This window comes from Harpegnathos saltator, unplaced genomic scaffold (genome assembly GCF_003227715.2).
Source record: "Harpegnathos saltator strain DR-91 unplaced genomic scaffold, Hsal_v8.6 scaffold384, whole genome shotgun sequence".
In the NCBI taxonomy this organism is placed as follows: domain Eukaryota; kingdom Metazoa; phylum Arthropoda; class Insecta; order Hymenoptera; family Formicidae; genus Harpegnathos; species Harpegnathos saltator.
The window spans coordinates 152,085-223,610 of NW_020230188.1; the positions used below are offsets into that span (position 1 = coordinate 152,085).

The 71,526-nt window shown below is 51.0% G+C and overlaps 2 protein-coding genes across 2 annotated transcripts; both read right to left on the minus strand.

The window, feature by feature from the left end:
- Positions 1–8,139: 8,139 nt before the first annotated feature.
- Positions 8,140–12,380, minus strand: LOC105186083 (glucose dehydrogenase [FAD, quinone]). Its single transcript, XM_011146055.3, has 9 exons — positions 12,276–12,380; positions 11,626–11,836; positions 11,094–11,222; positions 10,815–11,011; positions 10,614–10,711; positions 10,019–10,295; positions 9,427–9,898; positions 8,570–8,949; positions 8,140–8,390 (listed from the first exon to the last, which is right to left on the minus strand). The coding sequence occupies exons 1-9, from the start codon at positions 12,276–12,278 to the stop codon at positions 8,304–8,306; spliced, it is 1,854 nt and encodes a 617-aa protein (XP_011144357.1). The 5' UTR covers positions 12,279–12,380; the 3' UTR covers positions 8,140–8,303.
- Positions 12,381–13,209: 829 nt separating this feature from the next.
- LOC105186084 (glucose dehydrogenase [FAD, quinone]) lies at positions 13,210–42,684 on the minus strand. Its single transcript, XM_011146056.3, has 10 exons — positions 41,614–42,684; positions 37,833–38,041; positions 22,575–22,703; positions 21,620–21,816; positions 20,775–21,134; positions 19,246–19,393; positions 15,922–16,239; positions 15,148–15,518; positions 14,374–14,468; positions 13,210–14,291 (listed from the first exon to the last, which is right to left on the minus strand). The coding sequence occupies exons 2-10, from the start codon at positions 38,038–38,040 to the stop codon at positions 14,210–14,212; spliced, it is 1,908 nt and encodes a 635-aa protein (XP_011144358.1). The 5' UTR covers position 38,041; positions 41,614–42,684; the 3' UTR covers positions 13,210–14,209.
- Positions 42,685–71,526: the final 28,842 nt, after the last annotated feature.

The following is a 71,526-nucleotide window of genomic DNA, read 5'->3' on the forward strand; positions in this document are numbered from 1 at the left end:
CGCCCCTTCATCCGCCTTTCGATTCTTTATCCCCGCGGCTCGGAATCGGAAAACAGGTATTCCCGGGCTGGGAACGTGAAACTTTTACGGGGCGACGCGATTAACTTGGTGACGAACGTGACGCGCGCGCTGCGAGGATTATATTTTATATTTCCACGGCCGCGGGATATACGTAGGCAGGTCCTGAAAAGTTCTCGGCCTAGCAATGAAAGAAAATTTCTTTTGCCGTGAAATATGTTTTATTTTTCAATATAATCTCCTGAAACTTCAACTACATTTATTCCAACGTTTTTCCAATAATTCAATACCATTATTAAAGTGTGATTCCGGAAGGTCTGCAAAATATCCATCCACGGCTGCAATAGCTTCGTCATTTGATGTAAAACGCTTTCCAGCCAGGAATTTTTTCAAGTTTGGAAACAGATAATAGTCAGAGGGAGCCAAATCTGGTGGATACGTTGGATGTTCAAGCAATTCGCACTTTAATTTTACCATTGTCAAAACACTTGTGTGAACACGTGCATTGTCTTGATGAAAAACGATTCTTTTCTTCTTTAAAGCAGGTCTTTTCTCACGAATTTTTGCATCCGATAGATCCAAATGGTTACAATAATATTCAGAGTTAATCGTTTTATCTTTCTGAAGATAATCGATCAACAAAACACCTTTGTAATCCCACAAAACTGTTGCCATAACCTTTCCTGCTGGATGGAACCGTCTTTGCCTTCTTTGGTGCACGTCCACCGGCTTCAATCCGTTGTTTCGACTGTTCTTTTCGCTCTGGTGTATAGTGGTGGATCCAAGTTTCATCAACAGTTATGAAACGACGCTTGAAATCCATTTTATTTTGCTTAAAACGATCCAAACACGCTTGAGAAATACGCATTCGAGTGCGTTTTTGGTCAATTGTTAGCAAATGCGGCATCCATCTTGCACAAAGCTTTTTTCATATGTAATTCTTCATGCAAAATATTTCCAATTCGTTCTTTTCAGATGGCCTATGGCCTCAGCTATTTCACTCGCATTTTCACTCGCCGATCATCTAACACCATATCGTGGACTTGTTGAATTTTTTGTGCTGCTGTAGCAGTTTTTGCCGACAACCTTCGCGTGGATCATCTTCGAGGCTTGTCCACGACCAGATTTAAAAAGAGCAGCCCATTTTCTCACAGTGGAAAGTGAAGGTGATGCATCCTTATACACTTTTAACAATTTCGGATGAATTTCTGTTAGTGTTAAACCATCCAAAACAAAGAATTTAATCACTGCACGATATTCAATTTTTTCCATTTTAAAGAAGACAATGACACGTCAATATTAAACTGGTGCTACTACTCGAATGACCTGACAGATCGAAATAAAATTTTGCATGGGTTTATATCAGGGATGCCACTTTCCAATACAATTATAGTTTGACAGTTTCTAATGCCATCTGTGTGTCAGGCCGAGAACTTTTCAGACTGCCCTCGTATTTTAAACAGTGAAGCGCGACGCGCTTCATTTCATTCGTTTGGAAGGATCGATGTGGACAGAGTTACATTTCGCGGACGTTGAGAGAGAGAGAGAGAGAGAGAGAGACAGAGGGAGAGAGGGAAAGCGACGGAGAACAAACGGCGACGTTACGGTGTGCTACCTTGGACTGTAAAGTACCTCGTGTTTCAATTATTTCGCTCGCGTTCGCGAGAGTTAATTACGAGGCGATTATTAGCGTGTGTGTGTGTGTGCAACGCGCGTGCGTGAGCTGTGCAATTTTCTGTCCACAAAATTTGACCGCGGCATACCGCGCGATCGACATTTGCGAATCCGGCAACATTAACTTCGTCGTGATAATGCGATAATGCGATGCGAGCCACTTGAAAATGACGATATTACGTCGATATCGTAATGAATCGGCGGTAAGCGAGCATCGATCGATTAAATGCGATCTGCCCCGATTCCGCAAAAGCTCCCGAAACACAACCGCTGACGAGCGTTTGATAAGCGATTGATATCGTTCGGGCCGTTTGCCGCTCGGGTGGGGGCAGGAGGGGCGAAGAGGGCGAGGGTGATCCAAAATTAATGGCGTTACTCTACGCTCGGCTTGAAAGATTGAGAGTGGAGAGGCAGAGGATAGCGGCGGGGGTGGGGAGTTGAGAGAGAGAGAGAGAGAGAGAGAGAGAGAGAGAGAGAGAGAGAGAGAGAGAGAGAGAGAGAGAGAGAGAGAGAGAGAGAGAAAGAGAGAGAGAGGGAGAGGGAGGTTGATTTTTGCTAATTTATTCTCCAAACAAACACAACGATAGCCGATGAGTGGCCAACAAATTGGAAATTTATTTAAACGTCGCTCTAATTGGATCACCTTATACAAGCAGCGACTCCGCTCGTCCGTATAACGAGGCCGGATATAACGAACCGCCGTTTTCTCCTACGTATGCACGCCGTAACGTTACGTAATCTCGACTATTTCGAATTTAATAACGCGCTTTCCCCCGTTAGACGAGTGGTCGTTGAATTAATTGCGTTAATTGATCGTCGCAGTGTACCACCACCACCACCACCACCGTCACCACTACCACTACCACCACCACCACCACTACCGCTATCGCCACCACCACTACCACCATTACCATCACCATCACCACCGCCTTCACCACTACTACCGCCACTACCACCACCACCAGCATCCCTATCGCCATCATGCTCGCAAGTTCCGCTCCACTTTCTTGCGCGTGATTATCTCCGAGTCGAAGCGCGATGTCCGATTCTCTCGACTGGAGGAGGAGCGCCGCTCGAAATACATATCTTCATCTCGGATTCCGATCCAAGTTCCGCGCAACTTTGAATATTTAATCGAGGGTATCGGGAATCAGCAAACACGAACGAATGCTCTACGGCATATATAAAAAATAGCCAAGTGGGAATTTTTAAATAAATTCTCCTTTGGAGAGAGAGAGAGAGAGAGAGAGAGAGAGAGAGAGAGAGAGAGAGAGAGAGCGCGAGCGCAGGGGCGCCGAAAGTCGAATCCACGCGAAATATTTTTGCCGGCGAAGCCGCGAAAGATGCGGCTCGCGTCGCAGCGGCCGATAATTCCCGCGCGAGTCAGGACGCGGGGGAAATCGCGAACCGAGGGGCAAGGGGAAGAGCTCGCTTTCGTCGTCGACGTGTCTCATTTTCCAGCGCCCGACGACGACGCCTTGTACATTGTCGTCGACATGCTCGCGGCTGCACGGCCGCGCAAAAAGTAGGGCAAAACTGGTCCGCCCGACAGGCCAACTTGTGTAACGACGTACACCCTTTTCCCCGCGAGAGCCGCCAAGTCCTCCCGGGCGCTCTCAAGGTGGGACATTTATTACGACGACTCCGCCGACGACACCAACAACTTTCCCTGGCAGGATAAATAACGAGGCAACCGGCAAAATATTTTAGCGGGGTGGTTACGTTGAGTTACGCGCCCTAAGCCTACACGTGGCTTACACGACGCGATCGGCCGGCTCCCTCTGTCGTCCCCCCCCCCCTTTTCCTTCCCCGCTGTCGTTGACAGTGAGCTACCAGCCGGGATTTGTCGGGTAATCCGCGTAAGTCAAATATTAACGATTCACCGGCGCCGTGTTTATCGCCGACGGCGACCCCTGACGGCGCGAATACCTTGGCCCCTGCGATCGTATGTAAACACACCGCGAGGCGAACACGTCAGCACTGGAACTATCGAGGATAATTGTGTCATGGTTGCGTTTTATCCTCGTATTCCAGTTAATCACGTGAGGCTGAGCGTTGACGGCGCAGCGCTCGCATCGCGAGCATCCGTTCGAACAAAGCGCGAAATGTTAACTTTCGCTCCGGACGAGCGCGCGCGAAAATAGTTAAACTCGGCGGGCGCGCGTCGATAATCTTCACTCTCGCAACTTCCGTTTCTGGTGGTAATGTTCACGGGCCGCTTTATTAGACGGTAATATTCGCGCGTCGCCGCGCTCTAATTAGGATGAAGTTTTCAGCGCCGGAGGTTAATGCAGTTATTTGTTTGTCGATAGTCATGCACACACACACACACACACACACATACACACACACGCGCGCGCGCGCGCGCATACACACACCTAGCCGGGCCGAATCTCGCCGTTATAATTTTACAACTTGGCGCTAATGCCACATTAACGACGCGAGGAATTATAAATTCCGGCGTCAAAGCGACCGGCGTTATTACCTAACGAGGCAACAGAGATTTCATTACACCGGGTGCGAGAAAGGCTCACCCGGCGTAATCGGATTCACCGTAGGAATTGGAGCATAATTTTCGGGAACAGCCGCGACCGCACTTGCTTCATCGGTCCGATATTTCGCTATTTAATGGATTACACTACTCGCTAAACCCGCTCAACCCGCTGCAGTGAATCACTCCGCTTCCGCTTGCTGTTAAAGATCCTCCTAAATACACCGCGCGCGCGTTTCATCTCGAGCTTTTCATCCCGGCCATCGGGAGCGTCCGCGCGATATTCGTAACTCAATCGCTAACTCGCGCTAAACCGTGCTGAGAGAGCACGTCGCGTCCTTCCCACGGATTCGAAATCCACTCGTGCGACCGAGCTCGAGCTCGCCGCAGAGCGCATCGAAGCCGCTCGGTCAGATCGGCTGCGATATTATACGACGTCAAGTAAGCAGCAGTTAGCATTATGAGAATCGCTTCTTCGACTTGTGTCAAGCGCGCGCGCGCGCGCTCGGCGCTCCTCGCGTCGGGAGGTCATGCACAGGGAGGCGTTTGAAGTCGCCGGAGACTCCGGGGCCAACCGCGCGCCATCCCACCATGAATTCATTCGCACTCTCATGAAATTCAAAGCAGTCGTTACGCTCCTGGCACAACGACAACGAGTACGACGGCGAAGAGGACGAAGAGAACGGGATGGCGCGGATGGTATATAGTACATGCGCGGGTGCTGCTGCCTACGTACCTACCCATCTACCCATCTACCTACCGACCTACCTATCCACCTACCTACCTACCTATGCCTCTCTCTCTCTCTCTCTCTCTCTCTCTCTCTCTCTCTCTCTCTCTCTCTCTCTCTCTCTCTCTCTCTCTCTCTCTCTCTCTCTTCGCTCTCGGTGTTCGATGTTTTATTTATAATTTGTTTATCTCATCATCTGCTCGGACTTGCCGACTTGCGTATGTAACGGTGTCTACACGATGCCACTGCGCCGTCAGTGACTCTCAAGCATCCGTCGAGACATGAATAGGCAAACAAGTCCTCCCATTTCGCCGTGTATTCCGCCGAAAACTCTTTCCCGCGGCCGTCGCAGTCGAATGAGGATTAGGCGGATGAGGAAAATAAACTTCGCGAAGTGCTAGCTAGCTCTCTCTCTCTCTCTCTCTCTCTCTCTGGTCCGTCGTCGTGCCGTACGGCGGCAAAAACCGTCGGAGGAGTCGCGAGCACCGCGGTCTCGAGGAAAAGTGTTGGACCGAAGGCCGAGTAATATGCCGAAGGTTACCGGCGGTGTGTCGCAAAATTGTCGGGAAGCGAACGCAGGAGCGAGGAGATACGAGAGAGCGTCTCTTACGAAAATCCAAACTCGATTCCTTCTTTGCGGCGGAAACGCCGAGGAAAGCCGCGCGTGTGTTTCGGAAGATTCTAGAGATTTAATCTTTCATCGTTACACGTTTCACGCGCGTTGAATCCTCGCGGCGATAAAGTCCGCTTCGTAACGAACGAGGAATAATGTTCCGTTGCTTCTTCGCGCCTCTGACCAGCTCGAGACCATTTATTTCCGACGGTTTTTCGTCGCCTCGAAAACCATTAGCGCTTCGACACTTTTGTCGAGAAAAATCGACGAGGGAGATAATACCGGCCGTTTGTTTCTTCATATTTAAAAATATTCGCGAGCATATTTCTGTCGCGTGTCATCTCTGCCGCGCGCACTCGCGCAAAGAAGAGAAAAAAGAAAACACCGCGCGCGGAAGAAAAAGAAGTAAAAAGGAGAATCACGCGGCGGCAAAACGGCCGCGCGTATTTCCACCGTCGTTCCATAACGACGTTTGACGAGTCCCCGACGAAAAAACTAGAATCTAATTATGCGCGGGCTAACTTTTGCTTCTGATTACGATTAATAACGGCGGGCAGCGTGAAATTACCGGCCGGCCGGGAAATTGTCGCTTGTCGACGGACGCGCGTTTGCATTCATCAGCGGCGCGGATAATGGAGATGACATTTCGATCTTTTTCTCGCGCGCGCGCTCTCTCGCGCGGCGCGCAAACAGCGGCAATTGACGGCAGATAGAACGTACGGCCGGCGCATACGTTGCTCCATTCGGCGCAAGCGTTACATAAATTCGCATGACATCCGAATGGATATGGAATCAGGAAAGCGATTTGAGGACCACTCGGACGCACTGCAACGCCTCGATTCGGTTAATCCTTCCGCCGCGCGCCGGCGTGTCACGGTCGCGTCGATGAAAACAACTCTCGGAGCTCTCGCAACTTGGCCGATCGGACGCGAATTAACGACCGATGTAATTGTATTCAGTTTTCGAGTGGGCTCCGCTGCGCGCATTAATCACCCGACGTGAACTCGCGCGTTTCGAAGCGGCTCGAGAGGAAGAGGGAGAGAGGGGAAGAGAAGGGGCGAGAGAGAGAGAGAGAGAGAGACAGGGGAGGGGAAAGAGAGGGAGAAGGAGCAGTTAAAGTCGGCGGAGGAGCGATAGAGAGAAATATAAGTTTTCGTAAGAAACGAGGCCGACAATGAAGCGGTTAACTGATGCATAACCGGTTGCACCGCATCTCGTACGTTCGACACGAAGGTTCTTCCGGAAGCGTTCTCGAATGACCTGGTCTGACATTCTCTCGTAGAGAGTGTCGGCGCAGCTAGTAACGTGACGGAATTCAAGGCCGCTCCTTGATGATTCCAGTCCAATTGAAATTGCAAAAGAAGAATGATTGATAATTCCATTACAACGACCACCAAGAATACGTTCTTTTAACTTGCAAATTTCGTCCTCCTTCTCTCTCTCTCTCTCTCTCTCTCTCTCTCTCTCTCTCTCTCTCTCTCTCTCTCTCACGAGGTGTAGAAGAAATTGTGAAATATTATTGCTGATAACGTTTCGTAGTCTCGAATCGTTTGACGGGATCGTTATTTATGAGAGCGCATTTACAATTTACATTCAGCAGGAAAGTTACCAGAAATTCCGTTTAACAACATTCCCGTTGGCGAGAGCGAGAAAGGGGAGAGCGGAGCGTCGGGTAAACGCATTAACACGATTTAATAGGCGGCATTTTTCGATAGTCGAACACATCGATTGTCCGTATATCCCCGCGGCTCGATTATTAATGGATCGAAACTTCCCGCTCCTCTCCCCCCCGCCCCCCCCCCGGTCGGGCGTTCGGGTTTAATGCACTCTCGGGGCCGGGGCGCGTTCGATCTCGAAAAGTTCAGACGGATGAATAGCTACCGAGGTCAAGCGAGAGATCGCGAAATCGCTCTCTCGTGTAAGCACGCGAGTCTAAGGAGGTCGAGTGCGACTCTCCAAGCTTCCAGCTTCTGTGACTCCTCGCGGAGTCTGCCGGTACCGTTCTATTCTGCCATCGTGATCTCCTCCAAGGCGCATTCCTTCGTTTCATCCCTCTTGCCATTTTAATAATTGAGACGTAAGATATCGTAAGTGGACCCTTCAGCCCGTATCGCGAATTTTCTCTCGGCGCTCGCGAAAGCGAATCGCGCGATCTTAATTTCGCTCGCATATCCGCAGAGGGAATTTAGACGATCATCCTTAATCGCTCCGTTTTCGCAAAATCCGCGGTACTCGGTCGAATCGGCCGAACTCGAGTAACGCCTCGTATTTTCAGACAGGCAGTCTGCAACGGGAAAACTTGAAATTTCCTGTTACGAGCGTCTCGCCTAATCGTTAGAGCAGCGCCGCGGAATAAAAGCGTGAGTTCAACTGTATGCCAAGTACGCGTGCAGTCAGGATATTTTACGAGAATACTTGAGATCGCCTCGCCTCGTCGTGGACTGTCTTCAGCGGATATTTATCCACGGAGAGTATACGGAGAATTTCCTTAATTGTCACGGTAACTCTTCTTCTGTAAAATATCGTTACGACTGATCATTCCCGAGGCTCCCGAGGTCTCGCGTGAACCGGTTGGTTGGAATGATTATTAAGTCACTGACGCCGAGACAGAGGTGCGTGTGAAAACGTGATTACGTCTTTATTCAATATTTCGCAAAATCGTCATCTCTACAAATTCCCTTCAGGGGAGAACAGAGATTGATCTTATTCCTAATTCTTTTTTCTTGGTGTCGATGGAGACGACGAACCAATGTTGCTCGATCGCCTTGTTCGGTCGTTCAAAACATACCGTAATCCTTCTTGATGAAATCTGCGGCTCTCTCGCCGATCATATTAATCGTAGCGACGGGATTACCGGATATGACCTATAAAGCACAAATGAGACGCATTAATTATCGAGTTTCGGGAGCGATCTCGAGAAGGTACTTTGAGATTCGTCAGGAAGATTCTTTAGCGCGACGTTGGACGAGTTTTCGCGCAGGTGAGCCTCAATAAAGTAAGAGGCGCCCGAACATTTCGATAACGTCGGGAAAGCGTGAATTACCTGCGGCATAACGGCCGCGTCGGCCACTCTCAAATTTGATATGCCGTAAACCCTGAGTTGCGGATCGACCACGGCCATGACGTCGTTGTATGCGCCCATTTTGCACGTGCCAGCCTGGTGGTTTTCCGGTCTCGTCTTGTAGCGAATTTGGCAGTCCCAGTACCCCGCATTCGACTCTGTCGGTTCGCCAAGTTTCTTGCACTTGGAAGCAGTATTATCGATCAGCTTCATGCTGTACTTCTTCAACGCTTCCGCTTCTGGTAGCTTCAGGATCTTCTGAAGACCCTCGTAGATAATATCCCTGTCTCGTCGTTTCGACAGTTCGTTACTCCAGATGTTCGGGGGCTGCGTGGGATCCTTCGAGTCTAACGTGATTCGACCTGGAATTCATCGAGAGTGCACGCGTGTTCCGCGACGTCGTGTTTTCGCATGAACGGAATTCGTCGTCGTAGAAGAGATTACGCGTATTCTTCTTTTCTTTGTTCGCTCGCTCAGCTATAGCGCGCTTGTAATTGTGAATTTTTGTTAGATATACTATATATAAGATGAAAAATGGAAGGCCGTAAGGATAAAACGCGCAGGCAAGGAGAAAGGTAGAGCGAGAGAGTGAGAGCGAGAGAGAGAGGGGGGGAGGCGGGAAGAGGAGGGAGGAAGCTGCGAGCTTTCTTCCGCGTTACCTCGCAGATACCGTGAAATACTGTTATTTCAATTTCGCTAACGACATTTACCACGCTGGAATATCGTCGACGAGGGCGCTCAGCCGTTTTTTTTTTTTTTTTTACTCTATCGGGAAGGTCGACACGGTATTTCACCGTCCGCGGCACACGCGGCTTATGCAATCTCTCACTAGCGTTTACCTCTGCTGCGTGTCTGAAGATTTACGGAGGTGAACCTGACGACCCGATTTTCGCTGTACGTCTGCAAGTCCGGTATCCTGTCGCCGGTATCGCAGATAGCTTGATAGCCGGCGGAGAAGATCTGAATGTCCGGATCGTCATTGCTGCTGTAGGAAGACGCGAGAATCGCGGTCAGCTGTGCCAGACCCGTGGACGCAAGCGGGCCGGTCTGATCGTGGAAATACGTCTTGACGTTATCCAGACTCAGTTCGTCCGCGTTCGGCTCATCGAGAACAAAGTCCAGGCCGAAGGACGCGTGATTGTGAAGGTTCTCGCCGACGCCCGGTAGATCGACGACCGTGTTGATGCCCATCGTGTCCAAGTGTCTCTTGGGCCCGATGCCCGATAGTAGCAGAAGGTGTGGCGAATTGATGGCGCCGGCCGTGAGAATCACTTCCTTCCTCGCGTTCACCCTGTACGATTGTCCGTTTTTCTGCGAATAGGGTCTTAATTGCCGCTCAAAAGTTTTCGTCGATGAGTGGATATGTGTTCGTTCGTGCAGAGACACGTAATCGCCGATCCGCGAATACAGCAGGAAACGCAATCGACTCACCATAACGACCGTGATCCCACTGGCCTTGACTTGCTTCCCGACCATCTTCGTGTGGATCTTCGTCGCGGTCGCGTTCACAAGTACCTGTAGATTTTTACGGTCCCGGTTCGGCCACAAGAACGCTCGGGACGAGCTGAGCCTGACGCCGCCTTTGCTGATTGTCTGAGCTATGGTGAAGCCCGTGATTTTCTCGCCCACCATGTCGTTGGTGATGCCAAAGTCTAGCTGTTCCGCCGCCTTGAGGACGTCCCCGGCGAATTGCGGCTGCCAGGGGAATCTGTTAACGAAAGTAATCAGCGAGAGTTGAACGCGCGCATTTAGCCCTATTAATAAAGCGGCGAGGAGACCGCGGGGATTGCGTTGAAGGTCTCGCTCGCCCTGCACCTATAGATTTTGTCTAGCGAACATCAGTTTCGCACTAATCTCGTCGACGAGATACGCTCCGACGTTGAATAACCACCACGAATCGAACACTTGCGAACAGGAGCGCGAATCCGAAGCTTTTCGTCGCGTTGCGAGCTGAACGTTCGCAGGAAGGATCCAGCGAGAATGACAATGGACAAGACGAGCAACAATTATCGCGATAATCGCATACCTTTCGACCGTCATCGGACCGCCATAGCCATGATACCGTTTGTTGACGAACTTGTCGATGTCCTTGTTGTTTTCCGACTTTATGAAGTGCGGTAATACCTGCGGAGCCGGAGAGATAATATTAGAGACCCCTTCGCCGTGAAGACGCAGCGCGGGGAGTAGACGCGACAGTCGGCCGTAAGTCAAGCATGAAATATCGTACTTCTTCCCACGACCATCCCTCGGCCCCCATTTTCACCCATCTGGTGTAATCCTCCTTGTGGCCGCGATGGTAAGCCATACCGTGATGAGCGGTGCACCCGCCGAGATTCTTGCCCCTCGGCCAGCTACACCTGCCGCCGTCTTCCAGGCAGGCGTACTTCTCGTTTTTGGTCTTGTAGTTCCAATCCATGTCCGTGTCTGCAACACGCGAGTATAGACCGGAAATTAGGAAGCATGTCGCGAATGTCGCGAGAGTCGCGAGGAGCGAGAGTATTATTACTGAGGTAGAGCTGAAGATTGCTCGGTATCTGCATGCCGGGTGCCTCGTCCGGTCCAGCTTCCACGATCAGCACCGACCACTTGTCGACCTCGCTCAGTCGAGCGGCCACGACCGGCCCGGCTGCTCCAGCTAAAAGTCGACAAGATCGTGAGACATTAATTTCCCCCTTGTTAATATTTCGTGTTTATTGAGTGTAACATGCCGAAACTTGTCCCTTGTCGAGTTCAATCCTCGGCGTGCTGTATATAGTGTTGTCGATTAAATCAAAAGATCGATTCCTCGAACCAGAATAAGATAAAAAAGAGCGGAAGAGTAACAAAGAGTGCAAATGTCGCGAAAAATCAATCCTTACGAACAGCTGGAGAACAGCTGTCTGACTGAAGAAAGTCCGAGTGAAACCGGATCCGATAGACACTGAGATAAGCGACACCGAGGCTTGATTTGTCGAAGCATACAAGATGGGACCATACAAGGCGTAGTACCTCGTTGTTGTAATCGTATACCATCGGATTCACTCTCGCCTCGGTCTTACCTCCGACGACGATGAAGTCGTAAGTGCCGCTCGGTCTCGAAATAGGCTTGACATGGTTGCACGGCTCGTTGACGACCGGATGGACAGCAGCCATCGTGTTGAACGCGGTGAGGAGATAAGTCACGGGCGACGCGACGCAGACATCGGCCATCGAGAGTCCACCTACGTACGGGTTCGGACACGCGGCCGACATCTCGTAATACGATAAGTTCTGCAACAACGCACCGATGTACTAGACGGTCCGTACGCGGCTGCAAATATTATATTGTAAATTTTGCCACGCAGCTTCGCTTGCGCGCGCGCGCGCGTGTGTGTGTGTGTGTGTGTGAGCGATATCGCGCATGTAACGGCGCACAACGATGCTCCGTTACATTATGAACATCTCGCTGTCGCTATTGTTCGCGTGGCCCGTATTATTCGCGCGCTAACGGAACGAGTATCGCGCGGCAAGCGCTTGTCTCGCGAAAGAACGATGAGAATAATTGACGTGCCCCCCTCCCCCCCCCCCTGCCGCGGCATCGCCTCCTGTGCCTCCTGTGCAACGTGAAAGCGAAACGGAAAAATCGCGCTGAGCCGATTTTCTCACGTTGACCGTGGAATCCCCTTCGTGATCCGTGCGAGATGCGCATCCTTCGTGCACACGGACGTACCATTTTTCCTGCGGTCGCGAGTCCTGGACTGCACGTTGGGAAACCCTCGGAGGAAAACTATCCGTTTCTGCCGTACGGCTCAAGCCTACCAAGATTTACGACGTTCCCTACGTCGTCGCTTTGTTATATACTCGCATCATAATAATATGCGTACGTAGGTTCCCCGAAATGTCCAGCAGTGATTAAGTGTTCAAGTGGTAACTAACCGATAGCAGCGGCGTTTGTTGCACAGCTCGCGCTTGTCGCACTTGTAAATCACCGACGCGCCGTATCTTCGCGGCAAATTGATGAATGGCTTGTCAGAGAAATGGCGCAAATAAGACAGACCGCGTCACGAACCGCGCTTTTTCCTTTTCCTCGTTCCCCTTAATTATTTTTTCTTTCTTTTTGTTCCTTTTCTTTCGTTTCATTAACCCTATTCCGGTCGAAAGGGAAATTTGCGCAGCAGGTGGCGAAGCTTATTACTCGCCTATCGATTATATATAATCGTCGCTTTTATCGAATTATTTCGCGCGAGTTAATTAAACGGAACGAATGCAATATCCGACTCCGAGGGTCGAGGAGTATAAACGAATGCGTGCCTTCTTGCCGCGGCTCTAATTATTCCACAATTATGAGGCAACACGGATAAATCGTTGCGGATCGTGCACTTTGTCAGGCTCCTCCTGCGGGAATTATAACAAAAGTTCGACCGCGGATTCGGATTCGGCGCCTAGGGAACCGCCGACTCCGCTTTATCCTCCTCGCGGCCATCGTTTTACGCGACACTTGTTTTATGTTCGTTACAATAATGATGGTGTCTTGACTCACACGCTTATCTGTTAGCGCGCAGTTCGTAACTTGACTTTACGGAGGAGTGGTTGTCAACGAGCGAGTACATGTGTGTGTGTGTGTGTGTGTGTGTGTGTGAACGACGTTCTAAATTTAGTCTCTGTCATTATGCAATCTCGTTTATTTACAGTATTTTGATTTATATTCGCGCGCCTCGCGAACAAGCAAACGGGGCCGAGAGCTATCTATATTTATAATCCACTTGGTTTCCTATATATTCCTCCGTCGGAACGATCGACTGTCGCGCGCGCGCATTTTCGTCGACGTGCTCGGTCGATCGTTAACCAGGTACCGGGAATTTGTCTTTGGTCATCGCATTCGACAGGACGTTCCCACGCGAATAATACACATTAAGCGCTACTAAGGAAGTACCAGAGAAACTCTCTCTCTCTCTCTCTCTCTCTCTCTCGGCGCCGGCGGAGATCGCCGGCGCTACGTGGTACACGTGTAGTTGGCAGGCTCTTCCTAAGTCTAAACACGACGCGTACTTTAACACATACGTGATATCGAACGACGGCAAATCGGGACACGTTCGAGTACACAATCGTAGGCTCGTCGAGAATCAGCGACGGTGCACGCAGTAACGCAATCCTCGTAAATTAACATAACGGAGAGATGCACGTCCGCGCGGTCAAACGATCACTGATCGGCCGATCTCGGATCTCGTGAAAAGCCACGCGTCACGCGCCGAGAAATTCACCCGGAAATCTCGGGAAATTACTAACTAATTGAAAAGTGAAGCATAGCAGTACGACGACGACGACGACGATATTCCAGTTCGATCGCGTGACTCTCTTTCTCTCTTTCCCCTCTTCATCTACCTCTATCTCTCACTCTCCCTCTCCCGCTCTCACTACGAGTCAGTGAAAACAATTGCACGCTGCAGCGTGTAATTAGTAGGATCCGATGCGACGCCCCCGCACGATCGAGGGAGATGGCGACGCCGTGGAGAAAGGAAATTGCACCCTGCGTGTCTCTTCCGGAGGGTCCTTCGCCTTCGGTCGCGTTCACACCGACTTTCTTAGGCACCTCGCGATACGATCGAGGGGCGGGGGAGGAGAAAAGACGACGGATCATGTGAGATCGATCGCGAACACCTCGGGCTACCATATAGCCTGTTCCCAATCGATGTACTTGATCCCCCAAAGCAGCAGGTCCAGCGAACTGTCGATCGTCGGCCGGGAACTAGGAAACATGGTAAATTGCTGATGACTAATGATGCTTCCACTCGTCGCTTTTCCATAAGGCGCTAGGTGCTTTCCCGTACCATTGTGTCGCCCCGACACCCCAGTCGGACTTGATGTCCGCGGCCACCTTTTCGCCGATCATCATGGTCGGTGCCGCCGTGTTGCTCGACGTTACCTTGAAAAGAACAATCGTACGCGTCCGCGTTCATTTTCTGTTCCTTTCTCTCCCCTCTTCTCTCTCTCTCTCTCTCTCTCTCTCTCTCTCTCTCTCTCTCTCTCTCTCTCTCTCTCTCTCTCTCTCTCTCTCTTTTGTTACCAACGTACCGCGCAAAATTCCGAGAAAAACACTCGAACGGCTTCTTACGGACTTGGCTTCGTGTGAAATATCGACCATTCGACATTCGGCTCACACAAGCGTACGTACACCGAGATACAATTGTAGGGGAAGGGAAGCAAACAACAGTTGTAGACGAGAGAATGGATTCAGTCGGATCAGTATCGTCGCGTGAAACATTGTTAATTCATCGTTACACAATAGGAAATCCCAATCGGCGACTGCGACAATGAACGCGTTACGCGCGTTATGCGAACGAATAATAGCGCGTTAATATCTCAGAATAGAATTCCCGGCGGAAGAAGAAAACAACAATTTCAGATTTTCAGTCCCCTCCCCCCTCCCCCCTCCCTCTCTCTCTCTCTCTCTCTCTCATGATCTTCCAATAATTGCCCACTGAAGCTCGTCGCCCGTAGGTTCGTTCGCTCGTTCGATCGGAAAATCGCGATTCGCGTAATCGAGACGGAAGACGCATCGTCCCGGCGGTGTTTCCGCGATCGTCCGCGAAGACGACGCTCACCTGCGGCATGATGGACGCGTCGGCCACGCGGAGATTCCTCACGCCGTACACTCTCAATTTATGGTCGACCACGGCCATGGGGTCGCTCGGCGGCCCCATCTTGCAGGAACCCGCCTGATGATTTTCCGGGCCGGTGTCCTGGCGCACCGCGCAGCTCCAGTAATCCTTGCTGAGGAACGGAAATCGGGAGCACGCGGGCAACGGCCTGTTGCTCAGAGTCATGTTGTACTTGGCCATGGCACTGGTATTGGCGAGAGACAACGCGACCTCGATACCCTCCACGAGGATCGCCCCGTCCATGGGGTCGCTCAAGTAATTGCCCCATATGATCGGCTTCTCCAGGGGATTGTTGCTAGCCAGACGGAGGTTACCTGCGGACAAGTCGGACGATCGGGCAAGGAATCGAGAGACGGTGCACTAGGGGGAAGGGGGGAGGCAGAGGGGAGTACTGAGCGGCGGAGAAATGCGACCGTGTTAAGTGCATCGAAATTCATCGAGTTCGGAACGCGCGATCGTCGGTGTCGAATTTGGAGGGACATTGATTAATCAATTTGTTGAAATTTCCTCGCAATAACTCCACAGTGAGGGACGGCGGGGAAAGTGGGGGGGGGGGTATTATTATTCTCGCGTTAAATTATATATGGAATTTTGGATTCCGGCGGCCGTAATCGATAATAAATTCATCGCAATTAACCACCTAATTAGCATTTCTCCGGCTACGGAGGAAGGGAGGGAGGGAAAGAGCGGACGATTCCGGCTAATTACGCCGCTTACCCTTGCTGCGCGGTTGTATATTCGTCGGCGATATGCTGATGCTGCGACCATCCCCGTTCATGGTGGCGTCCACCTCGCCGCTGGTGGCGCAGGCCGCCTGATAGCCGCCGAAGAACAGCTGAATATCCGGATGGTCCGGAGTCGTGTAAACCGACGGCAGTATTCCGGTCAATTGCGCCATACCCGTCGACGACATCGGTCCTTTCTGAAAGGCAATATATTCCGTGGCAGCCGCCCAGTTCAGATCGTACACGTTCTGCTGATTGATGGTCCACGATAAAGTGTACGACACGTGATTATGCAGGTTCTCCCCGACACCTGGAACGAAGTAGGTAGGACGTTCGATTATCGATCTCTCCTCCTCGTCGCCTGATCCTCCGATCCCGGTCGGGAAACGCCGCGCCGGCGCCGCGTCTCGCCGATTACCAACGTCTTGCGTCGCGCGCGCGCGCGCGCGAGTAATCGTGTAAACCTTGTCGCTTTTCATCAGAATCTTCTCTGGCGCGCGACGCATAAGAGAACAAGTAATGTTGCGAGATCGAAATATCTTTTCCGCGCCATGGAGAAATGATTCAATTGTGACTGCGTCAAACGCCGCGACGGTCTCGTCGGTATTGACGTTATGTTGATCGCGTCTGATTAAATTACGAGTAAGGTATCGTTAATTCACGTTTAGAAAATCGATCGCACGATCGATGGAAAGCCTGCGGGGAGCAAGGTGAGAAATGTATGCGTCTCGGACTACATTCATCTACCGTGTCTTTTGGATAATTCAATCGTTAGTCAATTAACGAAAATCGATCTGTTAGCCAACTTCTGCCAACTTCCCAAGTCCAAATTTTCGCTCCACATTAACCTGGACAATTTCGTTGAACTCGAGGAAGCCTATGCAGGCTATTGTTCTACCCTGATACTGCAAATGCTGAGATGATTATTTAATGCCACGTGACTCCATGACGGATTAGAGCCCACTTAAATTATTTAATATTTGATTATCTCAATATTCCACCTGCACTCGCACACCATTTAATCTCCCATACTAATTTCAATAAGCAATGCATTGTGTAACTTGCTCGATTGCAAATAAGATATGTACGTGATAAGCAAATAATAAATAATTCGATAAAGATCAACGGACAAATCTGGACAAGGGACAAGCAAAACAGCAAATTTTGCTGTTCCTTCGTGATTTCTTCTTTACCTTCTGTTTTTCTTTTATCGACATTGGAGGAGTGTGTATATCGAATGTATATCTGTGCATCTACAGATACCCGACGATATACGACAGATATACGAGTATCGCTATTCCCGTGTCGGTTTATCGACGCATCTTGTTTTTGGCTGCACCGACATGGTGCAAAGCTTTAAGCACTGGCTCCGACATTCGTGCAGATCCGATTCGATCGGAAGAAAACACACATTAACTGACGCGATGTTGCCGAGAGTCCAGTCAAATATTTCCAGAGCCGACGGAATGTATCATAGAAAAAATGTAACGAAACATTCGATCGCGGACGAACACGCGACGCACGAGAGTATCAAATCAATGAGCAAAAAAGCCCTTTTTTGTCCCGCTTCGTCCGGCGGCGCGCCCGCCGCCATCGCCCCGGCCGAGCGATAACAACAATCGCGCTCTCAAAACATCGCGGATCGTCCTTCAGGCAGGTCGAGCGCTATCTTCGCGCGTTGTCTCTGTTTCTCGAATCTTCCATTTCGTCTCGGATCCCAGCGCGGGACGCACATATCACGAACCGCGTTCATCGACATACGGAATATCGTTCTTGTTGAACGATTATATTTCGCCGGCTCTTTCGAAAGGCTTAGACTCTCGTCGGATCACGTCATTTAACAATGCGTGCTTTGACCGAATATCGTATTTTCGCGAGTGTCAGTGTCAGTGCCACGACGCAGCAAGCAGGATGTTGAATCGAGAAGCTGAGATGGCGGACGCAGGGCGCCGGGAGAGGGAGCAGCGATACGTCGTACATTTGAAAGTATGTGAAATCATGTATTATGCAAGTTTCCGGTGCTAAGGAACCGTAAACTTATCGTGAATTAAGTCGAAATTTAGACGACGTTTTCAATTCGTCATCGCTTGACGAGCAAGTATAGAGAAGTTTCATAAATTCAAAATTTCCTATTATTATCGTCGATCTATACTAATATTTATTTCATTGTTATTTACAAGAAATATTAACTGAGTTCGTGAATACGATTCTATTTAATCGTGTTCTCAATCAAAGATTCTAAATAATTTACAACTATGTGAACGCCGGTCTCAAAGTGTGATATAATTTCGCAAGTCTAATAATGCTCCTTGCACCGTGATCGTGATCTTGCTTACATTTGTTAGTGTTTCCTTTTCGTTTCCGTTTAGTCCTTTACAGATTTTTCTCCGTCAACTCTTTTAAGAATTCTAAATCACATCAAAACTTCCAATGGCAGAAAAGAAAAGAAAAGAAATTATCAGAAAATATAAATTTATTATTCTTCTTATTATTCTTTTTCCATTTTTCTGTTTAATGAATCATTTAATATTTGCTTATTTCCAGCAAACTCATCTGCAACTTATATTACTTTACTTTACTTATATTACATTACTTATTTCACACACATATTTTATTAATGTTATTATTTATTTATTTCATGCACTTTATAGTATCATATATTTCATATATCCGCATATCTGTAATAAAATTACTTCATTGTTGATTAAAATTAAGAATAAAAATTGAATGCAGATGGAATATTGAAATAATCGAATATTAAATAATTCCTGAACGAATTTATCCTGAGAGGAGTGTTGCTTCCACGCGGAGAGCATAAATAATTATAGCGGCATAAATAATTATTTGCAACATCAAGATAGGACTGGGGTAGAATAGAATATTATACATTACATTTCGAGATTCTTTATTGATCCTTCAAATTTTACGAAATTTGCAGGATTAATATAGAAGAAAAATTTCGACTCAAGCTTCGTTAGCTTTTATTAACTTCGTCGATTACTTTACACGACACTTATACGCGAGATTAATTGACAATTGTTACCAAGGGTAACAATGAGTGAGAAGGAGAGAGGAAGAAAGGAAAAGACACAGAGACAGAGAGAAGTAGACAGATATATAAAGAAAGAAAGAGAGAAGGAGAAAAGAGAGATAGAGAATAGGTAGATAGAGACAGAATTAGACGTCGAGCGACGAACTTTCACGCGTCACGATGGAATCGTGTTAAGCGCCGCATTCGCGGGGTTATCGCACCGACGAGACGACATATCGACGTATTCGTAATGACTGACTCGCGCACAATGAATGGATTGCTTACCCGGGAGGTCGTTGACTACCGTGACGTTCACCGCGCGCAGATGTTCCTTCGGCCCGATTCCGGAGAGTAGCAACAGTTGAGGCGAATTTACGGCACCACCGGAGGCGATTACCTCCTTTGCGGCGCGGGCAACTCGAAGTTCACCATCCTGAAGATGCGTTCATTGAAACTCACATCACCAAACTCGCCGCCACGCGCTCCAGAGCGCGAACTTGATTTCGCGTGTAAGTGCCGCTAACCGCCCGGGCAAAAAGCAAAGTTGCCCGCGAGAGAACCGCGTGAGATATTGTGTCAGCGTATTGTGTGTGATTTTCAGCGGGCCGAGTCCCTCGTGAGACTCGAGCCGACCGTGCCGGTCGATACTTTTCACGGAGAAACGCCACCGCGAATCTAGTCGCCGTCTACGTGATGTGATCTTAAAAATCGATCGAATTACGACGAATCGATGGTCGCTTTGTGAATGCAAAGCTCGCGAGTGACCCGACGAGAGGGGTTGGTCGGGCGAGAATTATTTTCGCGAAAGCGGGATTTGACTTGTTGAGATAACGCTTGTAATCAAGATATATCCCCCTCTCCCCGTTCGCGAAGGATACGCGAACTCTCCGCGTCGCGTTTCACGCAATTTCTGCGCTCACGACTACTATGCTGTCGTATCTTGATTGCACAGATAACGCGATAAAACGACGTAAGATCCTTGCTGGGGTTTTCGCTTGTGCGTGATGCAAGTTTTTCAAGCGTGACGTTCAACGTATTAAAATAGAACTAGCGGTGAGTTTCTCCTCGACTTTCGACTTGATAAAAACTGCCTGCTCGCGATATCGTGACAAGTAGAATTTCCCTCCAGCGGTGTACTTTAATACACCAGTCCGTCTCGTGCATTTGACACATATTCGAAAAGAATTAATTCGTAAAGTCGTATCGTTAGGAAACGCCGCCGCAATTCTTGGCGGGAGGTGGGGAGAGAGGCCCGTTGTGTCGGGTGGTGATAGATGACGCTTTGACTCCTGTGAAAGATGGCACGGAAGACCTCTACTTCGCTCTTAGCCTTAATTTGTCAAAAGATTTATGAGAAACGTGTATTTCGTATACATCACTAAACGAGGTTCTTAAGTAATCCGTTAGCAAAGAAAAGGTAGGAACAAAAGATCTGCCCTCGAAGGAGCGTTAGTTTCGCAAGAAGCGTTTTACGGGCCCTCATTTTCGTAACAATACGAAAACGTTGAATTCTCGCACGCTACGCGAACGAGGACCAGTCCGTCTTATAATTCCTGCAATTATGCAATTAATACATCGTACCTCGGAGGAACACTGACTTGTGTGTTGTGTGTTTTCGCGTTACCGGCATTATCATCCTCGCGGCGATTCAATTAGCTGAACCCACAAATCGCGAGCAATAAGAAGAGCAGTAGAGAATCGCGAACAATAAGAAACGTAGTAGGATGTTCCGCGTGCCATCTCTCTCTCCCCCTCCCTCTCTCTCTCTCTCTCTCTCTCTCTCTCTCTCTCTCCGGCCGGGCTCGTATACTGACTTGATAATACTGCACTCCGACGGCCCTCTGATTCTCGATGATGATCTTCGTGGCGGTGGCGTTCAGGGCGATTTGTAGATTGCGTCGGTGGCGGTGCGGGCGGAGGAACGCAGAGGCGCTACTCATTCGGACGCCGTCCTTGCTTGTGGTCTGGGCAACGGTGAATCCCGTAAATTGGTCACCATTGAGGTCCTCGCTAATCGGGTATCCTCTCTCGACCGCCGCCGCGAGCATGTCGTCGGCGAACGCGGGCTTCCAGGGAAAACGTTCGACGTTTAACAGACCGCCGGTCGAGTGATATTTGCGACCCACCCGACGCGTCTCCGTGTTGTTTTCCGAGCACTTGAAGTAGGGCAGGACCTGCACGACGCGAGATCGAGTCGTTATCCCTTTGCCTCTGTCGAGGGGTCGAGAATAAAATTATTTCCTCGTGATTGTGCGGCGACGCGAAACATTTATCGGGACTTTTACCCGAGTCTCTTTTGGCCCGTGATAATCTGAAAAAATCTCGCTGTTCACGTCGCTTCTCGATGCTCCTCACCCCTTGTTACTCCCTTGTTACTACGTGATATTTACGGTATTGAGGAACAAACGTTACTTTATCGGAGAAAGCGAATTTTGGTTCTGTCCTTCCTGAAAAATTTTCCAAAGGACGCACAGATAAAGGATGCTCGCTTTTTCCGATGAAAAAAGAAATAAAATTCCTTTCATCTAAACTGAGGTCGTTGCAAACCGTTGAGAGAAAAGTTTCAAGGTTTGGAATCGCGTCCGACGGGCCTTACGACGCCTGAATCGAAGGCAGACCGCGAGGTAATTCGCGAGAACGAGTGTACGAGAGATCTCACGTCGTGCCAACTCCATCCGCTGTTGCCCATGGCCGCCCAATTGTCGAAATCTTTGGCGTGACCCCGCATGTACATCATGCCGTTGTGGACCGACGTACCGCCTAGGTTTTTGCCGCGCGGCCAGCTGCAGGATCCGTTGGTCGACAGACAAGCGTTCATCTCGTTCATGGTTTGATACTGCCAGTCAATGTCAGTTCCTATCGGTAAAATTGGCAGATCGTTCAACATGCGTAAAGCCCGACTGATCACAACAACTCGCGCAATAATATAGATTTGAGACGAGAGCGTTGCCGCGGTTCCCTTCGCGCGTCACGCGATCGAAGCGTTGTACTAAAAAAAGGTGAAACAAAAAGGGGAAAAAAAAGCGGAAAAAAGAACAGGGGCGAACGGAAACTCTTCGATTCTTCCCCGTCGATTCGTTATCTCGGCTACCGCGGGATCCGCTACGAGTCGCCTTTCATCTTTCGTTTACGGACTTCTTGATTAATTCGCCAATTAATTTCCCTCCCCCCGTTAACTTTTGAATTATACAAGCGATTGAAGATGTGAGTCGTTTGAGGAATTAAGCTTCGGAGCTCGCGCGCAAACGAGCGTTCAGAGAAATTTTATTTCGCGTCTCCCGTTCCCGGGCAATATTGAAAGTCAAGAAATCGCCGCCGATAGAGCGTTTGATATTCAGCACGGGAGAATCCCGTCTCAAAAGGGATGAAAGGCGGTTCTCGCGCGACGCGTCCCTTCGGCACGCGTTCGCAATACGTGAATCGGTGCGCGAGGCGGTGGCCCACAAAATCCGATTGTGCATCTTGTGAATCTTCGGGACTGGCGCCCGTAAAACGATTATACGCACGAAATTCCAAATGATCGTTATCGCGCGGCGAGTTTCGGACGCGCTGTGTAGATAGCGGAACCGGGCGCGCGCGAGACTGTGTATGCGAGAGGTCCAATTGAAACTTACCCAGAAACATTGCCACCATACTGGGAACCTCGGCACCCGGTGGCTCGTCCGGGCCGGCTTCTAGCAACAAAACTTTCCATTCGGGTATGTCGCTCAGTCTGGACGCCACCACGGCACCGGCTGATCCCCCTAATTCCGAAGCGACAAAAGTCATTAAAGTCCTATCGTTATTCCGCGCGCGAGGAACCAGTTACTCCGCGGAAAAATGCATCCGCGCGACGGCGAATGCCGCGCCCGCGCCGCGCCGTCGCTGATAGAAGAAACCGGTTCCGCGCGGGTGTTTGTTAATTGCATTCGCCGCTTTTGCTGCGCGCGGCAGCAAGGCATCCGCTTCACACTCGCGCGCTCGACCGCAATTAACTCGGCCGCGATTAGGTCCGTCATCGGGCCGATAAATAAATCGCGCAGTCTCATCGCCGACGGATTAACGCCGCGCGAGTGAGAATTTCGCTCCTCGCCCGGCGGCGCGCGGCGGTTGACAAGCGCGAGGTTAGGCGGTTAAGACGCGCGACTGACGAGTAAACGTCGGAGAACGTCAGACGCCGATTTGTTTCCGGTTTTTTATAGTTATTTTTAACGTCAAAATATAAAGAAATCTGCTGTCATTTTCAGCTTAAATTAATCTTTTCAATGTTTCCGAAATTTCTCAAGTTCTTTGTTCATTCTTTTTTTGTTCATTTCTTGTTCATTTTTTACCAGATGTTAAAATGAGCTTGTTTGCTGGATAGTGAGCCAAAAGATTACCCAACGTCGAATGTAGCGTAAAACTGAACACTTTTTCGACAATGACGTCGGCCATATTAGATCCGCCATTTTGAATTTTACAAAATGGTTCTGATTCATAATCGGCGACGTGTGTGTGCAAGTTTCAACAAATCAGATATATATATCTTTAAGAAATATTGTTTTGAATATGTATAAAATAGTGTGCTTGTGCAAAACTTGAAAAATTTCGAAAAGATTGAAAAAATTAACTTGAGCTAAAAATGATGAAACAGATTTCTTCATATTTTGACACAAGAAACAACTATAAAAAATTGGAAACAAATCGGCGTCTGACGTTCCCCGAGGTTTACTTGTGAGAAAGAAACGTTATGTTAATTAGCTATCGGCGGATGCGCGCGCTTCGGCGGCGCGTGTTATCACGCGATGTTATCCCGCGTTGTGAAAAGCGCCCCCCATCTACGGGGTAGAAGTGGGAGGGGGAGGCGTTGGAAAGCCGCCGGTTTAAAAGGCCTTGGCAATGGTTTGCAAAAGAGGTGTGAAATCGTGTATCGTGTATGCGCGTATTTTTGCGCGTGCCGGTCACGCTACGTTGCCGCGTTGAAGCGAATGGGGAATCCGATCGACTTCGGAATCACGCTTTAGGATCTTCTTTTAGAATTTCATTGCGCACGCGCGCATATGTTTTTTTTTTTATTCACTTTTCCTCTGTTTCCCGTCTTGCCGTGGCGAAAGGGGCTTTTTCGGTATTCCCGTAGAAGAGGAAATAAGCGTGTGTTAGCAACACGGTCCAATCGATCGAATTTAATATTTTATCTCTGGGTGTTTCATACACTCCGCTCACACCAGAGCGGTATTTTACTTTTTTTGTGTTGAGGGAAAGAGGGAAACTCGCGCGTCTTTAGTTAAGATCTCGAGTTCGTTCAGTTGTACACGGCCGTATCTTCAGTCGGAACGTCATAAACGGCGCGGCGGGAGTACGCGCTAAAATATACTTTGACCCGTTTTAAGTAAAAGATTTTATCGTAATGGGCGGCGGGCAAACGAGTTGTTAAGTCAAGTTCTCGCGAATTTGAAATACGCGAAAACAGTCGTTCCCACGCGGCGCAGCGGCAGATATCCCCACCGCGCGGTTGCGTGGTCAGTCGAGCTTTGCGAATTTCACCGTATTATCGATGACGTTCGTTTGAGACGGTCACGCAACTGACATAATTTATGTGTCCGCGTGTAGTTGCAATAATAAAACGGGGTAATTTCAACAACATTCGTTCGCCGCGGTCTCCGCGGGGAGAATTTATTGTTTCGCGACTAGATACGCCGGCGCGGCAATGACGCGCGGCGGCGGCGGCGGCCCTCTGCGTTTGCACTTCGGTTCTGCCTTTTCCAAATGCGCGATTAATTAAACGTGCTAACTCGGCGGCGTGAGCACCGTGAGATACACCGTGAGTTGCACGTGCCGGCGTCATCGAAATAGAACCCGGCCGCGTACATCCCGTACGCCGGGCCCCCCGTCCCGCTTACATCGAAATCGCGTTAATCGAATCCTACTTTCCCGCAGATATTGCGGATTATAGACGGGATATTCTAATCAAGAAATTCAATTAGCATTTCCGCATGTGCATCAAATCGCGTTACGGCAACTGCCACTTGCGTAATACGATTTACTCTCCCTGTTTTGTCGATCGCGCATAATTACCGGCGCGTGCGAATCGGGCTTAGCGTGTTGCGGCTAAATACGACGATTTCTTTCACCCGCGACCAATGCCCTCCTTCATACGAACGCGCTAATGCGTTCGCGCGTAATTATTAATTTCACGGCAGACCGTTCGGTCGTTGCCGCACAAAAGTCCCTCGGGACCCAAAATTATCTATCATCTATCGTCGGAATTAACGATAAACGTCTTGATGTGATGTGAGTTCGAGGTACGATATGAGACTAAAAGCTAAAGTTGTTAGGGGAAAGCGAAGGAGTGAGAGGGAGGAGGAAAGACGAATTTCCGACGAGGAGATTTTCACTCGTGTTATTTAAAGGGCAACATATTCCTGCGACGGGAAAAGCCATGGTAATTTCATAAGAGACGGGGTAAGAGAGAGAGAGAGAGAGAGAGAGAGAGAGAGAGAGAGGGAGAGGGAGAGGGAGACTGTGTGTGTGTGCGCGTGTGTGTGAGGGAAAGAGGAACCAGAGTGCGCCTGTGGAAGTCAATCTGCATTTCTGGCATAAATACCGGGATTTACACGTTGGTAGATTATTTGCATGGCCCCGAAATTGGAACGGTGTAACGAACCGGTAACCTCTCTTCGACCGCACGGTAATGGTACTTGATAACGGCCGTGTTATCGGACGAGGAAAAATAATTCTACCGTAATGGCAAATATGCGTGTACTTGCGTACGTGCGTACTTATGCGCGCGTTTCAGCTGGCGCATAAAAGGACGCGTATATATTTCTATTTTTTCTCGTGTAATTCTCGTGCGATCTCTCTTGCACTCCTACCAACACCTAACGTTTTCATTCACCGCCCGCGCCACCGCCATCGGATTTCTCGTAAGTTACGAAACGAATGATAACGTCGGAAGATGTACGATATATACACGGTGTACGGGGGGTGTAGCGTCGATGCATATTCAACGAGATCACTTCCGCGAGCGAATTCAAGACCCCGCCGTCGCCGCCTCTTGCTCTGCGCGGCCCCGTAAATCCGTGAATTAATTTTATATTTACGATACAAGGAGGAATAAATGTTTATTTAACCGCAGCGCGCGCCGGGGGGAGCAGCGTATCCGTCCGTTCATTCGAATCATCTCGCGGAGAGGTGAGGAACAGCCGCGAAGCTATTGCGATCGCGGTGAAACTGCTTCCGGTCTCTTCGCCGTTTTTCCTCATTCCGTATCGCGGGATATCCATCTGCGGCGCTTCGGAGCCGATGCTTGTTAAACAAGTTTGCGACGCGGCCGAGAGGCGAGATACGCGGTCTCGTACGGCGGAAAAACAAGTCGTCGTCACAACAGTGACCAGACTCTTTTTTGTGCGCTCACGTCCGCGAATAGAAATGGCAACGAGCGAAGAAGTCACGCAAGGAGTCACGCAAGGAGGCAAGAACACGGCTTGCGTGTCCGCGAATTTGGCTACGTGCGAGATTCTTCTCTCCTTCTCCTCGCCTCTCTCTTTTTCTCCCTCCCCCCTCGCCCCCTTCTCACTCTTTCTCTCTCGCTCTCTCGCTCTCTCGGTAATTAGTCGTCCGGTCGGTCGGACCCGTTGGACGCTGAAGCGGACTAGGAACAACGGAGCTGTGCCGGCATTTCTAAAGAAGAATTTTCATATCGGCGCCAAGTCGGAACAAACCGGGAAGAATTTTATCCGCACTAAATCAGCTTAACGATGTCTATAATTAGCTCCTTTATGAAAACTAATTTGAATCCGGCAATTAATAGGGGAATTACTTTCCGTAGTCGGTATGCCTGAGCCGGTGTGTATGCTTGGAGCAAGCGAACGTGAATATAAATTGGATTTGTCTTAATTATGGCGCATGAAATATATGATTGTTCAAGTGGAGTTCAATCAGAGACGCGAGACCGTTTCTAATGAAACGTCATAATTTCGGTAGTATCTTCTTCTCTCTCTCTCTCTCTCTCTCTCTCTCTCGCTCTCTCTCCCTCTCTCTCTCTCTCTCTCTCTCTACCGGACGCTCACTGCAGGGCACTCTCCACGAGACTGTTGATTTATGTAGATATAACTGCGTGCATATTTCTGCTCCGAAACGTCAATCTATTTTCAGAGGACCCACCATTGATCGATTCCGTCGCGCGCGAGAACGAGAATATAAATTGGGTTTGTCTTGACTATAGAGTTCTAAATGTGTGATTGTTCACGTGGAACGTAATTTCACACGAGCCGCTTTTGATTAAACGCAAAAATTTTTTGTCGATTGTAAAAAAACCTGCGGCGAAAACCTTGCCGATTTTTTAGCTAAGTACAAGGTGATTATCTGCTTTTCTCTCATTGCTCTCTTCATGGAAATATGGATAACCGAGCACCCCTCTCCCTGATGCTGAAGGTCATTTTTCATACGAGTTCCCGTTCGCACGCTTGCGCGTACGTACGGCCGCCGCGATTCTTCTCCCGAAGATTCACCTCTGATCGCTTCTCTCGTGCGACTCGAGAGCGCGGATCGAGGGAATTACATTGTCTAACGAGCGTGCTTTATGCAAATGCGTCTTCTGTGTGTCTTGCCGCGACGCGGTCGGGGATATTCCTTCTCATCGCACGCGCGCGCGCCGAAATTGTTCTCCGTTTCTTACGCTCAGCGAGCCGTTTTTGGCGCAACAGCGCGGAAAATAGACGTTCGATCGCGATCGTTCTTGTCGCCTCGTTCTTTCGTCAGCCGCGCGCGAATCTGCCCGACCTGGCCGATCCTCGCGCAGCGGAAGAATCGACGTAAAGCGCCGCGAGCAACGCGCCACCGCAGCTCGCAGTCGTAGCCGCGATAGTCGGCTTTTTTCGCGTGATTTCCCGCACGAGACGTCCGCGTTCGCGTTCGCGTTCGCGAGTGTCGAAGGAAAAGAGAGAAAGCATGTAATACTCTCTTTCGGCGGCCTCGCTCGTGCGCTGTCGGAGCAAAGCGAGTTGAGATGGCACCTTCCGGTTAGCTATTTCGGTTGCGTGCGGGAATAATTTCCCCTTTGTGTCGCATAAAGTGTATACATGTACGAATATATATGCAAGTGTGTGTGTGTGTGTGTGTGTGTGTGCATGTATGCGTATGTGTACTCGCATCTACGACGCGATTGTGTCTGAACACTCGTTGACGGGCGCTTTGTAACGGGCGCGTTCGTGAGAGACGTTGAAGACATAAGTGGAAATATGACGCACATTTGGGAGATAACGTCTAGCTCGGTGTAACGTCGGTCGAAACGTTAGCACCGTGGGGAATTTTAATAGAGTCGGATAGACTGGTAGCAGGCAGCGCGCGCGCGCCGGTAATAAAGATCGACGGCGGGATTGCAGAGTTACGAGATACGGAATTCTCGGACAGCGATTACTTTTATGAACTTTTGAAGGCTGAGCCAACACGAGCACCGCTGTCGGTGTGCACGCCCGCGGGGTAGCCCACTGGTCGTTGTCAGCTTACGCCGTTCTCTGTCTCGATATCAATCGCCTCGTGCGATTTAGGCTCTGAGACTGGCTCTGCGATCGAGAAAGCCAATCTCTCCCGGTGAAGTTTTGTCTCGCAGCGGCGCGTCGCGCTTAGAAAATTCGTCGTAATCCTGTTGCCTCTCTAAGCGGAATGTTAGGCAACTCTCGGCGCTCTTACTTCCCTCTCCGCGACGCGAAGCGCGTTTACTTTCACGGGACGCTCGATTTTTCGTTTATCATGTCGAGATAAGAACAACGAGGAAGTCAAAGTTGCTGATTTCTTTCAGCTGTCGACTGTTTTTCTGTCGCTTTCTTGGCAAACCGCACTACATGTCGCTTATAAAATCGCCGTCTCAAGATCGCGCTCGTGTTTCCTTCCGTTGTGCTACGTCTAACTACGAATTGTTACATAATTGCGAATATCAAGGCGGTAGCAGCCGCCGCAGGTGTTGCGTCCGACGAGACGTGCCGCGGCGCGTCAGAGATTTTCTCGAGAGATCGTGAAATAGATAACGCGCCCCGACTCGATATAATTTCCCCGTGGCGAAAATTCATAAATCTCTCTCGTCAAGGCCTTTTCCTTCGCTCGGTCTCATGTGCCGTCGCATTTTTTAACCCATATAATAACGATAACAAGTATCCGTCGAGTCGCAGTGCTCCAGCACGCTTCTAAATATTGCGATTTCATGCGACGGCGCGGCGCGTCAGAGATTTTCTCGAAAGATCGTGAAATAAATAACGCGTCCGGACTCGATATAATTTCCCCGTGGCGAAAATTCATAAATCTCTCTCGTCAAGGCCTTTTCCTTCGCTCGGTCTCATGTGCCGTCGCATTTTTTAACCCATATAATAACGATAACAAGTATCCGTCGAGTCGCAGTGCTCCAGCACGCTTCTATATATTGCGATTTCATGCGACGGCGCGGCGCGACAAGGTGGGACACTCGTCGAATAGTCCCAATATCGATCGGCCGCGGGCAAAAAGCGTGCACGCCGCGGGGCCGGAAAAACGCGAGCGGCGAGCTCGCCTAATTTATGTGTCGCAATGCGAACGTTTCTCAGCTTGTTACTTCCACCGGGCCGGGAGAGAGAGAGAGAGAGAGAGAGAGAGAGAGAGAGAGAGAGAGAGAGAGAGAGAGAGAGAGAGAGAGAGAGAGAGAGAGAGGAAGGATAGGCGGAGAGGCTAGGTTTCTGAATATCCACGATAATCCGCGAGCACGATAATTCCAGCGTGCGCCGGCTGGTTTCTTCCTTTTGCGCGTCACGGCTCCTCCTCCTGCGCCTCCACCTCCACCACCACCTGCTTCTCCTCCTCCTCCTCCTCCTCCTCGCTCTCCTCGTGCTCCTCTTCCCAGCGTAATGCGACTGCATTCGAACGAGACCGGAGGCACGAGACCGCCAGGTGAAAACGGTTCTGCCCCAACAAAAACGACCCGCTCTTGCATAAGCATCGTACAACGCGGCCGCGTATATGCACCTGCTGAAAAGAGCGCGATGCCCGAGTGCATCGCTCGACGAGCGTGCGAGCAGGCAACGTACACACATACGAACGAGCGAACGAGCGGATGCACGCGAGTTCGCGTCTGAGCCGCGTTATACAGACGAGACGTCGTGCGCGCCGCCTTCGCAGCGGCGCTTCGTGCGCCGCTCGTACGCTGATTTTTCGCCGGCTCCTCCCGCGCTACCTGTGAATATCGATACCTCGATATCGCGCAACGAGTTCGCGAAATCGCTGAGCCTCTCACGTGAAAGACGAGACGACGTCGTGTCCCCTTCTCTCCTCCTTTTCATCTTCATCCGAGGAGGTTTCAATCCGCCGCGAGACTTTGTTTTGCCGCGCGTCCCGGTTTCTTCGCTCCGCGCGCACCGCGCTGATGCCGTCGTGTAGAACATCGACGCCACTTATTCCCGGTCGTTTCGTCGATTCGTATCTTTACGAGCGCTGCTTGCTCGTACAGCCGACAGTTTACTTATCGTTAGGGACGCCGAGTTACGCTGCTACCGCTCCCCCCCGTCTCTCCGCGCTCGGATACTCGTCGGCTCACGGCGCGGCGACGGCGGTGGCGCGGCTTCTCGGTCAAGGATCTCTGATTTATCGCCCGGCAGGAAAGTACTCGTCGCGCGATCGGTCGCGATCGCGCGCGTCTGCGCTTATCGAATCGCGGATCTTGCTCGTCGCTCGTCGCTCGTCGGCGCCACGCTACATTACTTCCTACGCGTCGGAGGTACGTGCTTCTCGGATTCTCGCGGTTCCTGCATGCACTTCCGGTCTTACCTGCGAGATGCGGCGATAGCGGTTAGTCGACCGGCCGGTCGGACGAAGTATCGAGCGGTACCGTCGCTTTCGCCGTTGCGAACTTTTCCGCGTTTATACGGTCCTTCGGACTGGAAATCCGTCCGACAGGATGAACGTTCCATACTCGGACCGTCGATCGAGCTGCTGCATCGAGAGGGGGACGACCGTCGACTGGTTGATCGTCGCGCGAAATTAAAGGTAAAACTCGCGATCGACACGTGCGACACGTTGCAATTTGCGACTCGTCTAGGAAGTCGGCGAAGAAGCGACAGGAGGCGAGCCGTGACGACGCGCTTTAGCGAGCGGAACGTGGTTATATCGACCGCTTAAGTATTATTTATAAGACGTGAATAAATGATGCGGATCGTCCGCTTGCCCCCTCCCCCTCCCCCCTCTCCGGCTGCCAAAGCCGTATACGCGCGTGTTTGTGCACATCCGTCAGAGTGATCCGCGAGCATATCTGTCTCTCGTATTTCCGTACGTGGAATATTCAACGGATAATTATTGGGCACATTTAATTGGACTAAATAGCGAATTTATCTAACATCTTTCATATCAAATATCCCGGACACGTATGAAATATTTCAGAGCTGATAATTAAACTGATACTTTAAATAATTCGGCGAACTGAAATATTTTCGAGAGGGCGGCGAATGCACACGGCCGCTGTGCAGGGCGCGAGTGATGTCGAGAAATATTAGCGACGTACGTGCGCCATTCCGATCGGCGAGTTATTCAAAAAGAGAGACAAGGAGAGAGAAAGAAAGTTATCATTGCGTCGCGATGGCGCGAGCTTCGCAAAGGACGCCGTGTTTTGTACGCGGCTGATATTAAAATTGCACGAATATTTCACATAAAATCCCACCTAATTATCGAAATGTAGCGCGAGCACAGATCGACGAGCGGGAGAGGCCGCTTCTTTTCCCTCTTCTCTCTCTCTCTCTCTCGCCGCGACGCGACTCGCGAGACCGACTCCGCTCCGCGCCGGCCCCGCACGACCGCCTATTTTTTCAGACAATATCTAGCGCATCGCATTTTGACGCGTTGCAGATGCAGAATGATGCGCATTTATTCCGCTCGACCGCTATTTTGTTTCCTGGCTACGCGGCCGGCCGGTCGTGTTTGATCGGCGAAAAATGCGGGAGGAAAAGTCGCGCGCCCTATCCCGCAATCCCGCGCGGCACCGGGAGGTGGAGGGAAACACGGGCGATGACGCTGCCAGTTATTGCCGTGAAAAATTGCGAACTTGACGAAAAGCCAGCGCGCTTTGTACACGTTGCACACGAGGATCCAGCGCGACCGGCTATTTATAAGTTATCACTTTCCTGTATATGCGCCTACTCCCGACCCCGTGCATCTCTCCTCCCCGCCCTCCTCCCCTCCCATCTCTCCAAGCTCTGGCGCATCCATCACGAGTGTATCAATAGCGGGTTCAATAGCGGCGCGTTGGCGTAACGAGCGAACTTTTCTCCGAGCGTCGCGCGCGCGCGCGCGCAAGCAACGATAAACAATTTCTTCGCCGGTGCTCGACCCACCCGTAATTTCTTCCACCCGCGCAATTGCCCTTCTCCACCTCCTCCCTACCCGCCGCCCTCGCACCGAATCAAACCGCTTTTCCGCGTTTCCTTAATTTAAGTTTGCAATCTCATAATGCCCGTTTCTCCCGTTTCGTGCTTTATATCAATTTGTTCGTGTCGTTTATTATGCGCCATTTATGCATTCTCAGAGAGAAGCTTGGTGAAGAACGAGGAGATGTAAATAGACGCGTTCTGCTTTCTTCTTCTTCTTCTTCTTCTTCTTCTTCTCCCCCCCCCCTCTCTCTCTTTTTCCCTCTCTCACCTCATCTTCGGACGGTCGAGGTAATCGTGTTATCGATCAGAAATTCTATTTTCTACTCTCGCGCATCGCTTCGATTCGGATTCTGAAGAGTGAAAGAGAGGGAGGGGGTAAATCCCCCCCCCCCCTGAGAAGTACATAATAAACGCGATATTCTGCTGCTCTTGCTCTCTCGAAAATTACCGACCGCACTCAGCGTTTCTATCTGTAGGCAGCAGCCGCGAATGATTTATTAATACCAATTCCTACATTCGTCGTAGCTGTCACGCGCGCTAACGAGCCGCGACGACGGTCCGCCGAAATGTATAAACAAAATGCGCGCTCATACTCGCGCTCGCACGCGCGCACGCATACACGTCTGGACACACACGGAGAGGGGAGGCACACATCCATTCGCACATGGACGATCACGTCGCCGGTACGAATTATCCCGAAATGCAAAGAGCGTATAAAATTCGTTGAGCCGTCTAAATCACATTATATATGCGCCGTCCTCCGCATTGCCATGCAATCGCGCGCGTTCGTACGCGGCTGATCCGTCTTCCGCTTGCTTCCCCTCCCCCCTTCCCCCCCTCTCTCTCTCTCTCTCTCTCTCTACTTTACCAACACAAATTTCACCACCTTCGAGGATTTATATCTCCCGACGGTTGGGACGGGAACGTATGGAATAATGGAACGAGAAGCATCGCCGTTGAAACGACGATCGCGCGTTCGAACGCGAGGTGGTTTTCCGAGGGGGGGTGGCTGGCGGCTGAGGTTAGGGGAGAGCAGGTAGAGATACAGAGCGGTATATCGGCAGGGCGGTAATTAAATTAATGATGTAATAATCACGCGTCCGGATGGAATAAATAACGGTCTGCATTAATATCGCATCTAAACGGTGCGGCGACGCCAGTAGGAACGAGCGTGCGCATCGAATTGCATTTTCGCCGAGGGCTCGCGCTCGCCGTACTCCGGTAAACGACAAATAACAATTGCCACCATGGTACGCGCGACGATTCGTGATAACTGTATTTGGCCGTGGTAAACATGTAAACGTCACCGGGAGGTTTACAGCGCGTTTTTCGCATCGCTCTCTCGGTGTCGGGGCGGAGAGGGAGGGAGGTGTGGTTCGCGGCGGAGCACGCGCGCGCGACGTTGGAGCGACGAGGAGGCTCTCGCCTCGAATTGCGTGCAATACGGCGGCGGCGGTTCGGTTCGGTTTCGTTCGGTAGTGTTTCAATTTCGCTCGGGCAATTCGCGAGTGTATTTTCGGATCATATTTGTTTTACATTGGCATTGAGAATGCGCCCGCTCTCGTGTGTGCTCGGAACATTTAGATCGAACTTATTTTTAATTATCTTTCAATTACCGCGTTTTGACGGCTCGTTAAATTCGCGCGAGCGTGAACCACGGGGAACATGTGTATCCGTTGTTAATGTTGCGCGGGAACGCACTGCCGTGAAAATGTCTCTCCTTTTCCTTTCTCTCTCTCTCTCTCTCTCTCTCTCTCTCTCTCTCTCTCTCTTGGCCCGCGTTAATTTATCAGTGCATTCACAGTGATCATTTTGTTTGTGTTAATGTTACGTTAAATAAATTTATTCATACGGGTTTCTTCATCTGGCCCGTCACCCTTCCTCCTCCTCCTCTTTGTCCCCTTCCCCTGACCCTGGGCCGCTATTACACATTTTTCATCAGGGGGGCGCGTGTAACATCACTCCCGCCGGTTTCGCAACAAACTGTTGAATAAACGGCGCGTGAAAAACGTTTGTTATCCTGATGGATTTTCGGACATAAAGAGCAGCGGACCGGCCGTATTCATTCCGTACATTCCGCGCCCTTCCCGTCCTCACCCCTTCCCCCTCGCGGACCAGGTATTCTATCTTGATTTGCTAATCCATCTTCCGCATTGAGAAGATCTCGGCACGATAAGGGGCGCTTATTTTGCTAGATTGTTGCAGAGTATACCTTCATCATTCCCCGCCGTCGACTGCCCTGATGGAATAATAAACTTTCATCTCGATTCGAAGCGCGCTCGCGTGATTTTTCCCCGGCGCCAACCGCTGTGCGCAATTTGTATTTCCGAACAATTAATATTAACAATGTGCGCGCGTCCATGAAGAGTGCGCGAGTATAAGCGAGTGACAAAAATGACGGGCGCGGGCGGCGTGGACGGAAACAGCCTGTCGCGATCGCGACGGCGAATCGGTGAGAGCGAGCGTAGGGACGCGCAGGGACGCGTTTATATCACGATTTTATTCAGCGCGCGAGGCTTTATCGCCGCGGTTCCGTTCGGCCTTGATGATAATGACAAAAGCCATTTTCCCTCGTTTCCAGTCGACTCGACGACCCTTTTGCCGCCCTCCGATTCGCGCGCTCCTCTCGAGCGCTACGCGTCGCTATTATAATCATTCCACGAGCCTCTTTCTTCCGACTGGGGCGCATTGACGGAATAATTAATAAGCATCGCGCTAATTACCCGCCGACGGTGTTATTAATATTTTCTCCGCACCTCCACGCGGTAATATACCCCGGCCACACCGACGCGACAATTAATCATTCCACACAGATGCGTTTCCCGCGCGTTTCTTTCTTCATTCATGCGTCTTCCCCCCGCTCCCCCGCCCTCATTCTTTTCGTGGCGCCATACACGATTACTGAAAAAAAAAAAAAAAAATGCTATATATATATATATATATTATATAATATAACAGTATACTCTGACACAACGCGCCTCCAGAGTATTGTGTATCTGTATAATTAGGAACACCGATTATAACAAGAAGAATACACTTTCCACGTTCGTTACGCCCGTCTCAACGTGTTCGGCAACGGCGGCACGTCTGTTTCTACACGCGGCGCGGACGCATCCTGGCATCCTTACCGCGATGGGTAGAAAAATTCGGTCGGGCAAGGGCGATCGATATCTCGAGCGAGGCGCGGTCATTCGCGCTGCGACCGGATAACCGGTCGAGTCACTGAAAAATTCCATCTTCCCGCCCGGATATCCCCGGGAGTCCTGTCGGGAATAATCACCGAAAGGGAAGCAAAGAAAATTAGTTTCGATCGCTCGATCCGACTTTGGTATCGTCGACTGCTACCACTACCATTAGCCTACTACTACAACTACTATTATTACTGCTACTACCACCGGTGGGTGCTACTACCGCTACTACGACCGATGAATTTCCAGGCCGGGATTTACGCGACGGTTTTATCAACCGCATACTAAAATATTCAATTACTCGCTCCTTCCCCTATCTTCTCCGCCTCTTTTTTTATTTTTTCATTTGCGCCCGAGTTTCGCGACGGCTCGCTAACCGAATGTAAATGTCGAATGTCCTGACGAATATTGCGCCGGGCGAGATTTATTATTAATCCTTTGTTTCGTCAGCTTTTAGAGCGCTCGGGCAAACCTCGTCGCGAATTTCCAAGTTTGTCCACGCTCTATCGTTCTCATAATAGGCAACAATGGGAGGTATTAATTATGCAGAAAATTAGTTTTAGACATTGTCGGACGGCGATGAAGTTCACTCGTCTGTGCTGTCGAAGCAACGTCGAGTGAGCTCAACATATTAGAAGATTTCGTTGGAAACACACACGTTAACCTGCTCTAGTCTGAGAAAGTCCACCGAATGTGTCGACATTACAGCACTCGAGTTTCCGGAATAAATATATATGAGTGACTTATATCGCTAGCGTTTAGTTGAGAGAGAAAGAGAGAAAGGGACTAAGGCCACACTGGATAAATGTTTACTAGTGCGATCGCGTTATTTTATTATATATCGCGTGCCGATTAAACCGTTGCGTAATAGCTCAGTGAAAGCATGCGTTTATATTTGCTTATATCGCCGTCGATTCTCCATTTTACTGGATACAATGCGCCGATAATGTGCAAATAGTATAAATAACCATTGCACATTTCGCCGGGATATTAATATCCTATTATTTTGGATTATGCAGCGACACTTCGTTTCGCTTCCCGTTTTCAGAACCGATTCGCCTATTGTCCATAAAAGTAGGTTACGCGCCGCTCGTCGTTTTGAAACATCGCGCGTGCGCATGTGTGCGAGCGTTTGCGTGTGCACGCGCGTAGTCATCTCCTATCTTTCCGAGGCAGTGAGGAAGAGAGAAGGAGAGAGAGAGAGAGAGAGAAGGAGAGAGAGAGAGAGAGAGAGAGAGAGAGAGAGAGAAGGTTACGCGCATTATATTTTATTATATCCATCGCGCTTCGCCGACTTTCACACGCGGTCGTAATGAACGACATTTACGAGCGCTGCGTCGCTCAGCTTCCGCTGCGTCGCGAACCGAATCGCTTCGTTCGTTCGGCATCGCTCCCGGCGCTGCCGTAAAAAAAAGGAAGAAAATAGCGCTTTCGGCTAACGAGCGATCGGCCGGCGATCGACAATTTGTTGTTTACACGCGCTTGCTCGCGCGATTGATACCCGCTCGTTACTCTAATAAGGCTAATGCGATTGTTGCGTCGCACGCGCGCTTATAATCGATACTCAAGCCGGCTACTCGCGAGCTACGCGCCGAAGAGCGCGCTGTGCGATACTTTCCAATTATATCGATCCTTTTCACTCGTCCGTTAGAAAACCGCCGATCGCAACTCTCCGCGCAAACTCTTCCTCCTCTCCCTTTCCCTCCTCCCCTGGCCTCCCACTTGCCAAACTCGCGGCGCTCTCGGCCAGGAAACGGCCGTCGGACTTTTATTCTTAATTAAACGCTCGCTGGCTAATGGTTTCCGTCATCGTCCGACGAAGCGGTTTCTAAACGGCGTGTCCCGTCATCGGCGGATACGATCGATCCATCGCCGAGATTTAAGCGAGAACGCGCGATCCTCGCGCGCACAGCGTGTTCGTGCGAGAGGAGAGAGAAATATGTATCATCGCGACGATAGTGAAAACCCCGCGACATATTAAAGATTGCTAATTGCCATTACGGCGTATTAATCACGATCTTTCCAACGGCGCACACTAACGACCCGCGTAAAACTCGCGTACGCTTTAGAAAGTCCATCCGCAGCGTCCAGACGGGCGGAGGGGCAGAGGGGAGGCTATTAACAAATTTCGCCGCAACTTCGCTCTTATGCTGATTTAATTACAGCGATACCGCAATCTCCCCCCCTCTCTCTCTCTCTCTCTCTCTCTCTCGAGAGAGAGAGAGAGAGAGAGAGAGAGAGGAGTTCGATCAAAATTGCCGTTTGCGCGCCTCGCCTGGCTAGCGTCTCGCGATCGAGAGAGCAGCGTCGTCCGGGTGAAACCCGCGGAGATCTCGATTTTACTCACCGCCCACGACGATGAAGTCGTAGTAGTACTCGGGTGGATTCGCCGTCTTGACGCGTTCGCACAGCTGAGAAACTCTGTTTTGGCTGCGCACGAGCGTGTCCAGGATTGTCATGAACGTCAAGAACTGCGAGCCTGGACAGACCTGAGCGAGGCTCGGGCCGAGGTAGGGCTCTGGGCATGTAGGGCCGGCCGACAGACTATACGACATTCTGCGAACAGTGAATATCACAGGGTGACAGCGTCGCCGCAGCATTCGCTAATAAATTAGTAGGCGCGCGATTTAGCGGCGCTCGAATGGCAACATCAACGTCCCAGCGCAACTCCGACTCCAATCTGCTTCTCAAACTCGATAAACCTAATCCACCACGCGTGTCGTCGATCAACTCCGCGGAAAGATACGCGCGCCGCCGTTACGATTCTTCTGATCTATCAGGCGTCGCCTGATTGTTCTTTTGTGAATATCACGCTGAACAGCGCCGCGATTGCCGCTCCGCAAACGCCGATCCGACGCTCCGTTAACCGTGGACACCCGTCGGCGGTGAGTGGCGAAAAAGCAGATAAAAAATGAAAACTAAAAAAAATGAAGAGGATGCGAAGAATGAAATGAAACAATATCGAGAACGCGATCGCAAACTGATTGCGATATTCGGCGCGCTTAACAGGTCATCGGCGCCGAGCGAGTCCGCGAATTGCACCGCGAATGGCAACACGTGAACGTGCCCCGCCGCGCGCTCGCGATTCCAACCATTGAGCGAAATTATATTTAATGACGTTTCGTGTACACACACAAGCGTGGCACACCGCTGCCCGGGGGTTTCGCGTCGCGCAATCCTCAATTCCGCAGGCTCTTTCCGTCCTTTTATTTCCGTCGTCCTTTCCTCGTCCACCAACGCTAACGTATACATCCGGTGACGGTGCTAATCGAAGTCAGGGTCGTATCGGAGTCGATGTGCTCGTGAAACACGAGAGGAAAAAAGCAGAGAGAGAGAGAGAGAGAGAGAGAGAGAGAGAGAGAGCGTCGTGGACTTTCCCGCGCGCGACACCGCGACCCTTTTCTCGATCGCGCCTTGCGCAAGCCTCGCGCCACGTCACCGCCGGCGAATCGCGCATATTCGCACGTGCCGATTGCTCGCTAAGCTTTCGAGAAAGAGAGAAAGTCCGAAACGTGCCGCCACTCTTAAACGCCACGTTAACCGGCGCAGATGAATTGACTCGTCCACTTTTCGCGACACAACGAGAGTTCGGCAAAGTGGCGCAATGGCAAGCACACACACGCGCCGCGCCAAGAGGAATGTGACGGTGATACATTCGCGTTTTTGCTTCCGCGATGTTCGTGAAAGCGCCCCGTGATCCCCGACGTGTTTCGTCGCTGCCGCTTCGATGTGAAATTTAGCCGCTCCATTTCCGGCTCCGGAGAGTTCAGTCTCCCTGATTGAGGAAAGTCCCCCCCCCTCCCCGCCCCCGCTAACGGATCAAGCCGCCCCGCGCGCCGTCCGATACTTCGGATCCAGATTTGCGACATCGATCATTCGCCCGGTCCTGCGCGTCTTGAACCAACGGTTTATATCTCGGTGTAATTAGCATAGAGCTTTCCTCCGCGGCGCACGGCACGACACGTACGCTTAGTGCGCACGCGCATGCGCGCACACGTACCCGTGGGTACACGCTAACATAAATAAATATTCGCTTTAATTAGCCGGATGAGTTAATAGCATTGTAATTAACTGAGCGTGTTAATTAATTCATCCCCTAATTAACACGACTACCTTTCTGTGCCATTACGCGTGCGCATTAGCGCCTCGGAGGAACAAAATGCGAGCCCACAAAGACTCGTCGCCGCTGCGGCGAGCGAGGTGCAATGATTATCACAATGAATTTGCATAATTCGTCCTTCGTGTGCCGTCGACGAAAATCGCGGTGTATCACTCCTTTCGCGGTGCTACCCCCTCCACCGTGTTCTGGTTTTCGCGAAACATCGGCGACGATGATGGGGGCGTTGGACGCGAAACCGCTCCGGCGTTAATTAAATGCGTGCTAATTTCGAAACGTCAAACCCCCTTGAGTTACATGAATCGCTAACGACACGAACGAGATCGCGCTTTATATCTATGCCATTTATAATGTACACACACATCAAACTGTTGAATATATATGGGAGCCACGTGTATGATTTATTGCGACGAGCTGCAACACGAGATTGTATAGAAAAAAAGAGAAGGGGGGAGGGAGATACAGCATGTGAGAGAGAGAGAGAGAGAGAGAGGGGGGGGGAAGGAAAAAATACGCGCGCGCGATAGGGTCCGTGGCGAACAGAAGAATGAATCGATAAGCTTTTATGCGCTGCGATTATATATATATATATATATATGTATTTTTTTTTAATACTTTTTCCCTTTTTTATGAAACGCGACTGATCTCTGACCAGAATCAGTGAGCGGCAATAACCTCACGGCAATTTAAACCTCACCGTAACGCGCGCGCGCGCGCGTGTAAGGATTTCAAGCGGAGGCTCGGTGAATAAAAAGAAAAAAGAGAAGGAAGATGAATTAAGAGCAAGCGCGTGCCAAGTCGTACTTGGCGGTGGTGTGAGTTGGACGAGGTCTTTCAGCGCTTAAAGGGCTGAACGCGTAAAGTGGAGATGTCGATTTACTTGGCTTATCTTTAATCCGGGAAATATACGGGGGGAAGCGGACAATAAAAGATATGACTAACAAACGAAATGGGTGGTAATAATAAACGAAATGCAAATTTGGAGAACAGCGACGCATATCGACGGGACAATAACTCGTGGCGAAGACGTAATGTGGCGCGGGGGGGGAGGGGGGTTCTTTGGCACGATAAGATGCTGAACAAATTCAATAGAAGAACAATGAATTCATATTTTCCTTGGTTTACATTCATCCGGTGGCTGTATACGTTTACGCTGTTCGGAGATTTCAAAGTCTTGACTTGGATAGACAAAGCGAGAAATTATTGAAGTCAACTAGATTTGCGTCCATAAATTCGTAATCGGCGAACGGCGGATAGTTTTCTCCGACGAGAAGGGATAGTTTGTCGACGAAAAATGGAACACATGCATGCACGCGAATCGCGATGATAAAGGTCGCCCGTCTGTGCTTTACATTGGCTCTCGGATACTCGGCAAATTTTCTTCTTCATCTCGCATTATTTAGAGGGGAGCATCCCCCTTTTTAATCAGCCTGCGTGGCGATTGTTGAAGGATCGTTGCGTAACCCACGTTGTACTCAACCCCATCGGGGTAACTCAACGAACTCAGTTTTAATTCCTAAATTTGTGCCGTGAGCAATTGCAACTATTTGTAAAGATGAACACTTTGGATAACTTTTATCCTTTCTTACAGTGAGAAAAATTTATTATGTGCGTAATTGCGTAGTGAAGGAATTACAGTCGGACCGATCATCGGAATAATTTTTGTAGCAATCGCTATCACTACTTTCTTGTTGAAAAAGGAATAGCTGATGCCGAGAATGACTATCATTTTAACGAGATTGGCCATTCTTCCCTTTCAGTGTGGAAGTTTTCCCAAGAGCACAAGAAGGGAGAAAATGTACTCTCGTTCCTCTGTTTAACAAAAGAAATTAATCTTCTAATTGAATTCATACTACGATACCGAGGGTATACCGAGGGTTAAGAGGATCAGACGGGCGAGGTTCGGTCGTCGTCGTCGATGACGACGACGACGACGACGACGAAGAGCTAATCACCGCGGTACGATTCGATGTCGCGATGATGCGAAGGCCGCAGGTTGAACGATACTGACATCGCACTTGTAGCGTATCGCGATCCTCCTCAATCCGATCGAGATGCACGCGTGACTCGGTGAAGGCTTGGCACGTGCGTTTCACTGCACAAGTACGGCACGGTACGGCGCAACTTGGGAGTAGCGAGCGGGCAAAATGTAACTGTAAGACCTCTCACCATGGAACGCCACTTTATAATTCATCTCCCACTCTGGCTGTCGTATTCCGCGGCGGAGGAGGCACCCGCCCGTAGATCACGCTGATGGATCCGGACGTTGGTTAATTTTCCTTTTTCTCTCTCTCTCTCTCTCTCTTTCTTATTTTTTCTTTTTTCGTTTTTCCCGTCGATGATTCTGTCGCGAGTTAATCTCCACGTCGTTCCTCACGCGCAAGAGGAATGCGCCGTGTAATCGTCGTCCTAAAGAGCGATGGAAGCCGCGAAACTCTACGCGCTCCGCCACGTAGATCTTGACGCGCGGTCACTTCGAGGAAGTTTCTCGATTTACAGCGTCGTGCACGACGGCGTAATTAATCGACCGATCGATCGCGCGCGCGCGCGCGCTCGTGAAATTTTGTACAGAACTCCGTGAGACGCGCAACGCGACGTGTCGGGGCTTTTACGCGGGAGACGGGCGCGTGAATCACGAGTGGAATAGGATGTGTAAATGATGCATGCAGGAATTTACGCAAAGGACCACGCGCGGAGGGTGTCGATCGGCCACTCGCCGCAGTAACTCGTTCCTCGCACAATCGGCACTGTCGCATTGGACTATTTTGTACGTATTTGCATTCAGTCGCCAAGTCGAATCGCTATCTCAGAAAACGCACGACATCGCGCGCGGATTTGATGGGACTAATTCTTCGCGCCGGCAATCATTAACGTATTGCACACGAAACGGCTGGCTCACGAAAGGTTGATAGGTAAAGTATGTAGGTAGATAATTCTCCAACATCGTTGCAAAATAATTAGCTTGCACAACCGCCTAAACGGTCGCGAACGATTCAAGCGTCGCGCGTAGCTACCACGATTTATGCTCCAACGACGATAATACGCTCGCGCTCGCATCGATACGTCCGCTCGTGAAATACATATCGCGACCTTTATACGATCGGGCCGGCCATTACACGTTGCAAACGACAAACGCGTCATTTAAATGTATCGCGTTCGCTCGCGCGACTACTGCGCTGCGCCGAGCGTGAAGCGTTCGGTGTCAGCAAAACGCCGAGCAACTATTTCTTCGCACACGCGATTGCAGCATTAACCGCCGTTACACGTGCGAACGAGACGTATCCTGCGACACGCACGCACGCACGCACGCACGCACGCGCGCGCGCGCGCGCACGTATACACGTATGCGCGCGTGTTCCGCGATAAATCACTCTTCCGGACTATCCGTGCAATTAGCAATCCAATCAATTTGCAAATGGCTCGACGTGAGAATGATGATATATTTGTATGTATTAACAGAATCGCACTCTTGCATCTCGCGCGGGGAAAGAGACCTCGTTATTATTATATTATCGCGAGCTTCGAAACACGCGCGGAACGCGAGTGATTGCGTGCCGAAGCGTGCGACTGATCGGCGGCAGCCGCGAATGTTTCCGCTCAGCGTGGTGGTAAGTCGCTTCTCACGTTGGTGAGAATTTGCATCCTGACGGTACTCCTGAAGTACCGCCCTATATAAACGTTCAAACATTTGTGAACTTTTTTCTTCTATGTTTTCAACTACATTCCTGTCTTGGTATTTACCAAGTGCCACCTTAAAATTTAATCATTAAATCGTTATATTCCGCCTCCTGCGGAGAGTACCGCCCTATAAAAAACGCTCAAATATTTCTGAACTTTTTTTTCTGTGTTTTAAACTACATTCCCGTCGGTATTTACCGGTAATTACCACCTTAAAATTTAATCATTAAATCGTTATATTCCGCCTCCTGCGGAATCGCGATCGTTGTCGCGGCGGCGCTGTCTTCGGATCTTCGAAGACGGCGCTCGATCCGATAACGCGCGCGTTATAGGATTATTTTCGAGCCGCCGTGCGCGAGACTGCGCATGCCTGCGTATACCTCTCGCGCGTATACCAACGAATCGTCTGTTTGCGAAGTGTCTGCTCGCTGTATCATAAACAAATGTTCACACGGCCGACATTTGTCGGCAAATAAATTCCGTGCGCTCGCGCTCTCGCCGCCAGCATAAACATTTCGGCTGGATGGATGTTTTGCCAATGATTGACGTCACCGTCGAAACACCGGCCGACGCTAAGGACACGCTCCGAAAAAGTGAATCGACGTCGCGCGACACGCGATTAACCGCGATTAACGTGAGCTCGATCTTTGTGAACGGCTCCGCCGTGTATGCGTGCGCGCGCGCCTACACACACACACACACACACTTAGTTCTGTCGAGCGAGGCTGAGTATGCGCTCTGCGCCGTATTTTACTTTTAATATTATCGCCGAGAGAGAGAGAGAGAGAGAGAGAGAGAGAGAGAGAGAGAGAGAGAGAGAGAGAGAGAGAGAGAGAGAGAGAGAGAGAGAGAGATCCGCATGCGGATGACGTGGCAATTCGCACGCGAATGCGTTATCTTGATGCACTATATTAGTCGCATAGTCAATTAGGCATTCGCGCGATGACGATTCACGAGTATCAGACTTGCCTCGCGAGTCTGAACGGCGGACGGCCGAGCTAATCGTCGCTTGACAACAGAAGCGGATTTCGCGCATGATTTCACGACGCTTCCCCGCTTCCTTCCCCTCACCGCCCTCTCTCTCTCTCTCTCTCTCTCTCTCTCTCTCTCTCTCTCTCTTCGTCGGCGAGCAATCGGGCGCGCACGTAGATCGGTGGAATCGCGGATAATGCGCGATGTCTGCGATACGCCGTGCATTGGCTCGGTACGCCGGTATTAATTTGGCGAGAACAGTCGGATCCTTCGCGAGCGGATTATTAGCGCGCCAACGGTGCGCGAAAAGTCGCGCCGCTGACGTGCGATACTGTTACCGCTCCTTCCCCTCCCCCTCCCCCCATATCTCTCCGCCCACAGTCGATGGCGAGATAATAATATATAATTGGGAGAGTAGCGCATAACGAGCGAGCGGCGCTCTTTCGTTCGTTCGCGTCGGCGGAATAACGCCGGACTCCGGTGCTCGGCCATTACCGAAATTACCGTCGCCGATTCGATTACGCGCGATTATGATTGCGTCGTCGCGGACGGGCGAGTAGGTGCGTGCGCGCGGCTGCAGGTGCGTTCGTTCGATGCGACCGTCGAGATCAAAGGCGCGGATCCGCGATGGTGACTCGCGATTCTACCTCCTCCTCCCCCCCCCCTAACGCCCCCTCTCTCTCGTTCTCTAATGCGAGATCAGGCGGAATTTTTACGTGACGTCGGCTCGTCGAGAAACATACATCACGCAGCAGCGATACGGCGATATTGGTTTTTCTTTTTTTTCTTTTTCCATGAAAAGAGAGACGGAAAAAAGAGAAGATTCCAGATAATCGCGGCGCGCGATGGATCGCGCATCGCGGAATTCGTAATCGTTGTCCGAGCATTGGGATTAGAAGAAAGAGCGCGCGGAGCGCTCGGGGAGAACGGAGAAGGGAGCGTCGAAATCGATTATCAGCGTCTCTGGTTTCTCTTTGTAGCTGGGCAAAGTGAATTTTTCGGTAATTGGCTTAATGGGATCGTAGAAACGTCGATCCACCTGTTCGCAGTCGGCGGCAAAACGGTTGCGACACGTTTCGTCGTTGGGGGGAGGGGGAAGGGAGAGAATGTCTGGTATCCGTGGCCGTAATTGCACGGTGAGAGATGATTACAGTCGGGAAAGTCATTCTTGCATAGCAAGTGCTGCTATAACGTCAATAACGATAGCCTCATGTGCGTAGCGTCATTTGATCATTAGAGCAACGGAAAGGCGGAATAGGCGTTGAAAATGACCGTCACTTTAGTCAGCATTGGCTGTTTCTTTCTCCCTCGTCGTGTTTCCGACGGACTTTAAGTTGATTCAAACGCGAACCGCTGGGACGAGATCGAGCATCGAATTTTCTGAGACCCGTCGAACCGACGAGAGCACGTTTTGCTCATCATCGGCTGCTTCGCACGCGCCGCAAAGTTGCGCCGCAATAGCGAGATCGCGGAACTATCGTTCCGCGGACGCGTTGCGCAAGCAAACCTTGGAGCGTCCCGGTCGGAGGGGAAATGTATTAATAACAGTCAGTTAAGAATCATTAGGACCGGCTGGCCACTTACAGGTGCCGCAATTACACGTGTAATCGAGCCGCGGGCTCGGGCGAGATCGACCGTTGGCCGCTCCACACAGCGACGCGCGAAATCGCTTCGGGAAATCGCGTGCTCGCGAAATTGGAGTCTCGATTGTTATTCACCGCGGATAATCGGCGTCGTGGGGGCAGGGGGAAAAATCACGCGACCGCCGGAGACGTTGGAACAAGCGAGTTCCGCGAGTTCTTTTTCCGAGCGGGTTCCGTGTCGCTGAGCGCGAGCAGCGCGAGCGCCGCTCGCTGATCGCGAAATCGGCGACGCGCGCGCGCGCGCGGCGCTTCGTCGGGCCGGCCGCGTCGCGTTGCTCGCGTAAAAAAGCGACAACGGCAACCGGGGCGAACCTTGAAGCGTTGTTTTACGCGCTCCTTGCGGCGGATCCCGCATTGTTCGAGCGCTCGCGCGCGGTCGCTCGCGCGAAAATCATATTTCGCGGGGAAACTCGCTACGTTGACGAACAATGGGACTTCCGGACTTTTTTTCCGGTTTGTCGCGACCACGCCGCGCCGCGTCGGGGAGCGACGCGACGCGACGCGATGCGTTGCGCGACGAGGCCCCTCCCTCCCGCCCTCCTCTCAATAAATTTCAGAGCCCGCACACCAACAATCGCGCGTGCCGGTGAACTCTCGCAGCGCGTGTTAGAGAGCACACACACATGTATAATATCGCACTCGCCGTGCGCGACGCCGTCGAGTCGTGCGAGTGGGAGAAGAATAAACAGGACCCCGGCTTTCATTAACGTCGCCGTAACGCGTTAAGTAGAACGGAGTTCCTCGTGTCGCTCCCGGCGCTCCCACGTGTGCGTGCGCGCGTGTGTATGTGTGTGTTTGTGTTTGAATAAGTCCGCGGCTCGCGCGGTACGATAAAATATATGGAATTTCAAGGATCCCGTGAAAGTTCATCGCACACACTCGTCATCCGAGGCGCGCATTCACGATCTTGTCCTTCGGTCGGGCTCGTTTGCGAATAGCGAAAGGATAATGACCATCCGGTGACTCGCGTTCCATTTTCCGGCTACTTCCCCTTTCCGAAAGATGTGAGGATTATCGTTCGTGAGATCCCTGACGAATCCTCTTGGCGGAACATCTACGAGTCTCTCTCTCTCTCTCTCTCTCTCTCTCTCTCTCTCTCTCTCTCTCTCTCTCTCTCTCTCTCTCTCTCTCTCTCGCTTGCTATTCCGCAACTCAAATTAACGCGTGTTTATTCTTGCAAAACGGAATAATACGCGCTGACCTGTCACCTCAGGGGGAAAAATATTATTGAGTCAGCTAAGAAGCGCGCTCTAATTCTCAATGTCTCTGCCTTGTCGGCGGAATTCGGTGATGGATGCAGCCGCTTCCTGCGGCAAAAATAGATGTATATCGCCGGAATGTTGACGGAGGATCGCAGACAATGAGAGCGGTTACTTGATCGTGATGAATAATTTTTGTGTTTTCATTCAGTGTTAACCTCGGATGAAATTTGACGGAAACGTCGGATGGAATTTCCCGACTGACCTAATAATTCCTAACGGCGAGATTGCTTCGTTGGGAAAAATTTGCGCTGCAAATCTTTTTTAGTTTATGGCCCTTACAAGTAAACCTCGGGGAACATCAGACGCCGATTTGTTTCCAATTTTTTATAGTTATTTTTAATGTCAAAATATAAAGAAATCTGTTATCATTTTTAGCTTAAATTAATTTTTTCAATTTTTTCGAAATTTCTCAAGTTTTTGTTCATTTCTTGTTCATTTTTTACCAGATTTTGACGTTAAAATGAGCTTGTTTGCTGGATAGTGAGCCAAAAGATAACCCAACGTCGAATGCAGCGTAAAACTGAACACTTTTTCAACAACGACGTCAGCCATATTAGATTCGCCATTTTGAATTTTACAAAATGATTCCGATTCATAATCGGCGACATGTGTGTGCAAGTTTCAACAAATCGGATATATATATTTTTAATATATTTTTGAAGAAATATTGCTTTAAATATGTATAAAACAGTGTACTTGTGCAAAACTTGAAAAATTTCGGAAAGATTGAAAAAAATTAATTTAAGCTACAAATGATAACAGATTTCTTCATATTTTGACACAAAAAGTAACTATAAAAAATTGGAAACAAATCGGCGTCTGACGTTCCCCGAGGTTTACTTGTTAGCCTTTCACGAGGACATCGAGGGGGTTGGAGGGGCAGGGGAAGGAAGGTATCCTACGGGAAAACGCGACGCATCGCGCGCGAGCGCACGGCTCGATATTCCGTCGCGATATTCAATTCGCCTCGCCGCGCGACGTTTTGCACGCCGTGCAGTCCCACTTTCTATTTTTGCGATCGACTTCCGCGGCGTCGTCGCCACCGCCGCCGTCGTCGAGTTCGGCGCTTGACCGCTTCCGTTAATTCCTGTGAGCACCGAGCCCTATAACGATCTGTGACGGTTATTTCCGCGACGTCTTGCGCGCTCTCGAGTTTTCTTCTCCCATCCGTCGCAACAAGCCACGAATCTAATAGAGGCGGACGGCGGCTCCTCTTTAAGACGCTGTCCAAACCAGCAGACGACGCCGAGAGACGGAGAGAGAAAAACAGAGGAAGAAAGACACACACACACGGAGAGAGAGAGAGAGAGAGAGAGAGAGAGAGAGAGGAGGGAGGGAGGGTGAGCAAAAGCGAGCTTAGACGAAAAAGCACCATCTTCGTTTCTTGCGCGCAATTTAAGAGTTTCCCGGGGATTGGTGTGTGCGCGGCCGTACGTTCGTCTATCTTAATTCGAAGACGTGGCGGCGGGAAGGAAAAGAACGATGTTCTTTTGTTCTCCTCGTGCGCTCGTCGCTGAGCGAGCGCGCTCACGAGTGTCGCCCGTTTTCCTCGTTAACGTCGGATGTCTTTTGAATGCGTTCCGCGCACGATGACGCAGCCGAGGCTCGCGTGAGCGAAGCGCAATTTCCATTCCTGCGCGCACCAACCAGCGGCGGTTTTTCTATGCGAAAGGTCCTCTCTCCGGCCGGGGGATGAGGATTATCAAAAGGAGAGGACGCGTCGCGCGAGAGGCGAACGCGCGCGCGTCTTCTCTCTCTGTCTCTCTTTCTCTTTCTCTCTCGCTCGAAGAGACTCTCGCGCGCTCGAGCGGATTTCAGCCGCGTCGGAGCGACCGTCGGATCGAGCCGATGACGAACGATGAGCTCTGCTCGAAATTCGCCGGCGTAAAAGCGGGAAGAATGGGCCGTGATTTTATAAAACGCGTGTTACGCGGCAATGACGGCGTCGTCGCGATGACAAAACGCGATGTATTACGCGGCCGAAATAAAGCGGGGCCCGAACCGCGAGCATTCGAGTTCATTAAGTGGACGATTGTTTGCCGGCTATCGAAATGAAGAAAAATGTAATTTCCCCGTTTGTCGACTTCCATCAAGCTGCCTCGGAAAGAGGCGCGCGCGCGCATGCGCAGTGTCATTTTTGATATCGCGCGAAATCACCGTCCGCGATGAAACGCGGAGACTAACCGGTTATCGCGGAACGTGTTTTCCCAATCTCGCGTGCGATATCTATTGTCTCACGTACGTATCGCGCACGAGGCGGATATCGGCTGGCGGATATCTGACGTCTTCGTCTTTTGCATCTGGCAAATGTCGACGATGAGCCGCTCCACCGGCTATCGGTAATTATCGTTGCTCCTTCACGGTGGAGGATGCGGTTTTTGCGCAGTTGATGAGCGTTACGTTGAGCGAGCGTTTCTCCGCCGGACACGGTCTCGCCGCCTCGTTTGGTCGCGCGCGATTTACCGGGCGCATTAGCGCCGGGCGGAAACGAGCGAGTGAGCGAGCGAAGGGAAGGACGAGAAGATCTCTCCTCGCCAAAGTAAAACGGATGATGGGATATTAGCGTGTATAAGCAATGCATATATTAAGAAAGTTCTTATCCTTTCGGAGCGTTCGTTTGTTCCTCCCCGACCCTCGCCCGAAGTGCGCGAGTACGAGTCTGAAACTTCCCCCGAGGGATATGAGTAAACATTCCGAGAAACTTGCGAGAAGAGAGCGCGGGAATTACTATCCGGGACTGTAAAGAGAGTGGTCGTCGTCGTCGTCGTCGTCGTCGTCGTCGTCGCTGTCGTCGTGGACGAACACCGCGTGATGGTCGGGAGCGAAGCGGCTAAAATACCGCGGCGAAGCTGCCCCGTGCGCGTGACTCTTCCTCGAGCAGGAGCGTGACAGGTGCGGGACGAACGTGACATACAACGAAACACACGCACGCCTCTACTTATCGACTCGTGCTAATTAACACGTCGAACCTCGCGGTGATCGGCAGTAGTAAGCGTCTGATTATTAATAGCGACACGTCTCATTGATTTGCGCGCGTGAGGCGTAATTAATCGCACGTCGCGATTCACACGTGTGATCAATAGCGAGCGAAGAGCGGGGGAGGAGAGGGGGAGCGCGCACATGTGCGCGACCTTTTGTCGCGCGGGAGGAGGAAGGAAGACTGTGCGTGTTTTTGTTCAACTCACCTTTAAATCACCTTCAATTGTCCAGACCGTCTCGTCCGTCGGTCATTATCGACCTTGAAAGTGAAGTATTGCGAGTATTGCGAATAGGTAATATTTCCCCGAGTATCGAGATTTTGATTCTACGTTAATCTCGCGAGTCCTCCCCCCCCCCCATCCCTCTTGAATTTGAAGGATCGACTGAGAATCTCAGGATAAGACACCGTGTGGTGTCGTTTGATGCTCGAGGAGCGTTTTTGAAGAATCATTGAATATTCCACTCTCTCAGGTATCGATGATTATTTATTTACGACTGGGTCGATTTAGAGATATATATTTATTTCATAACCTAGCACCTATAATGTACATAACGTATAATTGAAATAATAAAAATGGCTAGAAATAATTAAAATAGCTCGCACACGATATTAATATGAAACAATAATGGTACAAAAATTTATTTCGATAAAATATACCCGTCATAATGTACCTAGTACATAATGTATATACCTAATAAACATAATCACACAACATGCAAAACAACATACATTAATCGTCGCGCGAGAGTCACTCGTACATTCGACCGAACTCGATGGCGCGGATAAACGATACGTTGAATAAATGACTCGAGCTGTCGTTTAATGTTCCAAGCACGCAATTTGTTACATACGTCGGATATACCTGCGGATACCAAGCGCTCCCCGCAAATTCATTAATCCCGGACGAGGTAATCGGATTGAATTTATACATAGAGTATTCGAGTATTTAATAATTACGGGCGGGTTCTGCATAGGGGGTTTAGCATTATACTTATGGGATAAAGATATTTGGCCGTTCAGCTTACGAGGGATCTTTCCCGAGCGATTCTCCTAGATGGAGTGCATTACGCCATAGCCGCGCGCGCTCGTGCACGCGAACGGGAGAGACCGAACTCGTTGCTGTCGCGAAATTGCGCCGGAAATCGACCGAGCGAGACGCTTTTCGATAATCGCCGTCCTGCGTTCTTTCCGAAACTTCGCCTCAATGATAGCCGGTTCTCCTTGACATGAAAAGCGCGCTAATTCCGACGGCCGGCGAGAGCCGAGAGAGAGAGAGAACGAGCGCGTCGCGTCGCGTTTGACAAACGCCGAGATTAACGAACACGAACGAGTGCATATTTATTAATTACTGTAATTATTATCCCCATTATATACTATACACGCGCACGCGTGCTACATGTATTAATTACGGTAATCAAGACGAGGTAACGAACTCGAACAATTTACAAAAAAATTATTACAGCCGCGAATTGTTGGAGGTCGAGAGAGAGAGAGAGAGAGAGAGAAAGAGAGACGCAGGAGGAAAGGAAAAATGGGAGAGGAAGAGAGAGGAGAGAGATGTAGCGACGGCGGCAGTGACATGAATTTCGACGAGATTGTTCGAGTGTTTAGTGACGAGCCGTCGTACGACATCGACGGACTGTCAAAAGATCCGCGGACTTGGCTGCAATCGCGCCGGTAAAGCGCTAATTGCGCCAGCGTGGAGATTTCCTGTTAGGAACGGAATATCGATAACGGCAAGAAAACCACGGAGTAACGTAATCCGCGATCGTGACTCGCGATCGGTATTTCCGTTGCGCGTTTAACAGCTGGCCGTGCCACGGCTGATTAGTTCGCCGTAAATCGCGCAGAGACGGTACTTTACGCGCGTCAATTAGCGAGACACGTTATTATGCATCGTCCGTGTGTCCGTCCGTATGTTATCGCGCGAATGAAATTGTCGGTTTATTAAAAGTGAGTATCGCGCGCTCGTCGCTCGCTCGCTCGCTGCTACTACTGCTGTCATTACACACACACACACACACACACACACACAGCAACGTCCACCGCTCGCGCACGCAAAATGATTGTTAACAATGCCCGGCATACTTTTCTCGTCCTCGCTTCTGCTTCTTGCATAATGCGCGCTTGTTAATTAACTTATGCACAATTTCACGGCGGTTGACAGCGTGATCGGCTACGCAAACATCGACTGAAATTTCTCTTCACCTCCTCCTCCTCCTGCTCCTCCTCCTCCTCTGTCCTTTGGCCGTGGCTGAGGAAGCGATCGCGTCGTACGATACGGATTTTGTCATTAACACGCCGATGAAATCGCGAATGAAATAACGACCGTGACGCTTAAATCGAAATCGGCACGATCGCGGTTACATTGTCGCGGTTAACGACGCGATTATCATCGGAGAGTCTTGTCACCTCGATAAACGTTTGACAGACGTTGCGTAAGTGAGCGAGCGAGCAAGTAAGCAAGCAAGCAAGCAAGCAAGCAAGTGAGCGAGCGAGCGAGCAAGCAAGCAAGCAAGCAAGTAAGCAAGCAAGCAGGCAGGCAAGTAAAGTACGTTACGCATGGACGCGCACAGAGTTATCGGCGACGTCGTTTTTATCCTCTCTTACTGCCGAGCATCCTCGTTCGTTACACACCCCGACTCGCGACAAGGCGCGCGCGATTATCATTTCCGCACGCGACGCGTCGACTCGAACGAATCATCGCGCGTTCACACACGGGAAAGAAGGGAAGAGAAAAAGGGAGGCTTATCGATCGCCCTCTCGAGATCCCAGCGCGCACGAGATTATTTATCACGAGTCATTTCCCCGCGGCAACGAAATGTCGCCGCTCTCTCTTTCGCGTAACGAGCGTATGAATACATGAATATGTGAACCCGCGTCGTTCGCTTGTCCTCCGCGGTTCCAGTTCTGCCGAATTCGCCGTCTTCGACGGAGGGTCACCCTTCCTTCCTTCCTTCCTTCCTTCCTTCCTTCCTTCCTCTCGGCCCTCCCGCCGCCTCCCACGGTTACAGGGAGCGCGTATCACGCCCGGCTCGTATTTTCCGGGACAGTCGTTCGCCGTGCAGCTGCACGTTACGAGCGTTAAGGCGAGCCCGTCGTTATGCGGGACAGCCTGTACAAATAGTCCCTGGTCTTTTTCTCTCTCTCTCTCTCTCTCTCTCTCTCTCTCTTTTCTTTCTCTCCCCTTCCTTTTTTATACATCCCGCCTCTGCGCTTTTTTTACTAGGCGGAGGATGAGGAGGAACGCATAACTCAGCGCGCGTGTGATGCGCCGCTAATATCCATCGGTTTTATACGCATCACTCGCCTTTAGTGCCCGCTCAGGAGAAACGACGGCATGTGTCGCATAAAAGGAAAAAAAGGTGAGAGAGAAAGAGAGAGAGGAGAAAAAAGCGTATCGCGCACGGGCCCGTGTCGTCGTCTGACGTATCGCGGCGCGGTCGTTAAATCCGCGAGCCGTTTATTGGTTCATGCACGCAGGTATTGCGCGCTCGCGAAGGCTGTGATCGCGCCCGCCGGAATCTCGTCCGTCGGAAGAGTGATTCACCGCAGTTTTGCTCGCTCCGCACGTCCGTATCTCTACGCATCGCGCGCGCGCGCGCGATTTCGCGAACATTCGACGGTAGTTAACGAGATTAGAGTGTCATCGCGCTCGCGACGTTGATGAGCAATCGCGCGCGCGTTAGTCTCGCGGTTTTCATGGGGGGGGGAGGGAGGGGGAGACGACGAAGCAGACGGGGACGCGGGATGGCAGGCCTAATGAGAGAGCGAGAATTACGAGATCCATACGGCAGGGAAGTGGCGGCGTGAGAGATGAAGACACAGGCCGCAAAGTCCCGCGGGGGTTGCCTAGCCAGCCGCGGCGGCAGCGCTCGGTTGAGAGAGCCGGACGGCGAGGAAAAAAGAACGGAATGAAAGGACGCCTATCCCATCGCTGAATACAGCAAATCCCATCTTACGTCAGGAAGAAATAACGATGCTACGAGCGCGGCCGTTGCGCGACGCCGACGCGGAAATACATGGCGTCAAAGGCTCACGGAAAGGCTAAGGGTAGCCGTGCGGCTACTCTGGATAGCGACACCGTCAACCTACCCACATACCTAGCTACCTACCTACCTACCTAGCTAGCTATCCACCTTACGCCGCTCTCTCTCTCTCTCTCTCTCTCTCTCTCTCTCTCTCTCTCTCTCTCTCTCTCTCTCTGTCTCTCTCCCCCTCTCTTTCTTTCTCTCTTTATAGGTCTGCTCTCACAGCCCTTTTTTAGCTGGCGCACGTCGTCGCGGCGGCTTCTCTCTCTCTCTCTCTCTCTCTCTCTCTCTCTCTCTCTCTCTCTCTCTCTCTCTCTCTCTCTCTCTCTCTCTCTCTCTTTGAATTCACCGTCGGGAGATTACAGTCGACGCTGAAAGCGCAAAGCTCGAAGTAAGCCAATAAAAAGAGAAGAGAATTTTCCAAGATCGCTGCCCGCGCTCCATTCTCCCGCTTCTTTTGTCCACCGTGACTGTCGGCCGACGACTAGCTGGACGGGGAGGGGGAGGGGGAGAATACCGCGGAAGGCGATGTCGATACCGAGCGTTTCCGCGTCTGCCGCGGCGCGACAGTGCGAAAATTTCATCTCTCATATCTCACGGCGGCATCGATCGAGCGTCTTCATCACCGAGGTCGAGGTGCGTCTTCGTGTTATATGTGCGGTGTAATTGACGAATAACGAGGATCTCGTTTACAGAGGAACACATCGAGATGAGAGAGTCGTGAAGCGGACGAGTACGCAGCGGCGTTCGTTGATCGGCGAGGTCCGGATCGAGTGCGGAGCGCTCTCGTGATTCCTTCAGCTTCGGAGCTGAATTTTCAGCCGCTGACGCCGCGCGCGAGTCTCGTCGATTAGTCGCTGATAATTAATTAAGCGATCCCGCCTCCTCGCGAGGAGACAGAGGGCCGTTTAAACGTCGGTTAGCTCTGACTAATGCCGACGGGAACGGTCTGCCGTCCGTACAGACGCGTTAATTTATTCGACGTAGCCGAGCGAGTGAAAGGCGTCCGCTGCGGCGGCGTCGTCACCGCTCGCTCGCTCGCGCGGCTATTAAAATCGATACGCGGCGTAATGGTCGGACGTTATGTACTCGCAATTTGTAGGAGGTTCGGCTTACATCTCCGTCATGGACCGTCCTGTGCACACCACACGTGTGCGCGGCGAACGTGCATACGCATAGACGCACATAGACACACACACACACACACACACCACACACACATACATTCGTGAGCAGCGCAGCAAACACGCGAGCGCGCAAGATTGCGGCGATATCTGCGAATCGCGGAAGTTCGATCTTCCAATTTGCACACTAGGACTCGCGCTCGTCGTTGCCGTTATAGTCCTCGCGCTCATGCTGTTCTTCCTCGTCGCCGTCGCCGTCGTCGTTGTCGAGCTATCTTCCTCGAGCTGCGCTCCTTCGCTCATTCGTGGTAGCTCGGGAGCTTTGCTTAAGCTAAGCTTAAATAAGCAAACTGTCGCGTAGGTAGGTAGGTAGGTAGGTAGGTAGGTAGGTAGGTAGGTAGGTAGGTGGCTTCGACTAACGTTTCCCCGCCCTCTTCATCAACTCCGTCCGAGCTCGGCGGAACTTTTTGGCGGGTAGTCCGCGCTAACTGCCGAGTTAACTTCGCTCGCAAGGAATATCGCCGTAAATCGTCAGCGAAGAAGCCGCGGGTTTCCTAATAATGCCCTGACTGACTCGCGCCCGTTAAAACCGAAGATAAATAAATTCTGGGATCGACCGGAGAGAACTCGGGAGAGAACCGCCGGCCAGGTCTCCGTCTGTCTTCCTCCCTCCGCTTCTCTCTTTCTTTCCCCCCTCCCCCATCTCTCTCTCTCTCTCTCTCTCTCTCTCTCTGTCCCTCGTCTTTCTCGGCTCGGAAAAATTCCCGATTGAGAAATAGCCGATTGAAAAATCGCGGTGTTCGCGTCTCGGAAAAAGAAGTCCGTTTCGCACGAGCCGAAATATCACACGTCTCTCCGATATCTTACGCCGAGATTGTTATCGATTTAATACCCCATTTCTGACACTGACTGTAGTCAAAGTTCTCTTCCCGCTTTAACTTCCCAAATGACGTTACGTCATTATATTGTGCGTTACTCGCGAATCTCCCACGGTATTACGACGCGCGGTAACGCGATTACGTTGATCGTTAAGTCGATACGTTCCCGGCTCTCTTTATGTACACTCCTAAGTTTATATTAGGATAAATTTATATACTTTGTATATATCTGCGTGTATAAAGTGGCACCGATTAACGCTTCTCCGCTGTCTTCATTAGCCCCATTCGCAATTAAGAACTCCGGCGGGAAAGTCGGAGCCAAGTATTGGATTATATTAGCGCGCATGCCGCGGCGAGATAGTGGATAAAAGGCGACGTTTTACGGCGCGATATCGTATCTACGTTGAAAGTACGGAAAGTATGTTAAAATCAGGATATAATATTCCCTCCTCCCTCGTCCGCCCTCGCTCGCGCGCTCGCTCTCTTTCTCCTTCTCCTTCTCCTCCTTTCTCGAGAACTGCGCGACATTCTGCGCGCGCGCGCGCGCTTGCGACATCGGACCTAATAATGTTTTTATTAAACTCGTTCGTATCTCTCTCTGGCGCAAATCGCTGAAAGATCCAGCGCTGGAATCGGCCACGCACGGCTGACACTGCGACCCGGCGTAATGACTGACCTCGCCTCGAAATATTTCGCTCATTTCGCGCGGCGCATTAATTGACGCTCGCGCTCGGCTCGTGAATCGGCGGCGTTCCGCGGGATTCTCCGTTGCCGCCGACGCGGCGCAGCCGCTATTGTCGCCCCGACGGAAAACCGACGGGGGAACCGCGCGGAGAGAGAATAATCGCGGGCGCATGCCGATGGAATCGCGGGCGCGAGCGACGCGATCCAATAATGCCGCGATGCTCCGGGGGAACGTAGAAAAGCTCTTGGACGACACCGTGCGGTCGTGCCGCGCGCGGCAGATAACCGATTCCATCGCGCGCCGAGATAACCGCCGGCGTAGCTGAGCGATTCCTCGCGGCTAACATCCGCGGGATGCTTCTCGAGCCGGCCGCTTCACCACTCTCTCTCTCTCTCTCTCTCTCTCTCTCCCTCCTCTCCCTCCCCCTCCCCCTCTCTCTCTCTCTCTCTCTCTCTCAAGTGTTCTTCCTTGTATACCCCGTAGGGCTCGCCGATATAACGCGCCCTCATGTATGTATCGCAACGTACACTGATAACGCACGAGAGAATGCAAGCGATAACGCTGGCTTGCCTCCGTTTGATCGATGATTCCTCAGCCGAAAGGATTCGCCGGCTGAAAAATTGCGACTGCGCAGGGGAAAAGCGCGATCGGCGCTTGTGACTACAATTGCACGGCCAAGTGATTGCAATTAGAGAATTCGTTTTCGCCGGATTGTTCGTCCGACTCGACCGCGCTGTTGCGCGACGAAATTGCGCTCGGAACTTTTCACGCGCTTTCTCCCCACGCGGCGAGTGCTACTGTTATTAATAATGGCATCATATGTATACATATCGCTTCGTTGAAGCGACAAAAGATTAGGAGGACTGTTGCCGCGAGTGACTGTAATTCGTAGCGAGATTAACGATTTCTTTCTCTCTCTCTCTCTCTCTCTCTCTCTCTCTCTCTGTGATTCCGCGATCCAGGCAGAGGTAAGCTGCTTCCGCCTCGTCGATCGCGAATCGCGTCATTTCCGTCCGTCGCAACGACTTCCGTACGGTTTGTAACTCGACGCGAACCTGGCTCAAAGTCGAAACGTTCCCGCGACTCTGCCGTCGAGCTTTGCCATCTCAACCCCATCACTCGGCCTACGTTCCTACCTCCCCCTCCCCATCTGTTACCGCGATTTTCTTACGTCGGACATTGACGCGATCTCGTCTCGTCTCGACGTGCCAACAACGACGATGACGGATTTTGCGAAGCGATCTCTCGCACGCGTCTATATCGGAGGAACGCGTGGCGGAATCTGTCGGATCATTAGGAAAGAAACGCCGCGAACCGGCTCTCGCGCTTACAGAACGGACGGCTTCTTTGCTGCGAGCGGCCGCCGGCCGGTCGTTGAATGCGGGCCGCGATACGATCGCGCGGTGTACGTAAGTAATGGGTCGCATTACTGCGCTTTCTACCAAAGCTCTCCGCGCGCGCCGGTCGGGATTATAAACGCCCCAAGTATTGCATGCGCTGTACCTACATAAATGATGCACGCGGCATACACGCCACTCACTCGAGCTATGTCCGCGGCGGTCGGGGGGTGGTCTGCAATATTTAACGGTCGCGCCTCATTATTTCGCCGTGTCGCGACGCCGCCGGCGAAGGCATAAATCGTTTAGCAGCTTATTAAATCTCTTTTATGTACGTCGCGTCGCGCTTTTTTGTCCCCCCTCTCGCTGTCTTTCGATCCGCGTATCGATGAACGAGGAGGGGGCGTCCCACCTCCTTCCTCTCCCTTCTCCTCTCTTTCCCTCATTGATCGTGCGCGGCTGCACGCACAACGCGCGTATAATTTTTACGATCGATAACGTATTATAGATTCCCCCGTGAATACTCGCTGCTGTCGTCGTCGTCGTCATCGTCGTCGTCGTCATCGTCGTCGCCGTCGTCAAGTTCAATATCCGCGCGAGTATGGCGGCGAGCGGGCCACTCTCCCCGCCGGCGAATCACGTGAATTTTTACCGCATTCGATTATTTATCAAAAACGTTACGTCAAGCGTCTAAAAAGAAGATTAGAGGTAAAGAGAGGGGGAGCGGGAGAGAAAGAGCAGCCCTTGCCTCCGCAGCGTGCGTATCACTTATTTAAGTTTGAATGCTCTCACGAAATAGTGTGAATAATACGTGCGTGCTGTTTTTCATTTATTTACGGGCGTAAACACGCGGTGTGGTATTTGTTAAAATAATGTATGCGTATTGAATTATCCGGAAGAGCTCGCGAAATGGACGGTGTTTACGCAATGGACGCAAGTGCAAAAATCGCCGGATTTTTAACGCAGCGTCTTTTTCGAGAGGGAAACGCTACAAATAAATATTCATCCCCGGCGTTACACTCACTCAGGTCATAATCACTGTAATAACACCACCTTTACGTGCCCCTTCGCGTTAAAACACTACACTGAGAGAAAAGTATATGGTATTTGGAACTATAATAATATATAGTAACTAGTAGTAATATAGTCCGAAGTATTATATTTATAGTAAGTATTAGCGGTGATATCGGTGATAATTACGATATCGGCATAGTATAACCAATCATATAATATTTTTACTAAGAATTATAGTAAGTTAAACTAAAATTATTGTATGGATACAAATATAAAATGGTAGATAAAGTAACTCTTTTATATAGTCAATATTATCAGAATATTTGCTAAATGATGACAGATGTAACAGATGATATGAATATTAAATCTCACTATATTTGTGAATGAGAAATTACCATATACGTGGTAAAAGTAACTAAACAATTATTTCAGACAATCATTGACTATATATTTGTGTTTATTCTACTATATTTTGCAGGTTCCACCATAATAAAAATATGGTTGACGCCAAAATGAAGTATAAAATATAGTGAGATTATATATAGTTAATTCGACTATATTTTTCTATCAGTGTACGTTTGCTCGAAATTGGTTTGAATGCGCGTGAATGCGTATCGGCGGTGGCGCGTTGCGGAAAAATGAAGCCCCAGGAAGCAGCGATCGACTCATTAGGCGATTTCACGCCTTAATGAAACGCTTCATGACGACCGTGAACATTGTACGATGGGCGGATAGAGACGTGCGATAATCTGCCGGCAACAGTCGGCGAAACGGCGAGGCAAAGTCCGTCCAGAGTGACACGCGCGCGGGCACGTCCTTTAAAAACTCGGCAATCATCCGCGGAGCTCCGCAACGCGCTCGCGCGTTCTCGCGTGTATAGTATCTCTTTCGACGAATCGTATCGGAAATAACATCTCGCCCAGGAGGGAGCCTGCATTTAATAACGCTCATGTTTATTTAATAAATCAGTTTATCCCCCGCCGTTAAGAAAGCGCGGGAGCACGTACGACCGCGGGCTGGTAGGTGGAAACGGGCGAGGTGGTAAACGCGTGACGTGGCAACCAAGCGGCGGTGCAATTTAAAAAATCGAAAACAGTGTTTCTCCATTAACGGAGGAACATATCCTCCGGCGCTTCCGGTGCGAAAAATCAAGAGGAACCGAGCGAGCGTGCGTATATCGACACAGCTCGAGGGCTAAGCGGAGGCAACATCGCTGGAACTTTCTCGAAATAATATTGTCTTTGCGGTTCTTGCCGAGCTTAGCGACTTCGATGCCGGGTTTAAGAACCGAGTACACACGAAGAACCTCGCCCGCGCGCGCCCCGCTGTTTTCAGCCGTAATATTTGGACTGCTCGGAGAGACCACCCCAACGTACCACTACGACCTCGCGGTAGCGCGCGGATTGCCTTGTTCTTGAGAGACCAATAAAAATACCGGCCGCACACACTTGTACACGCGCACGCACACGCACACGCATCCACAGCCACGCGCGCGCTTGTTACGAGCATAGGAACGCGATATCCGCTCTCGCGATATCGGAACGGTTGTAACTGCATGGTGTTTAACGCGCTATTGTGTATTGTCTGCACGGGCCTGCTCTCTGCCGCGTTACCGTGTTTTCTTCCTCGCCACCTTGCGAGGTCGTAGCGCAGGATCGTGTGAAGAAAAATTATCTCTTCGTCCCCGTGTGTCTTTGGTTTTCGCATTCTGGGAGGGATCGGTGTTGGCGATTGTTCGGTGCGATTCCGCGACGAGGAAAAGAGGGAAAGAGAGAGAGAGAGAGAGAGAGAGAGAGAGAGAGGCAGAGAAAGCTTGACTCTCAGGCGCGCATCGTTCGTCCTTCGGCCGTGCCTCCCCTTCGCCTGACGCGACTAAATTGCATAACAATCGCCTGACGCGACTAAATTGCATAACAATCGCCCGCCGCGTACAGTCGCGTGATCCGGTTGCCAGTCGTAAGCTCACGCTCCGTGAATAATCGATGCCCCGCGATTAACCGATCGCGGCCGCAATGATCGAACGAAAGTTTGCGCCGGTTCGATTAGCGGGCGATTAAAGCTAATCGCGAAACTCGAGGGGGCCCTAGGCCGCGCTCGTTGCGACTTAAAACTCCCCTTTAATGACGGAAGAAGAGAAATTACGCGCTCCACATTCCGCTGATGTGGGTTAACGAGCGCGCGAGGGCGTGAGAGGCGGTCCGACCGAGAGAGGGGGAGAGAGAGGTATATCGCGAGTTCGGATCTGAAAAGTACGGAAGAGCAATTCGAGGATAAAAGTTATGGGCTCCGTGGGATCTCCTCCCGTGGATTTCCAGGATCAACGACGCCGCCGTCCGTCCGTCGAACTCTCCTTCTCTCTCCCCTCTCTCTTTCCCTTTTCTCTTTTCTCTTTCTCTCTTGTCCCTCGGATTGCCCCGCGCTCGGCGCGAAGAAGCCTTCTCCTCCTCGGCGAAGATCGCGCGGCAAGAAGAGTCCTCTCTTAACTGCTATCTTTCTTTCTTTAGCGAGATCGCGCAACCGCGATAGTCCGCTGTCATCCGGTCGCAGTAACAGTTCGCGACTAAATTCCGGGGATCTCATCGCGACGTGTGGAGTTTCAAGAAGCGATCGCCATCGGCACGATAAATGGTCGTCGTGTCGATCCGCGTGTTTCCTATCTCTCTTTTCCCGCTCGTTACGCCGTCGCGGCATCGTCACCGTCGTTAACGAAGCGCGCGATTAAGCGGGTTTCGCCAGCCGACAAATGGACAGAACGCGCGCGTATCGCACGCGACGGTCGCACGCTGGGCGGTTCCTCACGAGTATCGATTTCGTCTTAGAATGCGGATTGCCGGAAATAAATCCTCCTAGCCGTCTGTCACTCCACATCCGTCCGGCGCGGCCGCTCGCGAATCCCGGCCACGTTCCAGTCACGTCGTCCTTCGTAATTCTGCTAATTACTCCGGGGGTCATCCCGTCCGCCCGACAAGAAAGTACCGTGACGGCGCGTCGTTTCATCAACCGGCCCGTCGGCCGACCGACCGACCGACCGACCGACCGACCGACCGATCGATCGGAACGCAAAACGCATGTCGAAAACGGAGATCCTCGAACCGGACCCTCCATCGCGTGGCGTTGGTAGATTTGCGATAACTCGGAACATGCAATTACCGTCCAAGTGGATTTCAACTCATCCCCACCTTGCCCACCCCCGCGTCCGCCAACCCTCCCGGCGTCGGCTATCCTCCGGTCGAGGGTGGAATGTACCGAGCACTTCACTCGTCCGGCTCTTTGGCCGTAGGTTCAAATTCAAATTTGCGAAGGCTTCCCTATCCTCACTTTGACCTCTCTCTTCTCTCCCTCTCTTTCCCTCTCTCTCTCTCTCTCTCTCTCTCTCTCTCTCTCTCTCTCTCTCTCTCTCTCTCGGGTTGCACGGCTTCGCCGATACCAATAATGCCAATCGCAACCGACCGATCGGCCCGACCGGCTGAAAATAATTGTCGATCTTGCTCCACGCGCTTTCCGATCACTTCCAACCAACCTCCCCTCTCCTCCACCTCCTGCCCTTGGCGAGATTCCCAACCCTTGGCGAGCCGCTTTCTTTCGGTGGGAGAATTTTCGCGCGACGGCCGTCCCCGCGACACGTTCACCCGTGCGTTCGCAAAATTGAAGGGGATGTTAATTAAAATATATCGACACGGCGAGAGCCCCGCTCGTGTGCCGTTGGCGTTGAGGGGCGCGACGGGAGGAACGAGAACAATTAAATTTTATCAATGGCGCACGTACGCGCGCGCGCGCGCGCGCGTATTTCCGATTAATGCGATTCCTCTTGACTCCGGGCGGCGCGTTCGGACGAGAAGCCGGCGGAACAACTGGACTGCGTCGAAAATGCACCGCGCGCGTAATTGCTCACACCTCGTATCTCTCTCCTTCTCTCTCTCTCTCCCCCTGTCTTCCAGCCAATACCGTTATTTAATTAATCCCCGTTTGTTTCTCTCCTTTTTTCTCGCTTCCGCACGAATCGGCATCCGTGCGCTCTGCTCGAATCGATTCGGCGGAAGTAGATCGGCGCGCGCGCGCGCGCGCGTTGCTTCCGAGCCGCGAAACTTCCGGAATCAGCGAGAGGAGGAGATATCCGCGCGAAAAGTACGCTCGTCGGACGTCGTCTGACTTTATTAATGCGCCGGAGAACTCGATTAGACCTCTCGCGAGAGAGAAAGAAAACGGACCTTTATTTTGATTGGACGCCTCGCGTATCCGGCTTTCATGGTCTCCTTTCGCCACGTAAACCGCAGGAACATTCGCTCATTGGCGTTCGCGAGGACCGACACGAGACTCGATACGTACTTTTAATCGGCAGGAATCGCATTCACGAAATTAGAGAGCTTCATGGCCTTTACTAGGAGGTACCTTGCTTCCTCAAACACCCCCCCTCCCCCCTCTCTCTCTCTCTCTCTCTCTCTCTCTCTGACCTAACCTTTAGTACTCTTTCCATAAAGCAAGAACGGTCTTTCGTACGGCGTTGTTGCGAAGAAAACTCCGAACTGCGTCGGCGACGGGTCAAAGTACGTCGTTTCTGCTCCCTTCGCCGGCGCGCACGACTCCCAACGGTGGCGCGGCGGAGTGTGTGTTGATGACTGAAGCGGAAGAGAGGTATGCACTCGGTTGCTTACCTGACTACGTTCGCTCTTAGCCGTCGCTGCCGCCGCCACATTTGCCTTTAAAACTGTCGAAAATTTACAGCCCCTTTGCTCGCGTCTTGGCGCCGGCTTGGCGCATGTTTATTGCGAAACTTCACTAGTCGTCGTCGTCGTCGTCGTCGTCGTCATCGTTGTTGGGGTGCTCGAGGGGTAATATTCGTTAGGGCGGTGAAAACATTTACGGAATGGAAAGTGAGATACGTTAATGAAGGGTCCCAGCTCTCCCGAAAGGTACTCGTTTAAACCTCCTCCGTTCGTAACGGAGGGATTTCGACGTCAAGGGCAGGACGAAAAGCGCGAGATTAGACGGATTATCCGCACGAAACAGCCGGGAGGCTGAGGGAGGCAGGAGAAAACGCGCGATCGTAATTCCACGTCGGGTTTTTGCGGAGAGTTGGAATTTCGTCGCTGTCGTCGGCTGTCGTCTTATCGGGCGCGCGAGCGGACCCACGAGAAGTAAACCAGCGCAATCGACTTTCGACCAATGCTGTCGATCTGAACCGAGTATTTCTACACCTGTCGGAGCGTTCAACCTCATGGGGTTACTTCCGAAACCGGGAAAATGTTTCAGTTCGATCACATGTTATAGTCATACACCACAAATATATTCTTCTCGTCAACTTGCGTCATTTTGCGAGGTGACGAAAAATTAGTATTTTGTCGGATATTTCATGTTTTCTTGCGACACACATAGAATACGGCATGTTGTAACAAATTCGTGTATTCAGAATAATAATAATAATTCTTAATAATAATAATAACCTAATCTAACTGAAGATGCTAAATATGGCAAAAAATATCCGCTTTGTAGATTTCAACTAAATACTCAACTAAATACGAATACCTAAGAAGAAAATAATTTCAGAACAAGCAGAATCATCCAAATTTTAGAGGATTTTATTCTTATATATGGCCTCAAGAGAGGATTCCTCCAAGATTAAGAGGAAAATATTGTAAACACATTATTCTTAAAATTAGAGGGATTGTATGTTATACACGTATAATGCAAATCTTATTGATTTTAATATAAATTTCCTCTCACACACAGATTGTATATACAGCAACACACATACCTTTTTTAAAAAGCGTTCCGAATATTCTGCCCTATAAACATATGGTTATTTTTTCGTTCATGTCTGAGCATGTCTAGAGCATGACAGAACATGAGAAGCGGACATTGAAATCAACATATTCCTCTTCATATAAGAGGAAAATTAATTGATACAAGAGGAAATCCTCTTGAAATAAGAGGAAAACAGTTAGAATAATATCTAATAAATTTTAGATGAATGCTTCACCTTAATCGCTTTATCGAAAGAGGAATCCTTTTTCTGTAAAAGGCTGCGCTTGGAATATGAGACTGTGGGAAGGATCACTCTACAAATAGAATACTTTATTCCGGGATGAAATACGTTGATCTCAATTAAATATAAATCTCAATACGAACAAGTAACTTTTTATCCGGACACCTGGAGCGCCAACATCAGCACTCTCTCGACGTTCTTGACGAACTTTGCGCTCGGAGAAGTCGCGTATCGCGGATCGAGTCGCGGCCGAAGAAGATCCACCTTGGAAACGCAGTCGCTCGCTGCTCGCGCTCATGTTTTTGCAGAGCGCGCGCGCGCGCTCGGAAAGTTGCTGCAGCGCGGCCGCGGCCAATTTTCCGGGCGCTCGCGCGCGCTCGAAGAGCTCTCCCTAATTTTGCCGTGACTGGCGATGCAGCAAAGAAGCGCGTCTCCCCGCTCGCACTCTCCCATTCAAGGAGCACCGCGGCGAAGCTCCCGCTTACCGTCGGCAGTCGTACTTGTTGAGTCGCTTAATGGGTCCGAGAGAGCATCGCGCGAAACTTGCCCCGGTAATTTTTCACTCGGCTAAGTCCCCGAAACTCCATTCGATTCCAGATTGCTCGACTTGTTCGAAGTTTGTCGCTGCGGCGACGGCGACGGCGACGGCGACGGCGACGGCGACGGCGACACTGGCACCGGCGGCTGGCGCGGCGCGGCGTGCTCACCCTATGAACCGCCCTGGCGGCCGGTCGGTCAACCCTCGCCCCTCGTCTTTCGCCGGCGTATGAATATACGTATGCTAAGACGCGACACATCCTCCGCGTATAGCCATCTTGATGAAAACTTTGGCCGTAGCTCGTTCCCGGCGATTCTTACGAACTTGTTCTCTCCTCGGGAGACCGAGACGGTCCCACGGCATGAACTTTGACCGCGCTTGGTGCGCTGGCTGGCCAGCGGCGCGGGGGAGGGGAGAGGGGTTCGAAGAGGAGAAGTTGCCGCCAGCAATTATGTCGCGGAACTACGTTCTTTCGGCTCTCGAATAGCTTCGATAAATTGTTTGCGCCGTGCTCGCGAAACTTTATTGTCGGCGAGAAGGTGAACGAGAGAGCGAGAGAGCGAGAAAGAGAAAGAGAGAAGGGGGGAGGGAGGGAGGGTGAGAAACAGAATGGAAGCACACGGTGTTGGAATGAAGAGGTGGTGGCGTTAATCGAATATCCGAAGCTCGTAAGAAAGCCCGGCCATAATGGATTGTTAAAGCGGCGTTGCCGGCGCGGCCGGCGATATAATTACAATTGCGCGAGCGAAACACGATTAATAGGTAATCAAATTGGCGACGGCCGACACGCGATGCGTATGTATTTCAATTACGGCGTTTGACGCGAGCTGCCACGGTAAATCGTAATATCGCCGGCTGTATCAAATCGAAGCTAAATCGAATTATGCGCGTTGAAGACGCTAATTTCGATGCTATCGCCGGCACGTCAAACGTGCCTCGCCATCGTTTTGATGTGTCGCGCAGGAGGCTACGATTGCTACGATTGCGATTACGACTGCGATTACGACTGCGATTACGATTGCGACTGTGTGATTACGATGCCATGTGATACGCGGCGCGCGCCGCTAAAATCGAGGCGCGCCGCGGGGATCACGTTGGGTCGCGTGTCGGACAGGCGGCGGCGGCGGCGGCGTATTTAAGTTTCAAATCTCATCGCGCTAATTGACGGGGGAAACTACGCGCGTGTCCCGCAGAGCGACGCGATGAAATATTTATTCGGACGAGAGAGCGGGCCAACAAGCCGAAAACGGACTCGTAAAGCCGTCGGCCCCTGTCGCCCCCCCCCCCCCTGGCCGGCGTCGCAGTCGTAGTCGTTGTCGCCGTCGTCGTGTGCCGCGCTGGCACGGTGTACGCGTAATTGCGTGCACCGACCCACGTAATTAAGCTCGCCGAAGTACTCTTGATTATCGCGAGGATTAGCCTGATGAGTCCAACCGTTTCGTTTTGAGAGGGCCGAAGTCAAACGCGGTTACATCGATAGAGCCGGGCCGTTTCTTGACTTCGAGTGTAGGTAATCCCAGCTTGTTACGGTGCCATCCGCTAATTGATTGCCCGTCTATACGTGTGTGTATATGTGTGTGTGTGTGTGTGTGTGTGTGTGTACACGTGTGTACGGTATCGTTTGCGCGAAAAATAATTTTATTACGATCGAGAATGTCGCGTTACCGAGTGCAATTTCGACATGTTCGGGTTATATTATTCTCGAATTATTTGCGGCGTTATATCAACGGAAGAAGCGAATAAAGGCGCGGAATACGCTAATTTGGAGGAACGACGTGAAAACTAGTCGCATTTCACCATCTCACCCGTGACACCACGAGCACAATATAACATACTGAATTCGCGTCGATTCGTATCTCCTGAATTGCGTCCGCGTGGTTGGGTTCCTCAACAGCGCCAGCCGTTGAAGTGAGATTACCGAGATATCGTAATTAAGTAATCGCACACACATATCGTCGCTCGCGCGCGGACCTAAGAATGAAAGGAGACGCTGTGAATCGGAGCTCGAAGCTCGAAGCGGTGGTAATCTCCGCCGCCGTCGCACGTCCTTATTATAACACCGTGTAATGATGCTCGTACGATCGAGATAAATTCTATTTTTGCGAAATAAGAAAAGAAACATCGCGCGATTCGCCGCTGGCGACGGGAGAATCTCGGTCGCGCACGCGCGCGATAGAAACGAAATCTCGCGTTTCGGATAGATATCGTAAATATTTCAAATGAATCGAATTACCCGTTTCACGGGGCGTAAGTTTGGCGAGGACCCGGATCGCTATTTAATAACTCGCCTCTCTCTCTCTCTCTCCCCTCTCTTTCACCGCTCCCCGCCTCACCTCGCCTCTTCGTTCCGATGCAAATCCGAAATTAGTGAATCGGCCGTAAATCACGTTAATTCCGGAAGAAACGACCGGGTTCTTACTGCGTTTCTCGGTCACGTCGGCAATATCCTCGTTTATCGCGCGAATTAGCCGGATGAAACTGACCGTTTCGAAGCTCGTGTCGAACGTAGTCACGTAGATCGCGCCCGCTTGCGCGCGCGCGCGCCCACGCTTTCGTATATATCCGGGCTTTCGCAAAAAGCGGGGTAGGCGCTGGGCGCTAGTCGGGGTGATACCAGCTAGCAGGGAGCATGTTGAAAGCATTAGGAAGTTTCTTGCGGGCCCTCGTCGGGAGAAATTAGAGGCAATCATTCTCGGCTTAACCGATGCGCGCTTCGAACGGTTTTGCCTGCGCCCCTGCCCTCCGCCAAGGATACGAGAGCTCGTCCTTCTAATAACGCCGGTCCCCGACCCTTGTGCCGTCGGCCGCCGGCGAGACACTACGATTGTTTTGCGAACGCGCGCCGCGACGGTTTCCGTGAAACGTAAGATATCGGCCATCGGCGCCATCGATCGATGGCGCGATATCGCGGCGCGCGCGTTATCGGGACTTGGCACGTCCAAGCGAGCACGCTTGGACAATCGCAAGGACTCTCTCGACACTTGACGTGATCATCGGATTATCTCTCTCAGGAGGATGCTCCGTGAATAACGAAGAACAGAGACGCGGATTGGTACGATCGCGCGGAGAGATTCGGCGCGGGCGAAGGACGGTAACGGGGGCGGCAGCGGCGGGATCCGGCGAGATTAAATACGCATGCGTGTGTCGTAATCGATAAAAAATGAGAGAGTTCCTTGACCGTGAGACCGAACGCCACCGGTCTTCATGACGTCAATTTTAGCGATTTGTTCTCTCCGCCCGATTTGCGCTCCCCCAATATATGCGGGAGCGTCCCATTCGAATATCTTCCTTTAATCAGGCATATACCACACCTGTTCATTTAACCAATTCCGATTCTCATTAATTAATACAGTCCCACTAATTCCGGCGAAGTAGCCGTTACAATGGCGCTTGCAGAGAGATCCGCGCACGCTCCGAGCGCGTCGAGCGTGACACTCGCTCTCTGGATCGTCGAGGTGATCTATTTCAGGATACTCGCGCGAGTCGCGCGAGTGTATTTCCGTACATCTGCTGTCGCTCCTCTCACGGAACACTTCAGGTATAAATATCAGTCTTCAGATTCGAACGCGTCTCCGAGAGACACGAACATAAACTAGCCGCTCGCTCTTATTCCTCTCCCCCCCCCTCTCTCTCTCTCTCTCTCTCTTAGCGCGTGATCGATAATATAATACAAACACCTCGAGTTAGATGCATTTCAATAAGTTTTTAACGCCGCCACGTCGACGCTAACGTCGACACGGACTAGATTGGCTGAATTAACGAAGATCAGCAAGGTCCATCACGAGACATGAATAGTCATGCGAAATTTATCCAGGACACTATATGTACATTTGCACTACGGCCCGTGAGCGATTCTCCTGATGCACACTACTCGTGTTAATAAGTCACGAGTCATAAAGTGCTAACACGATAACGAGACACGATCCCTCTTTACCCCGGCTGCTTTATGTCCTCGCTCGTCTTCTTCGTTAAAATATCCGCGACGTTTCTCCTTGGAGCCAGCATTCGCGAGGGGTGCCGTCGATCGCATCAAGCGCCTCGACGACGCGCGGCGACTCTCCGCGCGCGGCGACGCTGAAGTAACGCGAGAACGGGGAGTAACGGAGGAACGGAAATAAACGCGCCGCGCGGCTCATCACTAAGGCAGATTACCCAAGGCAAGGTAGACCATCGGATGTGGAACGACGGTGGAGACGACTGCGGCGCGCGCGCTCGCCGGTTAGCTCTCTGGAAACGTGGAAAGCGTGAAAGATCGCTCTCCCGCGCGAAAGTACTTTCCATTTAATCACGCGGCGGACTGACTGTCCGCGTCCAGCGTCGACGGCCCGGCGCGTTAATTGAATTAGGACGACGGAATCGAGTTAACAATTTCGTCCGAACAGACGACTTCTACGACCCCGTCGGCAGTTATATGTAACCGACTCGCGTCATCGTCTTCTCCCTCGCTAGAGCATTCGTCGCCGTCGCCGTCGCCGCTACCGTCGTCGTCGTCGCCGTCGTCGCCGTCGCCGTCGTCGTCGTCGTCGTCGTCGTCGTCGTCGTCGTCGTCGTCGTCGTCGTCATATCCGCGCGGTGGTATATATACGACCTGTAGCCGTTATTCCGGCCGTATATCTTTTCCGCCGTAGCCTGGGCGCTATGAAATAATCCGATAGCGCACTTTTAACGTTCCGCCGCCAAGAATACCGCCGCGGGATATATCGGAGACTTGGGGGGAAATGAGAGAGAGAGAGAGAGAGAGAGAGAGAGAGAGAGAGAGAGAGAGAGAGAGAGAGAGAAAAAGTCATACACACACGCGCGCGCACACACATACGTAGATATATACGTAGCTACCGCGGAGAGTAACGAGCACTTACGCTGATGAAATTACATTTAGAATTCCGCTGGAACTCTTCCGAGCAGAGCGCGCGACCCGCGTACAATCGTACGTGGCGATCTGCCTCGCGTGGCGCCGAACGCATATACGCTCGGTGGCAGCGCGCGCGAATCCTCCCCCGCGTCTTCACCTTCCTTTTTCCCATCTCGACGTTCACGTTTATCCGGCACCACCACGACATCGTTGCAGCCGTGGGACGGCGGCGACTTATTTACTTTTAATTACGCAACTCGGCTCGAGATATTCCCGTTTCGAATCGGGTTAGCCGACGTCTCAAGGTCCCGCGATCCCCTGCGAAAGCGCCGGCGCTTAACGACTCTTATCATTCGGCATCTAAGCGATACACCAGTCGTCGTCGTCGTCGTTGCCGGGAAAAGAAAAAATGATCGCGACGGCTGAATTAGAGCCGCGTGAGTAAACGATCGGCCGGTTACGGTGCTGGCGGCCGAGACCACCTTCCTACTGCAGATTGATAAGCGATTCCTGATATCGGCCCGTCGCGATGTTTCCTAGCGCGTTAAACTCGGCTGATATCGCGCGGCCGCGCTGTTTTACTACGATATTACGCGGGAAGATGGAATCCGCGACGGCGATGAAGCGACGACGACGAAGCGATAACTGCGAGCGCTCATTAGCGTTCATTGGCGATTGCGCTATCGTTCCGCTCTGTAGATGGAAAGTTTAAAGCGTCTCGCGTAATGAATCATTTATTTCGTTGTTACGTGCTCTGCTAAGCGCGCGCGCGCGCGCGCGCGCGTGCGCCGCTGATGAAATGATCCCTGTGCGCGTTGAGAGCAGCGAGAAGGGAACTCGTACCTGACCGCGCTGTTATTTCTGCCGCTGTTTTCCTCGCCGTAACAAACGGAGACTCGACGCGAGTCTCTTTCGGGAAATTAAACTTTTTATTATACTCTCTGTCCCTC

Bases quoted from the DNA above. Each gene is read 5' to 3' on its own strand.
- LOC105186084 (XM_011146056.3), bottom strand. From the start codon at position 38,040: ATGTCGTATAGTCTGTCGGCCGGCCCTACATGCCCAGAGCCCTACCTC. The intron at 21,817-22,574 runs GTAAGTTTCAAT...TTTTACCGATAG, and splicing joins TATGGTGGCAATGTTTCTGG to GAACTGACATTGACTGGCAG. The intron at 21,135-21,619 runs GTGAGATCTCTC...CGCGTCGTGCAG, and splicing joins GCGGATGGAGTTGGCACGAC to GTCCTGCCCTACTTCAAGTG.
- LOC105186083 (XM_011146055.3), bottom strand. The intron at 9,899-10,018 runs GTGAGTCGATTG...CCCTATTCGCAG, and splicing joins GTGGGATCACGGTCGTTATG to AAAAACGGACAATCGTACAG. The intron at 8,391-8,569 runs GTAATTCACGCT...TGTGCTTTATAG, and splicing joins ACGCGGCCGTTATGCCGCAG to GTCATATCCGGTAATCCCGT.